Source organism: Eleutherodactylus coqui, chromosome 6 (assembly GCF_035609145.1).
Source record: "Eleutherodactylus coqui strain aEleCoq1 chromosome 6, aEleCoq1.hap1, whole genome shotgun sequence".
Taxonomy (NCBI): domain Eukaryota; kingdom Metazoa; phylum Chordata; class Amphibia; order Anura; family Eleutherodactylidae; genus Eleutherodactylus; species Eleutherodactylus coqui.
The window spans coordinates 219,276,149-219,337,096 of record NC_089842.1 but is presented as its reverse complement, the minus strand read 5'-3'; the positions used below and the strand labels follow the sequence as shown (position 1 = coordinate 219,337,096).

The window sequence follows — 60,948 nt, the reverse complement described above, 5'->3', positions numbered from 1 at the left end:
CATCCGCGTGTATTTATCTACCCGCGGGTGGTCAATGCATCCCTATGGGGCACGGATCCGCGGGCAGGAGAAGAGTTAAAATCCGCTGCGGATTGCCCGTGGATATGAGGCCTTTGAGTCTAAACTGTGATCTGGCATCAGTGACGATATCCGGGATGTGTCGGACAGAGCGAAGCATTGCCATTCCGGCTTCAGGAGAAGCTGTGTGACTCCCTCCTCTGCTGGCACTAGGACGGCTGGGACCTCGCTTTCCCAGAACGACAGCTGAATGAAATATGTAAGGCCCTGAGAGGAAATAATGGGTGATGGTTACTGGCGGTGGGTAGTTAGCGCCCCCCAGTTGAAGCCGCCACCAGTGTCCCTGGCAGCACGTTGTGCAATCACCCAGCTGATGGTTCCTCAAATATTTTCCTGTTCACTTGATATTTATTCAGAAGTGGGCGGACGCGAGAGCGCAGAGGGCAGGATGAGACAGACACCAGAGTAAAGAGACAACCTAAAGAGACAGAGGGCCAGCCGATGGGGAAAGATGCCAGAATTGAGGGCTCTTTAAAGAGACCGTTCACTTTAATGGACCACTGAAAGAAACAGCTGGTGAGACATCAGACCACCATGGTGGGCACCGCCAGGTGCTGCTCCGCCCTGATCATTGTGCTCTGCTGCGGACCATTCAGGACTTCCAGAGCAGCGGGAACCATCTGCCTGAAGCCAGGTAATCAGTACCGGGGCATGCTGGGAGTTGTAGTTTCACCTCAGCTGTAGAGGACTATTCTGAACATAAATAATGTAGTAGATGTGACCTGCAGTCCTATGTAACCTCACAGATAACACAGTGATAACTCTTTGAGGACAGATAATGTAGTAGATGTGACCTGAAGTCCCATGTAACCGCACAGATAACACAGTGATAACGCTAAGGACAGATAATGTAGTAGATGTGACCTGCAGTCCTATGTATCCTCACAGATAACACAGTGATAACGCTAAGGAAAGATAATGTAGTAGATGTGACCTGCAGTCCTATGTAACCTCACAGATAACACAGTGATAACTCTCTGAGGACAGATAATGTAGTAGATGTGACCTGCAGTCCTATGTAACCCCACAGATAACACAGTGATAACTCTCTGAGGACAGATAATGTAGTAGATGTGACCCACAGTCCTATGTAACCCCACGGATAACACAGTAATAACTCTGAGGGCAGATAATGTAGTAGATGTGACCTGCAGTCCTATGTAACCCCACAGATAACACAGTGATAACTCTCTGAGGACAGATAATGTAGTAGATGGGACCTGAAGTCCCATGTAACCGCACAGATAAGACAGTGATAACGCTAAGGACAGATAATGTAGTAGATGTGACCTGCAGTCCTATGTAACCTCACAGATAACACAGTGATAACTCTCTGAGGACAGATAATGTAGTAGATGTGACCCACAGTCCTATGTAACCCCACAGATAACACAGTGATAACTCTCTGAGGACAGATAATGTAGTAGATGTGACCCACAGTCCTATGTAACCCCACGGATAACACAGTAATAACTCTGAGGGCAGATAATGTAGTAAATGTGACCGGCAGTCCCATGTAACCCCACAGATAACACATCTGATGACATGTGAGCGGTTGTTGTGTAACGGTATAAAGTCCACCCTGCAGCTGGCGGATGAACTAATGATGCGTGCGCCATCCCCTCAGTCAGCGGAATTAATAATACCCAGTGAGGTCCCCCCAGGCCCGCGCTGCCCCCTCACTCTGTTACACTTGTTAGAGCAGCAGTTTGTGCTCCAGAGCTGTGGTTTGGTCTCTGGCTCGGTGCTCAGTAGTGCTGTAGTGTTTAGTCACTAGTACAGAGTGTCAGCCACCAACATGGGGCAGGTTGATGACACTAAAGACCCCTCTTAGTTGCCCCTAGCAACCAGTTACAGCGCAGTTATGTCCTATTCTACTGAGGTAAGATGAAAGCTGCGCTCTAATTGGTTGCTAGGGCCAACTAAGACGTCCTAGTTCGACAGCTTTCATAAGAGTGTGGCGCCCATAGCAACCAATCACAGCGCAGCTTACACTTCTTATACTGCTAAGCTAAAATGAAAGCTGCGCTGTGATTGGTCGCTATGGGCAACAAAGACAGTTTCATAAATCTGCCCTACAAAGAGAGCCGAAAACATGGCGACAACTTGGTGGAGGGGCGAATGCGGGGGCCGTACTGTGCACCCCTGGTACATCGCCTACAGTCCAATGCAATAGTTTAGGCACCCCTCTGCAGGGAGGTGAGATGATGTGGGCCCGCTGATGTCAGGTTTTGGGGTGCGTCGGGCCGTTACCGGATGCTGCAGATGTTTCTACACCCAGAATGTAAATAGCTGTGATTTGCATAGACAGCGCGGCGGTCCGGATGACGACTGCGGGCGAACGCACAACTTCCTCTGCACCAGCAGAAGCCTGTGGTTTACTATGGGGGAGGGGATATTCTGGAGGCTTCCATCTTCTGATGGTCGCCGGCGTACATAACTGTAGTAATACATAACATTCCCCCCAGGTTGTGTTGGTGTGGCAGTCTTTACTGCAGTCTGGCATTCTGTTCACAAGGAGCTCACTCACACGGCGTACTTTGCACATTAGGGCTAGTTTACACGGGCGTAAGTGTATTTACACACGCAAAACAGTACGCAGAAGGGGCCGTGGATTTCCTGCGCATATTCACTGCGTATTTGCTCCCGCCCATTTATATCAATGGTCTATTGTGGTGCGTAATATCTAAATAGAGCATGCCAAGAAAACTGCCTATTCTAAGCACCAAATACGCCCATGGGAGACGCCATCCGTGGCGGTCAGTAATGCCGGCTCAGCAGATGACAGCGGCCATCGCGTTCATAACTACACTCTTCCCTCCAGCGGTCCCTGAAGACGCCATCTTGGTTACTCTCCACTCCGCTGTCAACCGGACGTGTGCGGGGTGTGAAGGTCGGGGGTCCTGGAGTCGGCACAATCCCCACGGAAATCTGAGATCACTCGCAGACGGCAGCCATCTTGTCCTGAGCTCTGTCACGTATGAAGATGAGGATAATTACACGTGTTATAAGGACGGCGCCCCCGTGTGTTCTGTGGAGCTCATGGTGAAAGGTGAGGAGACCCCAGAGGGAATCGGGGGATAGGAAACAGGCCTGACCTCCTGATTGGCCCTTCTAGGGGTATTTTAAGGGCCGCAAGTGGTCATAGGAGGGGCGGAGAATACAAGGCGGCACTTACCTATTATGATTACTGATATTCCGCAGATGAGCGGCAGGACGGCAGCAAGCTCTTCTGTTATCACCGCCATCCCACCCACAACATCACCTGCCATTGGAAACCGAGCAGACAACTGCACCCGTCAGCCAGGGCCACCCTCGTAGGAGTCAGGTCAGTGCCCACCAGTGACTGAGGTGTATCACACATGGTAGGCTTAGATACAGCAGACAATATCACACAGGATAGGGTCAGGTACAGCAGACAGTATCACACAGAATAGACTTGGATACAGCAGACAGTATCACACATGTTAGGGTTATATACTCTGCAGACAGTATGACACACGGTAGGCTTAGATACAGCAGACAGTATCACACAGGATAGGATGAGATGCAGCAGACAGTATCACACAGGATAGGGTTAGATACAGCAGATAGTATCACACAGGATAGGATGAGATACAGCAGATAGTATCACACAGGATAGGGTAAGATACAGCAGATAGTATCACACAGTATAGGATGAGATACAGCAGATAGTATCACACAGGATAGGATGAGATACAGCAGACAGTATCACACAGGATAGGGTAAGATACAGCAGACAGTATCACACAGGATAGGGTAAGATACAGCAGACAGTATCACACAGGATAGGGTTAGATACAGCAGACAGTATCACACGTTAGGGTTATATACTCAGTAAGAGTTATATACTCCGCAGACAGTATCACACAGGATAGGATTAGATACAGTAGATACTATCATAAATGATAGGATTATATAAAGCAGTGAGTATCACACAGGATAGGGTTAGATACAGCAGAGAGTATCACACAGGATAGAGTTAGATACAGCAGAGAGTATCACACAGGATGGGGTTAGATACAGTAGAGAGTATCACACAGGATGGGGTTAGATACAGTAGAGAGTATCACACAGGATAGAGTTAGATACAGCAGAGAGTATCACACAGGATAAGGTTAGATACAGCAGAGCGTATCATACAGGATAGGGTTAGATACAGCAGACAATATCACACATGAGAAGATTATATAGAGCAGGTAGTATCACACATGACAGGATTAGATACAGTGGCTCTGTGTGATATTCAGGAGTGATGTGCCATTGTTCTGACGCCCCCTGCAGGCTGCCGGTGCCCACCTTCTACCCCTGCACCTACGACTCCAGCAGTGAGAAGTTCACCTGCTCCGTGCTGTACAGTGAAGGCAGCTCCGGCCGACAGCTCTTCTACCTGTGTGTGAGCAGCCGAACCACCAGCCAGCTGACCGCCAGCCTAGAAGCAGATGCCAAAGATCTCTGTACGCTCACTCCTTATATATGTCACATAATGGGGGTACTGGTACTATCCATTATAACTAGGGAAAATGCATTAATGTATGTGACCCTTGAACAACCCATATAGGACCTACATTATACCAACATCACCTTCAAAATAGCACTATACAATATCAATATAATACCACCATCATCTACATAATACCGCCACACATCATCTAGGTACTAATGTATACAGTGTCTATATAATACCGCCATCATCTACATAATACTGCCATACATCATTTAGGTACTACTGCATAGTGTCTATATGATAGTGCCAGACTATTCCTTCATAATACTGCATACAGTGTCTGTATCATACACCTATCTACCTACATAATACCACCACACATCATCTAGGTACTGCTGCATAACACTGCCATCATCTACGTAATACCGCCCATTCATCATCTAGGTACTACTGCATAACACTGCCATCATCTACGTAATACCGCCCATTCATCATCTAGGTACTACTGCATAACACTGCCATCATCTACGTAATACCGCCCATTCATCATCTAGGTATTACTGCATGCAGTTTCTATATAACACTGACTACATAACACATACCTACATAATACTTCATACAGTTTCTTTACGGCCATCATCGACGTAATACTGCCATAAATCATCTAGGTAATACGAAATACAGTATCTATATATTATCACCAGACTGTACCTACATAATGTATTATGTAGGCACTGTCTGGCGGTATTATATAGACACTATTTGTGATGGGAGTATTATAAAGGCCCTGTACGTTAGTACTATCAGATGATACATGGCTGTATTGTCTAGGCATTAGTGTCTATATAATACTGCCAGACAGTAGCCACATAATGCTGCCATATAGTGCCTTCATACTACGGGAAGGGGAACATGTGTCGCAGCTTTATTCCTCCTGACCCTGTTTTCCCCCAGTGCACGTCGGCCCTCCTCTCAATGTCTGTGTGGCTCCGGTGGAGAACAATCGGCGGAGGCTGCGGGTGAGCTGGAGCCGGCCCGAGTTTTGGGACGGCCTGTTCTACCACCTGAAGTACCAGGTGCTGTACCAGGTGGAGGGCTCACCGCACGCGTCCAACGTGAGTATGAGACACAGAACCCAATGCTTGTGCTGAAAGTGAAACTTCACTGGCGGAAATCTGGAGGCGAACCAGAGCCTGAGAACAATGACAGCTCAGCACATCTATACTAGCAGAGACTCCAGTCACATCCAAAGCTGCACTCACACTTAGATGTGACTTCCTATGTTATACTCTAATTATATTCAAAGCTGCATTCAGTTGGAAGTTATGTCCCGTCTAATGCTCCAATCCCCTGCAAAGCTGCATTCACAGTTGAAAGTTGCATTCTGTCTTAAGCTTCATTTAGCTGCATTCAAAGTCGGATGTTACATCCCATGATGCTCCCTGGTTATCCAATGCTGCATTCACACATGGATGTTAGATCCTGCTTTATTCTCCAATTACATCCAAAGCTGCATTCACAATTCTTAAAGCTGTTTACTCTTAATTTACAACTAAGATCCCATAAGACACTGCACAGTATACATAGCATTGTGGGACATGTAGTCAGTGCAGCAACACAGCGCACAACATACACCTGACCAACAAGGAGGGAGCCGGTCTGAGAGCTGACAGCAATCTGGCAGATGTCTGAGCGAAGCTTTGGATGTAACTATAGTCTAATATGTGAAGCAAAGACAGTTATAAAGATTCTGAATGCTATATGTAGATTTTTCTCGCTCAAAACCAGAGCTGAGGAGTCTGAAAAAATAGTGACTGCAGCTCTGGATGTGACTGGAGTCTAGGCCATTCTGTGACTTGAGATCAGTACATAAGAACCATACTTACAAAGCTGGCTTAAATGATCTGTGATGTTCAAAAGTGGAGCTTTATAGTGAGCCGGAGGGAGTTGTGAAAACAGCTTTGGATGTGATTGGAGCATAATACAGGATGTAGCTCCAAATCCTTGTTAGGAAGACACATTTTAGTCATTGGATATGACTAGAGTATAAGACAAGATGTAACTCAATATCCGTACTTGGAAAACACATTTTCAAAAAGATTTTAAAGTGGAGCCTTAAAGGCAACCAGCAGCACACCGAGTGCTGCTTTGGATGTGACTAGAGTAGAAGACTTAATATCATAAGTCAAACAAGTTATGTGCAGCGTTACTCAACTTTATGTGCAACTTTAAGCTGTGAGTGAAACTTTGTGGGAAAGTATCTAAATTCTGGATGCAGCTTTGGAGGTGACTGGGGCAAACATTCCGGTATAACAGTCTTTCTGCCGACAGAGAACAACTAAAGAGATGGCCTTCATTATTCCTGACGCTGTTATGGGGAGAAAACATCTCATCCGAGTGCGAGCAAGTGAGGAATATCAGGAAAATTGGGGTTCGTGGAGCGAGGTGGCCATGGGGGTCCCGTGGTCAGGTACGACTGCCTTCTACTGCTTCCCCGGCTGTATTAAGTGCAGTTCCCCTTTAAATTAAACAAACTATCAAAGGTCACTTCTCACCCCAGAGCCCACTGTAATACCGCAGCAGCTGAGCTGCCATCTAGTGGGGGAGGCAGGAAATGCACCTCCTCAGAGATCACAGTGACACGAGGTGGCTGGATGTAGTAGTTGTACTACAAAGACATGACTGCGAGGAGTCCAGCAGTGAATTGCTAGAAGGAGCGCCAAACTAGCTTTTCACCAATGTACAGTGGGCTCCCCCTAGTGGAGGCTGCAGGCAGACAGAAATCTCCCATGTATAAAGGCAGACAAACAGGCAGGATGAAACTAATCCACTCTATCTTCCTTCCACAGATGAAGCCAAAGCAACTCTGGTAAGTTTGAGATGTGGAGGAGAAGGGGAGCATCCCACCGAGGATATCTCACCGATGTAAGACTTTATTGAGCAGGTACCCAGTGAATACGACCCCCCGATATCTCAAGAGGAAACAGACCCCCCTAAAAACAGTAAGTAGGAAAAACAATAAGGTGAACGGTCAGAGGTACACAACATACTGGCACTTGTGGGACAGGATAATAACAGGCTGACACTTGGGGGACAGGATAATGACACACTGATACTTGGGGGACAGGATAATGACACGCTGATACTTGGGGGGCAGGATAATGACACGCTGATACTTGGGGGACAGGATAATGACACACTGACACTTGGGGGGCAGGATAATGACACACTGATACTTGGGGGACAGGATAATGACACGCTGATACTTGGTGGGACAGGATAATGACACACTGATACTTGGGGGACAGGATAATGGCACGCTGATACTTGTGGGAAAGGATAATGACACACTGATACTTGGGGGACAGGATAATGACAGGCAAATACTTGGGGGAAAGGATAATGGCACGCTGATACTTGGGGGAAAGGATAATGACACACTGATACTTGGGGGACAGGATAATGACACGCTGATACTTGGGGGAAAGGATAATGACACGCTGATACTTGGGGAACAGGATAATGTCATGCTGATACTTGGGGGAAAGGATAATGACACGCTGATACTTGGGGGAAAGGATAATGACACGCTGATACTTGGGCAGGATAATGACACACTGATACTTGGGGGACAGGATAATGACACACTGACATTTGGGACAGGATAATGACACGCTGACACTTGGGGAACAGGATAATGTCATGTTGATACTTGGGGGAAAGGATAATGACACGCTGATACTTGGGGAACAGGATAATGACACGCTGATACTTGGGGGACAGGATAATGACAGGCTGATACTTGGAGGATAGGATAATGACATGCTGATACTTGGGGAACAGGATAATGACACGCTGATACTTGGGGGACAGGATAATGACACACTGATACATGGGGGACAGGATAATGACACGCTGATACTTGGGGGACAGGATAATGACACGCTGATACTTGGGGGACAGGATAATGACACGCTGATACTTGGGGTATAGGATAATGACAAACTGATACTTGGGGGACAGGATAATGACACGCTGATACTTGGGGGATGGGATAATGACATACTGATACTTGGCGGACAGGATAATGACACGCTGATACTTGGGGGACAGTATAATGACAGGCAAATACTTGGGGGACAGGATAATGACACGCTGACACTTGGGGGACAGGATAATGTCATGTTGATACTTGGGGGAAAGGATAATGACACGCTGATACTTGGGGAACAGGATAATGTCATGCTGATACTTGGGGGACAGGATAATGACACACTGATACTTGGGGGACAGGATAATCACACGCTGATACTTTGGGGACAGGATAATCACACGCTGATACTTGGGGGACAGGATAATGACACGCTGATACTTGGGGGGCAGGATAATCACACGCTGATACTTGGGAACCTTCTTTGCATTCTCGGTTTCCTTGCAGATGAGGTGCTGAAGATCCCAAGAATCATTTGGATTGGCCCTTGTGTTGCTATCGGTCTTGTCATTTTTTTCCTCCTTGGACTCTGGATCAGGTGAGACTCCGATATTCGTCAGCTTCATGATCTCTGGTGGGCTGACCATTCAGGATTCAGGGACAGCTGAGTGACCACCTGTTGGTGGCCATATTGGTTGTCACCTTGCCTTTCCCAGTTTTCCATTCAAAGGGCCAGCACTTGGCATTTTTACTTCTGTATATCTTTTTTAGGCATCAGGAGATAAAAGTCCAAAAACTTAAGTGGGGTTTCCTGCACACTTTATTCCATCCGTCATCCAAAGTCGACACAATGCAGGCCCCGGCGAGTGAATCACCCCTCATGTCCTCACCGTTATCCATGGCGCTCACCATTCCTCCACGGCTGGATGGAGAGTGAAGACAAATGCCAAAAACTGGAGACGTCCGGCGTTAATATCGGGGATCAGATGCCTGAAACTATGGTGAACTGAACAATGGTGGACTGGACGGAGGAATCCGAACGCACAGAAACGTCAACGCGCTGTCGCTCCTCTTGTGGAAATTGTGACTGCGTGCGCTTGTATATAGGGTTACACAGGACGGTTGGAAAAACACAATATTTCTGATCCTGTAACATGAGAATCATTTGTCGTATAGTCAACATGCTGCACAGGAAGTGAGTGCAACCTGTAAGTGATTCCCCCCAAATAGCTGGAACTCTACACAGTTGTCGTATTTGGAGAATCGCAGTGAAGCCGAGCACTGGGACTTCTGTATTTTGGGTGGTGTGGCCCTTTAAGCCAGTGTTTGCAACCAATGGGAGACAATTAGTGTCGTGATTGTCTTGGGAATTTTCAGGGAGTTTTTGTATGAGGTTAGAGCCTCGTTATCTCCGGTCAGTTACGGCGCTATTTTTGGACTTTTCGCTTGTGTCATGTTAATTTGTTTCCAGGAATAAAGAGAAATTGCAAGAAGTAGCACATTTTATACAACATCACAGATCAAGAAAGGCGACTCCGGGGGAAAAGGGGGAGCATGACATTAATGGGGGTGTGGATCAGCTTGTCTCATGAGAAACTCCAATATTGGAATGAACCATAAAGAAGTAATGGAGTAGTGGGGGTGTTACACATATATCACCCCCAACCACCACCACCCCCAATCGCCAAGGACAAGCTTCCTCCATCTGTAAAGCCCCTCCTGCTGCTTCCTCTTCATAACTTCTGCTTGTGGAGCAAGAGAATGAGATCCCCATGTGCGGATAACTACTGCACTACTTCTCATCTATGACTACCCCGCTACCGCTATTCATTTACTACCATACTACATCTCCTCTACTACTCCTCCAGTACTTATCTGCAACTTTACTACTAGAACATCACTACTAGTAGGGCAAAAGTAGTGTAGTAGTAGTAAAGGAGAAGTAGTGACATTCTAGAAGGGAAGTAGCAGATAAGTACTGGAGGAGTAGCAGATGAGATGTAGTATGGTAGTAGACGGGTGGAACAGTAGTGGAGTAGTCATACATGAGAAGCAGTATGAAAGTGGAAAGTAGAGCAGAAGTAGTGTAGTAGTAGTAAAGGAGAAGTAGTGACATTCTAGAAGGGAAGTAGCAGATAAGTACTGGAGGAGTAGCAGATGAGATGTAGTATGGTAGTAGACGAGTGGAACAGTAGTGGAGTAGTCATACATGAGAAGCAGTATGAAAGTGGAGAGTAGAGCAGAAGTAGTGTAGTAGTAGAAAAGGAGAAATAGTGACGTTCTAGTAGTGAAGATGCAAATAAGTACTGGAGGAGGAGTAGAGAACAGATAGTATGGAAGTGGAGAGTACTAGTAGAGCAGAAGTAGCGTAGTAGTAGAGGTAAAGGAAAAGTAGTGACATTCTAGAAAGGAAGTTCCAGAAAAGTACTGGAGGAGTAGATATCAAGCAGTATGGAAGTAGTGTACTAGTAGAGCAGTGGTAGTGGAGTAGTAGTAGTAAAAGAGAAGTTGAGACATTCTAGAAGGGAAGTAGCAAATAAGTACTGGAGGGGTAGTAGCAGAGACGTAGTATGGTAGTAGATGAGTGGAGAGATAATTGGATTGTACTACATGAGACGTAATATGGAAGTGGAGGTACTAGTAGTACTAGTAAAGGAGAGGTAGTGATATTATAGTAGTGAACTTGCAGATAAGTACTGGAAAAGGAGTAGATGAGTAGTAGTATGGAAGTGGAGAGTACTAGTGGAGTAGAAGTAGTGTAGTAGTAGTAGTAGTAGTAAAAGAGAAGTAGTGACATTCTAGTAGTGAAATTTCAGATGAGCACTGGAGGAGTAGAGGAGATGTAGTATGATAGTAGATGAGTGGAGAGGTAGTGGAGTCTTACTAGATGAGAAGTAGTATGGAAGTGGAGATTACTAGTAGAGCAGAGGTAGAGTAGTAGTAGCAGTAAATGAGAGGTACTTATGTTCTAGCAGTGATGTTCCAAATAAGTATTGGAGCTGGAGTAAATGAGAAGTAGTATGGAAGTGGGGATTACTGGTAGAGCAGATGTAGTGTAGAGCAGAGTAGTACCATGTTCCCCCAAAAATAAGACACTGTCTTATATTAATTGTTGCCCCAAAAGAGTCACAGTGTCTTATTTTTAGCAAGGAAGTCTTATACTCACCTGGCTGCGGCGTCTAGGTCCCTCGCACTGGTCTGCGGCGCTGCTGCAGGCTGCAGTGTAATCCTCAGAGTTGACACAGCACTCTCTTTCTGCTGACGGGGCTTTGATCACCCCGCCTGCAGCAAGCGAGTGCTGTGATTGGATCACGAGCGCCACTGGCTCAGCCAATCAGAGCTGGTGCTCAGTGAACCAATCACAGCCATTACTCCTCTATTACTACTTTGGGACTTCTCTGCTACTTCTCGTACTCTTCGTTTACTAGTACTACTACTCCACAACTACTACTCTAATACTCCTCTACTCCTCCACTCTTACTATACTACAGCACTAGTGCTTACATTTTTCTCTACTATTAGTCCTCTTACATTGTTTGGAACATCATAGTTATAGATGTACACCTGAGCCTGTATACCTCCCAGTATTACATGCATACACCCTTGTATTATACACATATATCTGTATATACCCCTGTATTATACACATACCCCTGTATTTACCCCTGTATTATACACATATAGTGGCCCAGAATACCATCCCGGTCCCCTCCATAGGTGTCATACATGTTTTGTTCTATGTAGATGCACTGTGCAAAGCTTGTATATAATTCAGGGGTATATGTAATATAAGGTATGTGTATAATACAGAGGTGTATACAGATACATGTATATAACAGGGGTGAATACAGGGGTATGTGTATAATACAGGGGTATATACAGATACATGTCTATAATACAGGGGTGTATACAGATACATGTATATAATACAGGGGTGAATACAGGGGTATGTGTATCATACAGGAGTATCTGTATACACCCCTGTATTACATACATGTATCTGTATACACCTCTGTATTATACACATACCTCTATATTACATATACCCCTGTATTATATACATGTATCTGTATACACCCCTGTATTATACACATGTATCTGTATACACCCCTGTATTATACACATACCCCTATATTACATATTCTCCTGTATTCACCCCTGTATTATATACATGTATCTGTATACACCTCTGTATTATACACATACGCCTATATTACATATACCCGTGTATTATCTATATGTATCTGTATACACCTCTGAATTTCCACCCCTGGAAGCTGCCATAGGATTGCGTTAACAAACGCAATCCTATGCAGACAACCGTGATTTGGCCGCGGAGGGCTCGCAGAGCCCCGCACAGAAACGTCACTCACCGGCCGCCGGCTCCGCTCTGCGCATGCGCCGGCTGCCCGGCAGCCGGCTCACGAAAAGCCGGGGCCGCGGGAGCAGGTGAGTGTCAGGCTGCTCTCTGCAGGCGCTCGGGTCAAGTCCCACTGCGAGAATTCTCGCAGTCCGATCCGACCCGGCTGTTTGCAGGCGGCCTATTATATGCATATTTCTGTATACACCCCTGTATTATACACATACCCCTGCATTCACCCCTGTATTATACACATACCGCTATATTACATATACCCCTGTATTATACACACACCCCTGTATTATACACATGTATCTGTATGCACGGCTGTATTATATACATGTTTCTGTATACACCCCTGTATTATACACATACTCCTGTATTCACCCCTGTATTATACACACGTATCTGTATACACCCCTGTAGTATACACATACGCCTGTATTACATATATCCCTGTATTATACACATGTACAGTGGGGGGAAAAAGTATTTAGTCAGATACCAGTTGTACAAGTTTTCCCACTTAAAAAGATGAGAGGCCTGTAATTGACATCATAGGTAGACCTCAACTATGAGAGACAACATGAGAAAACACATCCAGAAAATCACATTGTCTGATTTTTAACGAATTTATTTGCAAATTATGGTGGAAAATAAGTATTTGGTCAATAAGAAAAGTTGATCTCAATACTTTGTTATATATCCTTTATTGGCAATGGCAGAGGTCAAACGTTTTCTGTAAGTCCTCACAAGGTTGGCACACACTGTTACTGGTATGTTTGCCCATTCCTTCATGCAGATCTCCTCAAGAGCAGTGATGTTTTGGGGCTGTCGCTGGGAAACACGGACTTTCAACTCCCTCCAAAGGTTTTCTATAGGGTTGAGATCTGGAGACTGGCTAGGCCACTCCAGGACCTTGAAATGCTTCTTACGAAGCCACTCCTTCGTTGCCCTGGTGGTGTGCTTGGGATCATTGTCAGGCTGAAAGACCAGTCACGTTTCATCTTCAGTGCCCTTGCTGATGGAAGGAGGTTTGCACTCCAAATCTCACAATACATGGCCCCATTCATTCTTTCATGTATACGGATCAGTCTCCCTGGTCCCTTTGCAGAGAAACAGCCCCAAAGCATGATGTTGCCACCCCCATGCTTCATAGTAGGTATAGTGTGCTTTGGATGCAACTCAGCATTCTTTCTCCTCCAAACACGACGAGTTGTGTTTCTGCCAAACAGTTCTACTTTGGTTTCATCTGACCATATGACATTCTCCCAATACTCTTCTGGATCATCCAAATGCTCTCTAGCAAACCTCAGTCGGCCCCGGACATGTACTGGCTTAAGCAGGACGACACGTCTGGCACTGCAGGATCTGAGTCCCTGGCGGCGTAGTGTGTTACTCATGGTAGCCTTTGTTACGTTGGTCCCAGCTCTCTGCAGGTCATTCACTAGGTTCCCCCCGTGTGGTTCTGGGATTTTTGCTCACCATCCTTGTGATCATTTTGACCCCACGGGGTGAGATCTTGTGTGGAGCCCCAGATCGAGGGAGATTATCAGTGGTCTTGTATCTCTTCCATTTTCTAATTATTGCTCCCGCAGTTGATTTCTTCACACCAAGCTGCTTGCCTATTGCAGATTCAGTCTTCCCAGTCTGGTGCAGGGCTACAATTTTGTTTCTGGTGTCCTTCGACAGCTCTTTGGTCTTCACCATAGTGGAGTTTGGAGTGTGACAGCTTGAGGTTGTGGACAGGTGTCTTTTATACTGATAACCAGTTCAAATAGGTGCCATTACTACAGGTAATGAGTGGAGGACAGAGGAGCCTCTTAAAGAAGAAGTTACAGGTCTGTGAGACCCAGAAATCCTGCTTGTTTGTAGGTGACCAAATACTTATTTTCCACCATAATTTTCAAATAAATTTGTTAAAAATCAGACAATGTGATTTTCTGGATGTGTTTTCTCATGTTGTCTCTCATAGTTGAGGTCTACCTATGATGTCAATTACAGGCCTCTCTCATCTTTTTAAGTGGGAGAACTTGTACAATTGGTATCTGACAAAATACTTTTTTCCCCCACTGTAACTGCATACACCCCTGTATTATACACAAACCCCTGTATTCACCACTGTATTATACAGATGTATCTGCATACACCCCTGTATTATACACATACCCCTGTATTACATATACCCCTATATTGAATAACACCTCTGTATTATACACATACCCCTGTATTACATATACCCCTATATTATACACATACCCCTGTATTCACCCCTGTATTATATACATGTATCTGTATACACCCCTGTATTATACACATACCCCTGTATTGAATACACCTCTGTATTATACACAAACCCCTGTATTCACCTCTGTATTATACACATGTATCTGTATACACCCCTGTATTATAAACATACCCCTGTATTACATATACCCCTGTATTATATACATGTTTCTGTATACACCCATGTATTATACACATACCCCTGTATTCACCCCTGTATTATACACATGTATCTGTATACACCCCTGTATTATAAACATACTCCTGTATTACATATACCCCTGTATTATACACATACCCCTGTATTCACTCCTGTATTATACACATACGGCTGCATTACATATACCCCTGTATTGAATACACCTCTGTATTATACACAAACCTCTGTATTCACCTCTGTATTATATACATGTTTCTGTATACACCCATGTATTATACACATACCCCTGTATTCACCCCTGTATTATACACATGTATCTGTATACACCCCTGTATTATACACATACCTCTGTATTACATATACCCCTGTATTATACACATACCCCTGTATTATAAACATACGCCTGTATTACATATACCCCTGTATTGTATATACCCCTGTATTATACACATACCCCTGTATCCATCCCTGTATTATACACATGTATCTGTATACACCCCTGTATTATACACATACCCCTGTATTACATATACCCCTGTATTCACCCTTGTTTTATACACATGTATCTGTATACACCCATGTATTATACACATACCCCTATATTACCGTGTCTCCCCAAAAATAAGACAGTGTCTTATATTAATTTTTGTTCAAAAAGGTTTACCTTTTTTACATGTATAGCTGCCTGGACACTATTTATATTGACTTTTTTAATTAACTGTTAGCAGGGCTTAATTGTGGAGTAGGGCTTATATTTCAAGCATCCTCAAAAAGCCTGAAAAATCATTTTGCATCCTCAAAAATCATGCTATGTCTTATTTTCAGGGAAACAGGTTCCATATACTCCTGTAGTCACCCCTGTATTATACACATGTATCTGTATACACCCCTGTATTCTACACATATTTGCAGACCTACTCTGACACTTGTATTTATTGGTTTCCGACTATTAACCAAGCAGAGATGACCGCGGTGCCACATCCTTCCTCACCGCTGTCGACACCTTACGACCTCAATTCCATCACCTCTTATACTATAACCGCCGAGCATGATAGTAGTAGAATTAAAGTGACTGTAGCTCATAAATAGTACTAATAACAATACACTCAGGAACAGCACCAAACATTCTGCCGCAGTGGCGGGAAATGTACAATCACTTTATTAGCTAGTATACATGTATAATACAAGCGGTACTTGAGTCAGGGTTGCGGCGCCATCTGCAGGTGACATGTGACCTACAGTCTTTGTTCTTTTACCTCCTGTCGTTCCTCAGAATCTGTCGTCCTTTCCATGTGGCAGTCAGTGGCAGTGTTTTCCATCGCTCACCGGCACTCTCCTCTAGCCGTCACCTCCTCGATTCCTTCTCTAACTTACTTTTTATCTTTTTTGAGCCTTGTTTAATTCTAGTTTTTAAAGGGAAGATATACAAAAAAGCATATTGTGCCGAAACGAGAGGGCAGCCATGTTGTCCCTGCAAAATGCACCACGTATGTGACGGCTTTGTGTGTTGTGAGATGTAGAGGGGGTAGAAGTCCCAATATAACACAGAAGAACTGCCATCCATACGGGCAAGCTGCTGATCTCACGTGAATGAAAAAGGCTGGTGGTGGGGGGTGCAGATGGCATGGGGTAGCTGGCGAGGGCTCACTGACCTCTCGGCACTGGGTACAATAGGCTCATGTGCTCGGCTCCCTTGAAGGGTAACTTCTGGCTGGAGTAGTAGTGGATCACCTCCGGGATGCTGCAGAAGACACCGCTCGTTTGGTTCAGAGTGAACTTGTTGTCTTTGGTTTGGGCCACGATGATGTGGACGCATCCCTGGCTGGTCCTAGGAGCAAGCGAGATAGAAGGTGTGGCAGACTGGAGGACGGAAGAATCAGCTAGGGTCTATCTAGGACGGGAGACTTAACCGGCCAACTGGGGGTTTGAATCTGGACCAGGGACATCGGTGTTCTGGACCTCACAGACACACCGCCATACATGTATTAGTGGGGGACCAGGCCTCCTCCACAGAAGGTCCTCACATTGTCACAACCTCGTACGTGGCATATTCAGTTATTTTTTTCCTTGTCTGGTCCGTGGTCTGAATGAGTTTAGGGGTGCAGTCTGTGATCTAATTAAGTTTAGGGGTCCTGTCAGAGGTCAGTCATTTTAAGAGTCTGGTCTGGGGTCTGATTAATTTAGTGGTCTGATCTGGGAGGGTCTGATTTATTCTGAGATCCAGTCTGAGTAGGGTTAGGGGTCCCTTCTGGGGGTCTTAATTTTAGGGGTCCAGTCTGGGGTCTGATTAAGTTTAAGGGTCCAGTCTGGGGTCTAAATGAGTTTATGAGTCTGGTCTGGGATCTGCATTAAGTTGAGGGGTCCATTCTGGGCTCTGAGAAATTGTATTTGAGTGGTCTGAGGTCTAATTAATTTTAGGGTACTATCTAGGGTATGCATTTATTTTGGGGTCAAGTCTGGGAACTGCATTCCTTTTGAAGCCCAGTCTGGGGTCTGTATTAATTTTGGGGCCCTGCTTTGGTTTTCCTACCAACCAATAACAGCAAATCTTGATGCAATTGTTCTGTAGTTTGCACAACAGTATAAAGACGACAACTTTACAGCAGACCCAGGTAAGCGGACCCCTGATACAGGACATCTGTTTAACCCCAAGGAAAGGTGGGTGTCCATCCACAGACACCCCCAAAATACACCATATAACACCAGCAGAATTTCTGCTCTGCAGTCCCATTAACTGCAGTGTTATGGAATTGCACTATAAGCCATTTCCTAGTAAAAAAAAAGTAAAGGTAAAGTCCCCTGGTGCAGGCACCGAGTCGTGACTGACTCCTAGGCTGACGTTACATCGTGACGGTTTCTTGGCAGACTGGGTGGTTTGCCATTGCCTTCCCTAGTCATCTTTACCCCCCACCGTATCAGGGCTTATGACTATTAATCTCCCTAGTGATGTTATGATTGTCAGAAACACGTAAGTGTCCCTTTAAGGTTGAACGGTCTTAAAAGGTCATCAGGAGATCATATGATGCTTCGTTCTCTATTTGTACTCACTTTAGGGCAATGGAATATTTGCTGTTTCCAGATTCGCTGTTGCGCAGGAGGTAGCTCGCCTCACGGCACGACTGAAGTCGACTCTCTGCCTCCGCCCGAGTCACTGCACCGTGATACCAACTATGGCCACAAGAGGGGGGTAAAATGTATTATAAACCATCCAAAGAGATGACAAGGACGGCCCCCGCGGACCCTCCAGAACTCACCTCTGCTTCTCCAGGGGCAGCATACGATCCACCTTTTCACTCTGATCAGGCTGGGATTGCTTCAGAGCTTTAGCGGTCCAACTCTTCTGGCGTTGGTGCAGCCGCACCGCCTCTTCCTTCACAGAGCTCCGCTCACTGTTTTCGAACTGGACTGCATGAGAGATAGAAGGTTTGAAGGACATGAACTACAGGAGTAATGAGATCAGCCCCGCCTGTAGCTGCAGACCAATGCACTTAATCTAAAGGCTTGTTCACATCTGCATCGCAGGTTCTATTCTGACCTTACATGTTCACACAGCAGGTTTTGTTGTGGAACTTCACTTGGAATCTGCGCAGATTCTGTGTCAAATTCTGCGCCAAATCTGCATCCCATTCTGCGCCGTTTCGGTGTGGAACCCACGTTGGGAAACAGCGCCGAATCCATGTCAAGAAGTGACATGTAGCTTCTTTTTTTTGACACGTCGTTAGTAATTCCGCATGTGGATTTGCCCACTGAAAAGAGCTGAAATTCGTGTATGTATTCGCGGCCCTACATCTGCTTCTGGATTTCTAATGCAACTTTTAGAGGCAGAATCCACACGGATAAACCCCATTGGGTGCCGCCATGTGCGCGTACTTTTAGGGCGCGTTCACATGTAGCAGATTTGGTGCGGGTTTTGACAAGAATCCAAAGCAGTTTTCACCTCTACAATTGAAAAGACAAAATCTGCTGTAATCCACACCAAAATCCGCCATGTGTCTAAAATAGACTATTCCACAGAACTTACCCTCTACACGTGCCGGGGCCTTACCAGACTTACCAGAGAGCGCTCTAACGATGTGCTCCTTCTTCCACTCCCACGGCTGCTCGTACTCCTCTGCTGGGCGTTCGTCATTCTCTGGCCGCTGCTTCTGCTCCTCTGCGGTCACCTCAGATTCGGGGGGCTCATACGGGGTATCGTACAGCTGTGGAGGTTTCCCCAGGAGCTCCTGCGAGCCGTGCCTCTTCGTTTCCATCTTAACCTCATTCTGGCAGCCAAGTTCCATCAGGAGGAGCTCGGTGATCAGTTGGTCCCTGGAGCCCTGCTGCCGGATCTCTGAGATGCAAGGTGGACAGTGTTATAGGAAGTCACAAGCGAAATGCTACAAGGGCAGGTACTGCAGTTGAATGGTAATTCAGACACTGGGGGCGCTGTTACACCAGTGCAGAGCAGCTGAGGAGACCACATGGGAGCAGACAGACATACCTCCATATCATTTATAGGAGGCAGACAGGTGGCACCTGCGGGGGGTTATGTGCGTGAACTAGGGGGTCAGGGAGATGCTATGGCATCCTCCCAGGGTGGCAGCGAGGTTACGGCGTTAGTAGGGGCCATGCTGCAGTTCTTGCAGAGGCAGGGGCAACAGGAGTCGCGGGGTTCGAAACACCGTTGAGTGCGTCATCTGGTACCGGCTTCCAGACGGGAAGCGAGGCCGGGGGGACTGGGGTAGAACCGGCGGCGGGTACGGCAAATAGGGGTAGTGGGCAATCGCCGACTTCGGCATGGACCACGCCGCTGGGGTCGTTTTCCGGTAGGGATAGCATCGCAGGGGGTAGCGGTGTAGGAAGGGGTAGTGGAGAGCCACTGTCAGGAGTGACGGTGGCAGTGCAAACGGAGAAGGAGGGGGATGCGATTAGGCTAGACGATAGGGCAAAAGGGGAGGTATATGTATGTTTCGAGGGGCCGTTTGGGGCTCATTTAAAGAAAGAAACCAGGGAAAAAATATGGAAGGATGAATATGTGGAAATATTCTCCCTCCTTCTCCTGGAAAAATTTAACTTGAATAAGGGGAAGAGGACTGAGTTTAAAAAAGAGGAGGAGGAAAAGCGCAGGTGGCGTCTGATCCCACAGACGTTCACAAACTGGTTGGAAGCAATTGCCATTTTGGCGAGTGTTATAGGGGAGAAAGCGCCGGAGAATCGCTCCGGGCTGTTCTGTTACTTAGATTCTATAGGAGAGGCCTATAGGGTTTACGGAGGGCAGAGCTGGTTGCGCTATGATGAGCAATTTAGGCAGCGAAAGGCAGTCAGGCCCTCCATCCGGTGGGACCAAAAGGACATAGGGTTGTGGCTAAGGGTCATGGCCCCAGTGCGGTTTGGTCAGCCCTTTCAAGGGGGAGCTGGGCCATCAGGCTCGGCCTCCAGCCCTCAGGCAGGAAGTCAAGGGGGAGGCAACAGACCAGGCTTGTGTTGGCGATTTAACGAAGGCCAATGCAAGTTTGGTGCAGGTTGCAGATTTAAACATATCTGCTCCCATTGCAACGCAGTGTCCCATGGAGCATCTCGATGCTTCAAGAAAGGAAAGGGAAAATCTCCCAGGAGTTTTGGGAAAAGGGATGACGCCAGTGAGGCTGGCAGAGATGGTACCGTTTCTAAACAGGTACTATGATAGAGAAAAGGCCGAGCTGTTGTTCAAGGGTTTCCGAGATGGGTTTCATATTCCACCCCCGTTACATAAAATTCTGTTTTCTACTAAAAATTTGCAATCGGCTCTGAAGAGTCCGATGATAGTAACCGAGAAGCTGGCTAAGGAGGTAGCATTGGGGCGCATGGCGGGTCTGTTTAAGTAGCCTCCTTTGCCCGAGTTTGTGGTATCGCCACTAGGGGTAGTCCCTAAGAAGGAGCTGAATAAATTTCGGTTAATTCACCATTTATCTTACCCAAAGGGGGCGTCGGTCAACGACGGTATAGAATCGGAACTTTGTTCGGTGGTATATACCTCGTTTGATGCCGCACTGCGTTGGGTGCGAGAGTATGGGGAGGGGGCACTTTTAGCAAAAGCTGATATTGAATCGGCTATTCACTTATTGCCGGTGGCGCCTAGCAGCATCAGGTTATTAGGTTGTTTCTGGAATGGGAGTTACTTTGCTGATAGGTGTTTGCCCATGGAATGCTCAATCTCATGTGCATATTTTGAGGCGTTTAGCTCGTTTCTGGAGTGGGTGGGGAAGGACACTGCAAATGTGCAGTCGATTATTCACTACCTGGATGATTTCTTATGTGTTGGCCCCAGGGAGTCGCCGATCTGCGCGACTTTAATGGGAGCATTGCAATGGGTCGCTCAGCATTTCGGGGTGCCGTTGGTCCCTGAGAAAACTGAAGGACCCACGACATGTTTGAATTTTTTGGGTATCTCCATTGACACAGCGGCAATGGTGTGTCGGTTACCCGAGGATACGTTGCGGGACTTGAAGGAAGAACTGGATAGGGCGCGGAATTCGAACAAGATCACCCTGCGAGGGTTACAGTCATTATTGGGCAAGCTTAAGTTTGCTTGCCGGATAATGCCGATGGGCCGAGTTTTTTGCAGGAGGCTGGCGGCGGCAACTGCAGGGGTGCGGGCCCTGCACCACTTTTTTCGGTTAGGAAAAAGCCAGAAAGATGACCTGATGGTTTGGTCATCCTTTTTGGACAGATACAATGGAAAAACGGTAATTATGCAGGAGGTGAGCGAAAATGTAGATTGGGAGTTGTTTACCGACGCAGCAGGGAGCGGTGGTTTTGGCGCATATTGCCAAGGGCAATGGTGCGCGGGCGAATGGCGTGCAGATTGGGGAAAGCTGGGGTTGTTAAAAAAATTTGGTACTGTTGGAACTGTTTCCAATAGTGGTCGTGATTGCGCTATGGGGCACTCGCTTTCAGAACAAGAAGGTGAGGTTCCATTGTGATAATATGGGAGTAGTACAGATAATTAACACGCTGTCGGCATCGTCTCCCCCAGTGGTGAATTTGTTACGCCACCTGGTGTTGGAGGCATTGTCGCCGAATATGTGGGTGACTGCAGTGCACGTTCTGGGGGTTGACAACTCAATTGCGGATGCTTTCTCTCTATTTCAGTGGGAGCGGTTCAGGACTTTGGCCCCCGAGGCAGAAGAGCAGGGGATGACGTGCCCGTCTCGGCTATGGAATCCGGTAAGAGAGCAGTGGGGCACCTGATTGGCAGGTCACTGGCTCAGGGTACTAGGGCTGCATACGAAGCAGCATGGAGGGAGTGGGAGGAGTGGTTGGATCACCAACACATTAAAAACACGGAGGAAGAATGGGTAGGGGCGCTATTAATTTGGTTGGGCACGGTGGGAGTGGAGGAGAGGACGGTAGCTCAGGTAAATCGTTTCATGGCAGGGGTGGCATTCGGGTGCAGGCTACGGGGAGTGGGTGACATAACAAAGCATTTTTTAGTTAAACAAGCGTTAAAGGGGTTGTCCCGCGAAACAAAGTTGGGGTATACACTTCTGTATGGCCATATTAATGCACTTTGTAATGTACATTGTGCATTAATTATGAGCCATACAGAAGTTATTCACTTACCTGTTCCGTTGCTGGCGTCCTCGTCTCCATGGTGCCGTCTAATTTTCAGCGTCTAATCGCCCGATTAGATGCGCTTGCGCAGTCCGGTCTTCTCTGTGTTGAATGGGGCCGCTCGTGCTGGAGAGCTGCTCCTCGTAGCTCCGCCCCGTCACGTGTGCCGATTCCAGCCAATCAGGAGGCTGGAATCGGCAATGGACTGCACAGAAGACCTGCGGTCCACCGAGGGTGAAGATCCCGGCGGCCATCTTCGCAAGGTAAGTAAGAAGTCACCGGAGCGCGGGGATTCGGGTAAGTACTATCCGTTTTTTTTTCAACACATGCATCGGGTTTGTCTCGCGCCGAACGGGGGGGCTATTGAAAAAAAAAAAACCTGTTTCGGCGCGGGACAACCCCTTTAAGGGGTTTTAGAAGGGGCAAAGGAGAGCTGATTCTCACAAGCCTATATCATTTGATTTATTGGAAAAAATGGGGGGCGCGTTACAGCAGATTTGTGTTGATATGTTTAAAAGGGCGTTATTTAGATTAGCTTTTTCACTGGCCTTTTTTGGGCCACTACAGGTAGGTGAGCTAGTTTCGCCGAGCAAAACGGTTGGGGGGTGACTTGCAGGTTGACGACGTGCGCCCCGTGGAGGGGGGTTTGGAACTGTGGTTACGGCGGTCTAAGACAAATCAGGCTGGGCTGGGACAAGTGGTGCGGTTAGGAGAAGTAGAGGGGGCGGTAATGTGCCCTCGGCGTGCGTGGGAGAATTACAGTAGCATGGGGAAGGGTAATTCGGGACCCTTATTAAAACATAAGAACGGAAAATTTTTGTCCAGATTTCAGTTTTCGGCGATCCTTAAGAAGGCGCTGGAGAATATAGGTTTAGATAGTTCACAATTCGGGACACATTCCTTTAGGATCGGGGCAGCCACGGAGGCTTCTGTTCAAGGTTTGGGGGGTGAGATAGTTAAGAGGATTGGGAGATGGAGGTCGGGACGGTACAAGTTATATGTGCAACCTCAGTTGCTTTAAGAAAGGGGGCTAACGGGGGATACGGAGGGTTTTTTGGTTCAATGTTGTTTTTCCTTTTGTTGCAGGTCATCAACCGGCCCTTGTGTGGGTTATGGGGCATTCTTATGTCTTTTGGGGAGGCGAAAGGGTAGGGGTTAGGCCAGACGGAAGGCAGTTGCGGTTCCCGAGGGAGGAAGTGGTGTTGTGATGGATGGGTATAAGGGGAATGTCCTGGTGTAAGGTTCTGCAGGAGTTTGAGAGGATGGCGGGCTGGATAGGGTGCCCGATATATTGGTAGTACATGCGGGGGGGAATGACTTGGGTAGGAGGCCCTTCTGGGATTTGTCTTGGGATATTAGATACGACATTTTGAGACTGGTAGCCTCCCACAGAAAGCTAATTGTAGTATGGTCTGAAATAGTTCCCCGTTAGACATGGAGGTTTGTGCATTCGGCCAAGGGGCTTGACAAGGCAAGAATTAAATTGAACAGGGAATTAAATTGCAGCAGACGAATCCGTTATACCCCAGTCAAGTAATGCCGGAGCTGAAGCCCATAGGGCTGTAGGTGAAGGCAGGCATGACGGGGTTAACGGGGAGGGAAAGGGTTAAAGGGGTTGTCCCGCGCCGAAACGGGTTTTTATTTTTTTCAACCCCCCCCCCCCCCCGGTCGGCGCGAGACAACCCCGATGCAGGGAGGTAAAGGAAGTTTACCGGAGCGCTTACCTTAATCCCCGCGCTCCGGTGACTTCAATACTTACCGCTGAAGATGGCCGCCGGGATCCTCTGTCTTCGTGGACCGCAGCTCTTCTGTGCGGTCCATTGCCGATTCCAGCCTCCTGATTGGCTGGAATCGGCACGTGACGGGGCGGAGCTACACGGAGCCGCTCTCTGGCACGAGCGGCTCCATAGAAGATTGCAGAAGACCCGGACTGCGCAAGCGCGGCTAATTTGGCCATCGGAGGGCGAAAATTAGTCGGCACCATGGAGACGAGGACGCCAGCAACGGAGCAGGTAAGTATAAAACTTTTTATAACTTCTGTATGGCTCATAATTAATGCACAATGTACATTACAAAGTGCATTAATATGGCCATACAGAAGTGTATAGACCCACTTGCTGCCGCGGGACAACCCCTTTAAGGAAAGAAGGGGGGCTTGCTGGGTAAGGGGGGAGGGGGATTCAGTGGGGGGGGGGAGAGCGCGAAGAGGCTGAGGAGGAGCCAGTCCAGGAAGAAGAGCGGAGAAGACGGACCAGGAGCAGAAGAGTCCCGCCCACCCGCCCAGATAAAATAGTAGTGGGGGGGGGGGGGGGTAAAATGTCATAGCAGCGGGTTGGGGAGGGATCCTTGGGGGTGAATAGTTACTAGGTGGGTCTGTCGCCTATTGGCTTTGACAGGGGTGGCCCTGCAAACATGGTGTGTGTGGCTGGTCTGAGTATGACTAGCAGGCCTCGGGGTCGGGAGGAAAGGCGACTCGAGGATAGTTGGCGAGCCCCCAAGTCAGGTGATTGGAGACGGGAGGCGTGGTTCGTGGGGAAATAGGGTCTCCCGAGTCCGAGGGCAGGCGACGGGAGGCAGTTTTCACCTATTTTCCCATGGTTGGTGAGGCGACAGACCTAGGGGGCTCCAAGGATCTCTCCCAAAATAGTTTTATCATTAGGGTTGAAGAGTTGTATGTTTATTGTTGTGTTTGTTTTAATAAATTGGCTGTTGTGGCCAAAAAATTATCCAAAAAGAAAAGTTGTCAGTGATTAATTTAAATAAGAGGTTAAGGGGGGGGGGGGGGGGGGGAGGTTGCAGCAGACGAATCCGTTATACCCCAGTCATGGCAGCATTTACATGGGTGTGTGCGATATTAGTTCGAGAAACTACATTGAACCACACACTCCCTCACTATTACCAAACTGAGGACATACGGGGGGAGGGAATCATATTACTAAGGAGCCACACATTGGGGTCACTATTACCAAGGGGGGGGCCACACAGGAGGTTCCTGTTACTAAAAGGAGCCACAGAGGGGGTCTGTATTGCAAGTGAAGGCCACAGCAGGGCCAATATTATTTAGTGGGGCCATAATAACAGGGCTTATATTACATAGTGGGACCACAGCGGCAGCTTTATTACTTGGTGGGACCACAGTGGGTGCTCTATTACATCATGGGACATCAGTGGCACATTATTGCTATAGAGTTACACTGAAAAGTGCAATAGGGTATGCCGCAGGAAGATAGGAAGAGTGTGCAGAAGTGAATCATGGCTGGAGGAATTCTCAGTGGCGGTCTGGACCCTGAGAGAAGACAACTGAATACAGTTTTTGACTATTCAAACTCCACACTATTGCGCAGAAATTTAAAAAACATGCAGGCAGATAAGTCCTGCCATCGCTATACTTATATGCAGAAAAACTATGTGCCAGAAACATAGGGCAAGTGTAGTAATATCGCGGAGAATCCCACTGGTCAAAATGAAACTATTGAAATCGAGGGTTTCATTTCGGCCCGTTTTGCGGCCGTGATTTTCACACTTGCAGAACGGGACAAAATTACAGCGGTCTTTTTTCGCCCTAAGGACGGGCCGCTACACCTGGGACAGTGTTGTGCGCTTCCCACCCGGGCTAAATCTGCCAGCCTCTGCTAATCCGTGTGTAGATCCGCAGCAACGGCATGTACAGATAGTCCACTACTTGCGAACAGGTTCCATTCCAGGAGCCGGTTCGCAAGTACATTTGTTCGTACCTGGCGGCAGCAGTTCCGACAAGCCGCACCACTCATCGGGACTGTTAACACTTTAAATGCTGTCAGAATAGACAGCAGTATTTAACCCTCTCCAATCCAATTTGTATACTAGTTTTCCTAGGGGGCTTACTCGTTTTCTGTCGTTATACAACGGCGCTATCTGCTGGCTAAATCCAGTACTGCATGAGGTGACACGTTGGATAGGCTCCGACCGCAGAGAGGCTGGCAATATACAGTAAGAGCACTGCGACGGACGTCTTCCGACATCAGAGCTGTACAGCCTTAAATCATAATGTCTTTAGACGTCAGACAGTGAATTGGAAAGGGTTAAAGCCTTAACAGTTTCCATGAGTAGCGCGGCTTGTCGGAACTGCTGCCACCGGGTGTCCGCTGTAAGAAACATTCAGGGGTCCCATACAATGTCCCACGTGGGACGCTGTGCGGTTGCTAGGCAGCCGAGAGCCTTCTGAAAGACCCCGGGGCTGCCTATGCAGAGAGCCTATCAAGATCACGGCCTGATAGGCGCTCTGCATATGCAGCCCTGGGGCCTTTCAGAAGGCTCTCGGCTGCCTACCAACGGCACAGCGTCCCGCGATCTGACCGGACAGGCTTGATAGAAGTCTGTCCAGTCCCTGCACAGAATGATGTAATGCCATCTCTCTCTCCCCCCCGCTACCCCTGCTCACTGCCGCAACTCACCTGTCACCCGGGCCGGCAGCCGAACCTTTTCTCTCGAACGGGCAGGTACTCGCTAAGGACAATGCTCGCTCGAGCAATTGCCCTTAGCGAGTATGCTCGCTCATCTCTACTATTTAGCCTAATGAGGTCCAGATGTGTTCTTTCCCCTGCAGTTTTGTGCTGTTTTTTGAGCACCTCCTTGCGTATTGCGTGTGTATTTGCGCACCCCCCATAGACTTCTATGGAGCCCTTTGCTGCGCAAATGCACACAATATAGAGCGCTTACTGTCACACACCTGTACAGAGATGGGTCTGGAAAAAATGCTGCAAGGGAAGAATGCTTTCATAATAGAAGTGTTAACTCCTTTAGGACCAGAGATTTTTCATTTTTTTGGCCCCGGCTTCTTGACATAGCCGTCTGATGGTGTTTTTTTTAGGCAGGGCAAGTTTAAATTTTAACGGTAACATTTAATCTACTGTATAATGTACGGAAAAACTTTTTAAAAGATTTGTGAGGAGAAATTTTTAAAAATGCAATTGGACCATTTTTTTTTTTTTTTTGGTTTTTACAGCATTCACAGTGCAGTAAAAATGACATAAGCACTTTGTTCTGTGGTTCGGAACGATTGCGGCGATGCCCAATTTGTGTATATATATATATATATATATATATATATATATATTTTTTTTTTTATATTTTATTTTTTTTCTACTGTTTTTCTATTTTTATAGAATAAGATGAAAAAATTTTATTAAACAAAAGATGCTTTCTGTTGTATTCTGAGACCTGGAACTTTTTTAATTTTTTACCAATTGGACTGTGTCGGGGCTTGTGTTTTGCGGGGTCAGCTGTAGTTTTTACTAGTACCATGTTTATATTAACAATTTTTTGGGGGAAAAAGTTGCAATTCTGGCATTCTATTCTTTTTTTTTTTCCGTCCCTCATTGTGCAGGATAAGTACTGTGATATTTTTATAGTTCAATCTTTCACATACATGGCGATACCAAATATGTTGGTTTTTTAATGGTTTAGATTATTTATAGAAAAAAGTATTTTTTTTATAACAATATTTTTTAATTTTTTTACTGTAAAAAAAAAACAACTTTATTATAAACCTTTACACTTTTAATTACTCCCCACAGGGTATTTAATCATTTGATCGCTTGTACTATATACTACAGTACCTTAGTATTGCAGTATATATCAATTCTTGATGTTGCCTATGAAGCCCTGCCTGTGGCAGTGCTTAATAGGCATCCATGCATGGCAGCCCTGGAACCCTTCAGTAGGCTCTGGGCTGCCAAGCTAGCCCTTCGGCACCCCCGGCATCATGTTGTGAGGGGTGCTGATGAGGCGCAAGAAGGAGTTCCCTCTTTCCCGCTGACAGTTCAGACATACAGTCAGCTTTGCTTAAAGCATCTAATGGGTTAGCTGCAACAATTAGACCTAACGTTGATAATGGCAGTTACCCATGGCTGTCAGACTCTTCTTCCAAGCCGCTCCATGCACACTTTGAGACTGCCCAATATAAATTTGATATACATTTATATTAGACAGTCGTGTAGTGGATAATAGTTTATTTTTGTCATTTTACAAAATGTAATCCCGTTAGTATTTGGTGTGAAGTCCTTTACCATCAGCAACAGCATCAGTTCTTCTGGAGAAATTTGCAGACAGTCATGGATTTTATAGGATTATAGTCAGGTATACGATTAGCCAATTATACCAAACAGGTGATAATGATTAGCATATTTATATGTAGGTTGTTAACAAAAACAGCTGTGCAGGAGGTTTGAAAAATTGGGCGAGGAACAGCCAAACCCTGCTACAAAGGTAAGGTTGTGGAAGACAGTTTCATGACACCATGACAAGACTAACCACAACCACAAGACGCAAGGTAGTTATGCTGTAAGAGCAAGGTATCTCCCAGCAGACTGGGGGTTCAGGATGTGCCATTCAAGCTCTTTCGAAGAAGCACAAAGAAACAGACAACGTAGATGAAACAGTCGGCAAAGGAGAATTAGTACAACGGATGAGACTCATCATGTGTACTTCCCTTCGAAACCAGAAGATGTCCAGCAGTGTCATGAGCTCAGAACTGGCAGAAAGCAGTGGGACGCAGGAACACCCATCTACTGTTAGGAGAAGTCTGGCCAGAAGTGGTTCTCATGGAAGAATTGCAGCCAAGAAGCTGATATAGAAAAAAGAACAAGCAACTCAACTATGTACGAAAACACAGGAGCTGGGGAGCAGCAAAATGGCAGCATGGTGGAGAGCGGTACAAATTAGTGTCTGCAGGGAGCAGTGAAGCATGGTGGAGAGCGGTACAATAATGAGTGTCGGAGGCAGCAATGAAGCATAGAGAGAGTGGTACAACAATGAGTGTCTGCAGGCAGTAGTGAAGCATGGTGGAGAGTGGTACAATAATGAGTGCCTGCAGACAGTAGTGAAGCATGGTGAAGAGGGGTGCAATAATGATTGTCTGCAGACAGTAGTGAAGTATAGTAGAGAGCAGTACAATAATGAGTGTCTGCAGGCAGCAGTAAAACATGGTGGAGAGTGGTACAATAATGAGTGTCTGCAGGCAGCAGTGAAGCATGGTGGAGAGTGGTACAATAATGAGTGTCTGCAGGCAGAGGTGAAGAATGGCAGAGAGCGGTACAATAATGAGTGGCTGCATGCAGCAGTGAAGCATGGTGGACAGTGGTACAATAATGAGTGTCTGCAGGCAGCAGTGAAGCATTGTGGAGAGCAGTACAATAATTTTTGTATGCCGCAAAGTGTTTAGCGAGGCGGCGTGGGACTGGGGGCGGGGCGGGAAGGTGAGGGAGATTTGAGAATAGTGAGGTTTTAGAGGGAAGGGGAGGAGCTACAGACAGGAAGAGACGAGAGCGGGGAGCGGGAAAGCAGTAGGGTGTTAGACAGCGAGAGAGAAGGAGCGCTAGAGGACAACGGGATTAAAGGTGAAAGATTGCGAGAAGAACGGTGAGAGCGGAGAGAAGAGACGGCCGGAAAGAATAGGAGAAAGCCAGGAGTATCGGGTGGAAGAGTACGCCAGAGGATAAGAAAAGGAGGACCGGGACGAGCGGGTGGAAAAAGTCGGCCGGCGAAAGGAAAAGAGCGGGATTATCGGGTGGAAGTACAGGCCGAGGAGGCGAAGAGAGTGCGGGACTATCGGGAGAGGAAGCGTGCAGCGGAGGAAGAGGATCGTGCCAGCGCCAGCCCAGAGGAAAAGATTCCCTTGGATTTACAAATATGGAGGACTTACAAGGCCTGATCAAGGAGGCGGTGAAAAAAGACGGGACCCGGTGGCTCGAGGAGCTGCTGGCGACATGCCGGACACCCACGGTCCAGGCAACGAACACCGGGCAAGAGGAACTTCGCCAGGAATCGGGAGAAGATGGCGGCATCCAGGGAGAGGCTCCACGAGGTCGGCCGAGGAGAAGGAAGCAGCCGCCGGTAAGGCTCAGCCCGAGCCCAGCAAGGAAGAGGGGGGGGCGGAGGGACAGCCGTGTCGGCGATTGCCCGAGAGGGTCCGGTAGCCCCGGCGGAGGAGGGGCGCCGGTACCTCGGCGCGCGACAGAGAGACCGGCAGCACAGGCCCTACGGTCGGCAGTCATCGGGGACACCGAAGGCGGAGGACTGGCTTCGGCAACTGGGACTGGCTCCAGGCATCGCCACGAGCGCGCATCCGGGCGCAGGACCACAACGGCGGCAGCAGGTGAGCTCAGGCCGAGCGAAGAGCGGCAGGGAAGCGCGCGGTTAGGCCGCTCGTCCTCCCAAGATGGCGGCCCAGCACGTGGGGGGGGGAGGGTAGCGCGCGAGGTGTGCAGCAGCTTTGGCCCAGGCAGGCACATAGGAGGCAGGGGTAAGGGGAAGGGAAAAGAAAAGGCAGCCAGCAGGCCTGCATATAATCCCCCTACACATAGTCCGGAGAGTTTTAGCAGCGAGTATAGCAGCAGCAGGGAGGGGGGGAGCAGCTTAGGGGAGCCCATAGGGGAACCAGCTAGTTCTGAAGATGAAGGCCACACAGGTAGGGGGAAAGGGGCAAGGAGGCGACAGTACTTTCCCGCCAGCAGGCCTAGTAATCGCTTACAGCTGCAGTCACCCCGACACGTATTAACCCCTTCACAGGATATAGCCGTAGTGAGGCAGCAGCCTCCGGGCCAGATGCCATTCTATGACCCTCACGAGCCAACGGTTTCCTACCGTCGGTGTTATGTTAACCCCCGATACACTGCCCCGCAAGCTGAATACACTGATTACACCTATCCACAACCCCAGCCCCCGCGCAGGAGCTCCAAGAGGCAGGGCCAGGGGGCAAGGCAGAGGCAGAAGGCGCGAGCCAGGCAGGAGAGGCAGGAGCGGTTAGAGCGGCAGCGAGCGCAGCAGTCAGGCTTGGCAGGCGGCGGCAGGGAGAGGGGCCGCGAGTCAAGTACCAGCAGCGGGCTAGAGGAACCGCAGCGATTGATGGAACAGCCTCGGCAGTCGGACCCGCAGTTATCCCTCTATCGCGAGGACCGGGAACGTCAACGGTGGCGAGACCACGATCACAGTCGCTCAAGGCGGGAACAGCCTGGCTCGTCGCAACCACACAGCGGAGGAAGGGCACTGTATACGGCAGTGCATCACCCCGGATATGAATCGGTCAGGAGCCGCGGGAGCGGTACAGCGGGGACAGCACCCTTGGCAACGCCGGAGGTCGGTCCAGCTGGTGAGTCCGAAATTTATGATTTGATAAAATGTGTTATGGATCCCGCAGCGGGTGCGGAGAGGAGTGATGTGGTCGAGTTGTTGCGGTCGCTGCTGAGCCGGATGGAACAAAAAAGAGGGCTTTTAGTGTCCTGCGCTCCAGGGGGTTCAGGCCCGCCTGTGGGTAGCACCGGTGGTAGCTCAGCAGCGGGTTCGGAAATAGACCCGTCAGCGGGTTTACAGTTTGGAGATTCAATGTATTGTGGTGTCGCCCCACTGGGGGTGGGTTTGACGGATGAGTTGTTGGAAAAGATTAGGAATGGTTTGTATATAGATATATGGTCCTTGCTTTCGGCGGACCACGTAATGGTCGATAAGGAGCGTGGTTCAGAGCGCGGTTCTGACAAAAAGCCTAAAATTGCGAAGACCTTCGGTAACTGGTTGCAGGCGTATATGGTGATGGTACACGTTACGTGCCAGCACCAGCCCGCAAAAGGTCCGGAGATGATGGTGTACTTAAACACCATCTATAGCGCTTATCGGCTGCACGGGGGTGCGGCCTGGTGGCGCTATGACGAGGACTTTAGGCGTCGTATTTCGGGAAAGAGTCACATCAGTTGGGCCTCTAAGGCCACTGATGTGTGGATACAACTAATTTTAGCACAGCGTCCGGTTAAGGCGTCCTTTCCAGGGGCAGCCGCGGGGGGCACATCCCAGCAGCCCGCGGCCTCCTCTAGACCAAATGGCTCTTGTTGGCTATACAACGAGGGCCACTGCAGGTTTTACGCCACCTGCAAGTTTAGACACGAATGCTCGGTTTGCGGGGGCCAGCACGCAGCAGTGCGCTGCTTCCGCAAGCAAAGAGCAACGCCCGCGGTGGGTGGCGCCGGCGGCCATGCGAACGCCGGTGAGAAGCCGCTTCCTGGATCCGTGGTTAGACAGATACCACAGGAAACAGGAAGCAAAAATCCTTAGAGCGGGATTTTTGGAGGGCTTTAGAATACCTTTTTATGAGCAGCAGATGACGACGCTATGCCCTAACTTAAAGTCGGCAAGAGACGACATTGAGTTAGTGACAGAGAAGGTGATGAAGGAAGTGCAGCTGGGCCGTATGGCTGGGCCCTTTGATGTTCCTCCATTCGAAAATTTACGGGTATCCCCGTTGGGCCTCGTGCCTAAGAAGGAATCCGGAAAGTTTCGGCTCATCCATCATTTATCGTTCCCAAGCGGGGGATCGGTAAATGACGGTATTTCGAAGGCAGAGGCAGCCGTGGCTTACACGTCGTTCGACTGCGCGGTACGTTTAGTGAGGTCAGCGGGCAGGTTTGCCCAGCTGGCAAAAACCGACATAGAATCGGCTTTCCGGCTGCTGCCGGTTCACCCGGACTGTTTTCATTTGCTAGGTTGTAGGATCGAGGACAGGTTTTTTGTGGACATGTGTTTGCCGATGGGATGCTCCATTTCATGTTATTTTTTTGAATTGTTTAGTTCATTTTTGGAATGGATGGTACGTTATGAAACGGGCATCTCATCGGTGATACATTACCTGGACGATTTTTTGTTCGTCGGTTCAGAGACATCGGGCGATTGCGGTTTCCTATTGGCTAATTTTCAAAGGCTGATGCGTTTAGCGGGGGTCCCGCTGTCGGCAGAAAAAACGGCGGGTCCGGTCACGTGCCTGACCTTCTTAGGCATCGAGATCGATTCGGAAAACATGGTTTTTCGGCTACCGGCGGAAAAAGTCGCAAAGCTGCGCCAAGCGGTGGGGGACGTGGCCCACTGCAAGAAAGCGACACTGCGCCAGATGCAGAGTCTCTTGGGCTTATTGAACTTCGCGTGCAAGGTTATTCGGATGGGGCGGGTTTTTTCCAGGAGATTGTCCTTGGCGACGGTGGGAGTTCGCGAGCCGCATCATTTCATACGGGTGACAGCAGGAATGAGGACAGACCTGCACATATGGAGGGTTTTCCTCCAGTCCTTCAACGGGCAGGTGGTATGCCCCAAGGAGGATGTGGAAGGCCCGGCGATCAGTTTGTTCGCCGATGCGGCGGGATCAGGCGGTTTCGGCGTAATTTTTACCACCCATTGGTGCAGGGAACCCTGGCCGATGCTATGGAAAGAGAGAGGTTGGACAAAAAATATCACGTTGCTGGAATTCTTTCCGGTGGTGGTGGCCATCGAGGTATGGGAACCAGAATTACGGGACCGGAAGATTTGCTTTTGGTCCGACAATGCGGCTGTGGTGCAAACCATAAACAAGCAAACTTCGGCGTCCCCGCCGGTGTTGTCATTGTTGAGACACGTGGTATTGCGGTGTTTGCAAAGTAACATTTATTTGCGTGCAAAACACGTCCCGGGTTGTGACAACGGAGCGGCTGATGCACTCTCTCGTTCACAGATGGACCGGTTCAGGGAGCGGCACCCAGAGGCGGATGCCGAAGGGGTACGGTGCCCGCCTTCCTTGTGGAACCTGGCCGAGGAGAGCTGCTGAGGCTGGTGGAATCATCGGTGTCTGGGTCAACGTGGAAAAGCTATAATGCGGTTTGGGCAGCGTGGTTGAGTGTGGTAGGAGGAACGGTAGTAGGAGGTGCTAGAGCAAGGGCGGCAACGTTGGACTTGTTGGCGAGAGTGCGGGATAATGGGTCGTCCGTGTATGTGGCCAAAAAACAGCTGGCAGGGGTGGCCTTCCTATTGAAGTTACACGGGGTGGCAGACGTGACAAAGGAATTTGTGTTCCAGCAGATTATCCGAGGTTGGAAAAAGGAGAAGGCGGGCGCGGATACACGGCGACCCATTACGAAAAAATTGCTACTTAAGTTGCTGCAGGCGTTGGAGAAAGTGTGCTCGGATGCATTTGAAGTTTTGTTATTTAGATCAGCCTTTTCGCTCGCTTTTTTCGCGGCGCTGCGCATCGGCGAGCTGGTCCCATCGAGCAAAGCAAAACCAGGTGGCTTGGGGCAAAGGGACGTGATTGCCACGGAGTCAACGGTCAAAGTTTGCGTCAGAAAGTCTAAAACGGATTTGTACGGTAGAGGCGACTGGCTGACCATTAGCAGTTTGCAGGATAGATGGTGTCCGGTGGGCATATTGAGGCGTTTTATCACGAAGCGCCCGGCGGTCGGCACCTTTTTAGCCCATGCATCGGGGGCACCGCTTACCCGTTTTCAGTTTGCGGCGGTGTTGCGTTCGGCGCTGAGGGAGTTGGGACTAAATCCGATGGAATTTGGAACCCACTCGTTCAGGATCGGGGCCGCTACGACTGCGGAAGCGCACGGCATGTCAGAAGATGGTTTAAAAAAGTTAGGAAGATGGAAATCGCAGGCCTATAAGTCATATGTTAGACCAGATCGGGTGATTGAAGGAGGTGATGATTGAGAGGCAGTTCAGCGGCGTGGATTTTTCGTCGGTCATATGGCATTGTAGTTATATGTTTTAAGATATTTTGGGTTTTTTGTTTTGCTATATCACCTCTTTATTGCAGCGCACGAGCCATGGCATGTGTGGATCATTGGACACTCGTTCATATATTGGGCGGAGAAGAGAGCGGCAACACGACCCATGGGCAGGAACTTGGGTCTGAGCGGAGCGCTGGTAAATTGGGTGGGAGTGCGGGGGCTGCTTTGGCCCCGTTTGCTACAATTGGTGCTAAGGATTAGCAAGTGGACCCCCCGGAAGGTTATACTGGTCGTTCATGCCGGGGGGAACGACTTAGGATGCACTAAGATGAATGACTTGTTGGTACTCATGAAGCAGGATTTGCTTCGTTTCCGGGACTGTTTTAATGATTGCACCCTGGTCTGGTCGGACATAGTGGCTCGGAGAGTTTGGAGAGGGGCCAGGAACACGGACGCCATCGAACGTGTAAGGAAGGTAATAAACCTGCGCATGTCTCGTTTTGTGCAATCGCTGGGTGGAGTGGCAGTCCGCCACTGGGAGCTGGAGGACAAGGAAAAAGGGGCCCTGAGGATGGACGGCGTGCACCTCAATGAGGTGGGTTTGGACACCTTTTTGTCCGGACTGCAGGACGGAGTGGAGATGGCACTGGAGAGGGTTGGCGGGGGGGGGCGGTATGCGCCATAGGCGTACGGCGCATGCCGCGTGGCCGGGAGCTTCCCATGCGGGCTACGGCGCAATAGGAAGGTTTACAGGCCCATGTATAGGGGCTTACGAACGTCCTCTGGGCCGTTACAGTTTTGACAAGAGTTTAGTTAGGCATGGGAGGTTTAGAGTTAAAAAAGTTAGTAAAGTTAAAATTAAATAGTAAAGTTAATATATATGTTGGTATTATTTAATAAAGCTGTGGCCAACCCACGTTTTTCAGCAAGAAGTTGTGTTTGTATGTTTTTTGGTACAGGTCAAGCGAACTATAGGTAAGTTAAAAGTGCCCCCAGTCTTGTATGCCGCAAAGTGTTTAGCGAGGCGGCGTGGGACTGGGGGCGGGGCGGGAAGGTGAGGGAGATTTGAGAATAGTGAGGTTTTAGAGGGAAGGGGAGGAGCTACAGACAGGAAGAGACGAGAGCGGGGAGCGGGAAAGCAGTAGGGTGTTAGACAGCGAGAGAGAAGGAGCGCTAGAGGACAACGCCCACCCGCCCGCCCAGGGGAGGGTAGAAAGGGGGGTTGTTTTTGTAGGGAAGTAGGAGTAGGTAGGAAGTTGTCACAGCAGGAGGTAAGGCCGGGAGCTTCCCATGCGGGCTACGGCGCAATAGGAAGGTTTACAGGCCCATGTATAGGGGCTTACGAACGTCCTCTGGGCCGTTACAGTTTTGACAAGAGTTTAGTTAGGCATGGGAGGTTTAGAGTTAAAAAAGTTAGTAAAGTTAAAATTAAATAGTAAAGTTAATATATATGTTGGTATTATTTAATAAAGCTGTGGCCAACCCACGTTTTTCAGCAAGAAGTTGTGTTTGTATGTTTTTTGGTACAGGTCAAGCGAACTATAGGTAAGTTAAAAGTGCCCCCAGTCTTGTCTGCAGGCAACAGTGAAGCATGGTGGAGAGCGGTACAATAATGAGTGTTTACAGGCAGCAATGAAGCATGGTATAGAGCGGTACAATAATGAGTGTCTGCAGGCAGCAGTGAAGCATTGTGGAGAGCAGTACAATAATTTTTGTCTGCAGGCAACAGTGAAGCATGGTGGAGAGCGGCACAATAATGAGTGTTTACAGGCAGCAATGAAGCATGGTATAGAGCGGTACAATAATGAGTGTCTGCCGGCAGCAGTGAAGCATGATGGAGGCTTGTTACAAGTTTGGGGCTGCATTTCCGCCCATGGAGTTGGGGATTCCGTCATGATTAATGATTTCCACAATGCTGAGAAATACAGGCAGATACTTACCCATCATATAATCCCACCAGGGAGATGTCTCAACGGCTCCTAATGTATTCTGCAGCAGGACTACAACACCAAACAACCATCGAATGTTATTAAGAACTATCTGCAGAGTAAGGCTCTATTTCCACGGGCGTATATATGCAGCTATTTACCTGCGTAAATACGCCGGCCATCAGAAAGAATGCATTGGATTTATGCGGGTAAATAGCTGCGTATATACGTTCGGGTGAATAAAGCTTAAAGAACCACAAGTAGCCCTGGAAGTGATGATTTGGCCCCCACTGACTTCACATCATCCAATCTGTTTGGGATTACATGAAGAGATAGAAGGATTGGAGCGAGCCGACATCCACAGAAGATCTGGGCTTAGTTCTCCAAGATGTCTGGAAAAACAACCTCCCTGCTGAGTGCCTTCAAAAACTGTGTGCAAGTGTACCTAGAAGAACTGATGAAGAGGGGTGCTGCTCACATCAGATATTGATGGGGTTACATTTCTCTTTTGTTTGGTCACTTTGCAGTTTGTTAATTGACTGAAATAAACTATTAACCCTTCTATCTCTGGAAGCATTCTTACCCTGCAGCAGCGCTGTACATACCGCCCGCTCATTAGCACTCTATACCTGCTTACAGAGGATCTATAGGGGAAGTGGCTGACATGCTATCAGAAACAGCATAAGGACAGACAATCTTCCCCCCAGCCACCTCCGCCCTTTCTAATGCCCCCCCTCCCCCGCCTCCATGGATGGAGCCTGGATTGTCTTGGCGCCATGGCAACGGAGCCCATCCTGTTTGCCGCCACTGCATCCTTCCTCTTGGAGCAAAGCCGTGCACTATCGGAAGCCGTCCTGAGAGGCAGGAAACGGCCGGGGGAAGTCACACCCAGCCACGCGAAGTTTGGAAAATACCTTTAATGATGATTCTAGTATTGGCAACCCTCCGCAGGCAGAATGAGATGCCCGCTTATAACAGTGTAATCAGCTATAATGAGGCGGTGGTGACATCACCGAGAAGCGCTATAACTCCATTAAAAGTCCCGTATAAACATGGCGCAATAATCCAGAAATGATTCAAGTTGTGCAACTTTCCTGTCCAACGTTGAGGTTTCCCATCGTTGGCTCATCCTGCTTTGTCTTTAGGAAGTAATTAGGAATCAGGCGTGAGCTACGGGAATACCTCAAAAATGGCTCCTACCTGTGTTGAAGGTGGAAGACACTCCAGAATCTACTGACTTTTTATATGAAACCTAAGTACGTGTTTTCTCCACTCAAGTGCTATTGAAAAAGTCTGCAAGGAGATGGTCAATCGCAAGCCCTCACCGAAAAGGGATGGGCCCCCAGAAGCCGCGGGTCCAGGATCCATGGCCTTATGTCACCGCCATCCCAGTATACACAAGGAGTCAAAGTCAAGGTTTGGCTCCTCCACAATTGGGCAGCTGGTGTTGCAGGGTGTGAGGAACTAATGGCCACACGCCCCACCCCAAGACCGCCAAGCGGGACATCTCATAAGGACACTGCACACTGAATGATCCTTGCATCACCTCTTAATGGCCTGGACATCCAACCACAATTATACAAATTCCTAAATGTTGTCGTAGTCAGAAGGGTTGGGCAAATAGAAGTGTATGGAACGGTGACATCACTCAGTGCCATCACACCCCCAGACACAACTCCTCAGGCATCAACTGAGAGGGTCTGGGCTAGCTACAGGTAGCCACCCATGTGCACTCCGTGTCTACACCTCCGTGCATATTGTACCCATCTGTTAGCAGTGACCCAGGCCTAGTCACCGATAAACCATTATAATAGGCCATCACTATTCTAGATTTAGCATCTTCGTCAGTGCACACCAGAATGGCTTATAGGGTTCCCGTCAATCCTGGTAACCCTGTCTGGTTGCCCCCTTAAACCACACTCTACACGGCCATGGTGTCCTATCTGGTATTGAAGGGGACACAAGGATGGCACAGGCTTAGATGCCAGAAGCAGCAGCAATGGCGGACATCATGAGTACGGACCTGAGGATGTGGAATATTATTATATTGCGCTATAATATAATAGTCATATTGATATAACGTTAATAAGCAATAATACTCTTCAGGATTGCAGATACGGACATAGAAGCGGCGTAGGATGCTATCATTGGTACATCTGCGTTTGGCAGGGACGCAGCACAAGACGGGTTATGTATAGAACATCCTTATAGTATCTCCAAGTAAAGTTTAAAGTCTCAGTGGAAATCCCGCATGGTACAGGGGAGGAGTGATAACCTCTGGGAGGGGGTAGGAAATTGGAGTTTCCTCCTGTAGATCGGAGGATACATGATCCCAGCTTCAATATCGGGGTGTGAACTGCAACTCCAACATCCACTGTTCCTCAATTTCATGTGAATGGAGAGTAAAAAACGTGTAGGGTCATGAAGGGGTTAAAGCTTACATCCCTCCTGACAACTTGTTTGTTTCACCATTTTAGTATCCCAGTGGGAGCAACAAAGTGATGAAAAGGGGCAGAAAGTTAGTCAGGGGGTCAGAGCGACTGTGTATGTGACAAAAAGAGTGGTGGGAGCTGGGAAACACCTCACACCTGGGAGACCCTACTGTATTATGTCACTTATATGTGGAGAGCGGTGATGTCACTACTGTCATATATAATTTATGTGGAGGGCTGTGATGTTACTATTGTCATATATAACTTTTAGGGCTCCAATCCACTAGCGTTTTTTTTAAACACCGCGATATCGCTGCATTTTTTTCAATGGGACTGTCTGATATTAAAATGGCATCGCACAAAAATCGATTTTTGTTCAATGTGATTTTAATATTAGAAAGTCCCATTGAAAAAAATGCAGCGAAATTGCAGCGTTAAAAAAAACGTTAGTGGGTAGAAGCCCTTATGTGGAGAGCGGAGCAGTGATGTTACTACTGTCATGTATCACTTATATGTGGAGAGCGGTGATGTTACGGCTGTCATATATCACCTATATGTGGAGAGCAGAGCAGTGATGTTACGGCTGTCATATATCACTTATATGTGGAGAGCGGTGATGTCACTGCTGTCATATATCACATATGTGGAGAGTGGTGATGTCACTGCTGTCATATATCACTTATATGTGGAGAGCAGTGATGTTACGGCTGTCATATAGCACTTATATGTGGATAGCGATGATGTCACTGCAGTCATATATCACTTATATGTGGAGAGCGATGATGTCACTGCTGTCATATATCTCTTATATGTGGAGAGCGATGATGTCACTGCTGTCATATATCGCTTATATGTGGAAAGCAATTATGTCACTGCTGTCATATATTACTTATATGTGGAGAGCGATGATGTCACTGCTGTCATATATCACTTATATGTGGAGAGCGATGATGTCACTGCTGTCGTATATCACTTATATGTGGAGAGCGATGATGTCACTGCTGTCATATATCACTTATATGTAGAGAGCGATGATGTCACTGCTGTCATATATTACTTATATGTAGAGAGCGATGATGTCACTGCTGTCATATATCACTTATATGTAGATAGCGATGATGTCACTGCTGTCACATATCACTTATATGTGGAAAGCGATTATCTCACTGCAGTCATATGTCACTTATATGTGGAAAGCGGTGTGGTCACTGCTGTCATATATCATTTATATGTGGAAAGCAGTGATGTTACTGCTGTCATATATCACTTACATGTGGAGAGCGATGATGTCACTGCAGTCATATACTACTTATATGTGGAGAGCAATGATGTCAATGCTGCCATATATCACTTATATATCTTTTGCCCCCTACATCCAATCTCTGGCCCGAACATGTCAGCTGCACCTCAAGAACATCGCAAGAATCCGCTCTTTTCTCACTGTGGAGACGTTAAAAACGCTTATTGTCGCCCTCATCCACTCCCGGCTCGATTATTGCAACTCGTTGCTGATCGGCCTCCCCTGCACCAGACTCTACCCTCTCCAGTCCATCCTGAATGCGGCAGCCAGGCTCATCTTCCTGTCCAGCCGCTACTCGGACGCCTCTGTTCTGTGCCGGTCACTGCACTGGCTGCCCGTTAAATACAGAATTCAATTCAAACTCGCTACCTTCATCCACAAAGCCCTCCACAGTACAGCGCCCCCCTATATCGCCTCCCTCATCTCAATCCATCACCCAGCCCGGGCTCTCCGCTCTGCTAATGAAACCAGACTGAGTGCCCCTTTCATTCGAACTTCTCATTCCCGCCTCCAAGACTTCTCCAGAGCAGCACCGGTCCTCTGGAACGCACTACCAAAAGCTACCCGAGCAATCCAGGACTCGCAGAATTTCAGGCGTGCTCTAAAAACGCACCTCTTCAGGGAGGCATACCGCATTCCCTAAACAAACCTCTCTGTACTCCGCCTGATAACATGCTCCCTGACCTACTGACTGCAATCCCTGCTAGCCATCATAAACCGCTCCTGCAGTCACACCGTTTCTGCCGTCACACGGCTAAATGTCTGACCATTGTCTATGTGTATAGCATCGCTCACTCTCCACCTCGCCATACTGTGCACATCTCCAGCCCCTTTACCCTCTGTATCACCCCATTACTTGTAGTATGTAAGCTCGTTGGAGCAGGACCCTCACCCCTATTGTTTCCATCAACTGATTACTATATGTAACCGTGGTTCTGTAATGTTTGTATTTTGTCTTTCTGTATTCCCCCCTCTCTATGTAAGCGCTGCGGAATATGTTGGCGCTATACAAATAAAGATTATTATTATTATTATTATTATATGTGGAGAGCGATGATGTCAGTACTGTCATATATCACATATGTGGAGAGTGGTGATGTCATTACTGTCATATATCACTTATATGTAGATAGCGATGATGTCACTGCTGTCATATATCACTTATATGTGGAGCTGTGATGTCACTGCTGTCATACATCACTTATATGTGGAGTGATGATGTCACTGCTGTCATATATCACTTATATGTGGAAAGTGATATCGCTTGTACAATATGACAATTGTTTAACTCATTGATATGACATAAAGGATCTCGAATACCTACTGTAGAAAGGCAACTTCACTTACCGGTTATCATCTGCTGGGCATCATATGGTTCCATGTATCCATCATTTTCATCAACCCTCTCGGCATCCCGCTGACCTTTAGTACGTGTGGCGTCGTAGGGGTCGGCATAATCCTCTAAAATGATGATCTGCATTGAGGATGAAGTAAATGTTATAATCAATAGATCTGATGACCAATTAATTATTTGGCATTGAAGCAGAATGGTGCGGTAACCGATGGCCAGAAATAGTTTGCCTGGGTACTGGTCAATGAATTAGGAACTGAGGTATGGAGCATGGTGGGTCTCGTGCCGCAATGATAAACAGTTCCTAGTGTACACTAGGGAAATAACCGTTCCCTTATCTCTACTCACCGTCTCCTCCTTGATGCCTTTCTCTTCATCTTGCCCGGATTCCTCCTCATCTGGGAAGTTCCTTCCATTCTTCTCCTGAAGGCTAGGGTCCACCTTGATGAGGCGGTTGATGTATGTACTGTGTCCCTTAGGGGCCCGGAGGATTCCCACCTCATCTCTTGAGTTTTTCCGACTCTTGCCTTGTAAGAAGTTCTGAATTCCCTCTCTAGACAACCGGCTGCCATCTTTGACCCCTTTGCCCTGCCCGTCACATGAAGAGTTTTTACGGTTTTTCACTGAGGAGCTTTGGGATCCGGCTGACTCTGGGCAGGAATTTTTACGGGAGGCCCCGACTTTCGGGAGGGTCCTGGCTCCTGGAAGGACAGGTTTGGCTCTGTCCGAAACATTCTTCAATGACAAAGGGAGCTCCTTAAACCACTTGGCCATGATCGAGGACACGAATAGAAGAAATATTCCTACAACTCAAGGGCCACAGGGGCCCCAAGTCAAAGGTTGGCACTATCCAGGTGTTCCCAGTATCCAGTGGCTAATACCAGCTTCTCTGGCCCCCACCGCTGCCAGGGTCTCCAAATCTATTTTTGAGTTGAGTTCAGGGTCTCTCGGAGGTCGTTTCTGTCCCAGCCTTCTCCTCGTAGTGGAAGACTGACCCCGATGTTTCCTCACAGAGGGTATTTTGATAGATTTTTGTGTCTTTCTGGAGAAGCGGCGGGCAGCAGACACCCAGAGACGGGGTCCAGGGATGTGAGGGGTCTCTGGAAGGTGGTATATAGAAGCTCTACTAGATGTCGTCCTGGTGGCAGAGGTCTCTCATGGTCTTCCAAGTAGTTCAGCAGTCTCGCAGCACAAATGAGAGGGCAGACGAGTGGTCTGGGATTATAGGCTGGTGGTACATGGAACAATGGCCGGGGGTAGAGGTCTGTGAGACTCTGGAAACTGATATGTGATTAGAAGTCACATTCACGTCAGACAGTCCGGCAGAAAACAGTCTCTCCCAAGGGAAGGAAGTGCATTTCCTTGATGGTTCAATGGAAGGCGGTCTCTGGACTCTGCTCAAAAGTGGTCTCTGCCGAGAGGTGGACTACAACGATTCCTGTATATTACTCGGCTCCTCCCCAACATATCATATGAGGGGACCTAGTCTGCAGACTCAACACCGCCATCCCAACCCATATAAATAGCTCTATCTGTGCACTAAGAGACTACAGACCCTCCACCGCACCCATACAGGACCCTAAAATCTCTATACAGTACCCCCACATGTAATATAACATCCCCACATTTTATATTACATCCCGCACTATAGTATATGGCACCCCTACATTCTATATACTGTACCCCCACATTGTAATTAGAACCCCTATATTCTATATACAGTACCCCGCAAATCTCTACATTACCCCATTATCTGCACAATATCTTCAAAATCTTTATACAGTACCCCACGTATATAGCACCCCAACATTGTATATACAGTACCCCCACACTATATAGAACCCCCCCACAACCTATATACAGTACCACCACATATATAGCACGCCTACATTGTATATACAGTACCCCCACACTATATAGAACCCCTCCACATTATATATACAGTACCACAACATATATAACACCCCTACATTGTATATACAGTACCCCCACATATATAGCACGCCTACATTGTATATACAGTACCCCCACACTATATAGAACCCCTCCACATTATATATACAGTACCACCACATTTTAACACCCCTACATTGTATATACAGTACCCCCACATTATATAAAACACTCAGCACATTATATATACAGTACCCCCACATATATAGCACTCCTACATTGTAAAGACAGTACCCCCACACTATATAGAACACCCCCCACATTCTATATACAGTACCACCACTTATATAGCACGCCTACATTGTATATACAGTACCCCCACACTATATAGAACCCCTCCACATTATATAAACAGTACTACCACATATATAACACCCCTACATTGTATATACAGTACCCCCACATTATATAAAACACTCAGCACATTATATATACAGTACCCCCACATATATAGCACTCCTACATTGTAAAGACAGTACCCTCACACTGTATAGAACACCCCCACATTCTATATACAGTACCCCACATATATAGCACTTAGATTGTACATAACACCACCAGGTTGTATATATAACCCCACATTCTCCATACGATATCCCATATTTTCCATATAAAGCCCCCAGATGCTATATACTGTATCTAATAGAGAATTTCACGAGGAATCCAAATCTGTTCTTAAATGTTTTCCGTGACATAGAAGAAAAGGGCAGGATATGCTCCATGTGCCCCCTGATGTTTCGAATCATCCAGGCAATCCTCTTCCCCCATTCAGATGCTCTGAGAGCGACATCTCAACAGAAAGGTTTGCGCAGGCGTCCAGGATCCGCTGTTACACGTGCGCCAAACTCTGGATTTTCACTGCATAAACCCTGGACTTGACATCACCCCACAGGTAGAAGTCCAAGGGAGTGGGATCCAGTGATCATGGGCGCCTCTCCACCAGGACACTACATCCAACCCACTACTCTGGAAATTGCTGATCGGCAAACTCGCAGACATCATGTCCACAATGTGCGGGGCACCATCCTGCTGGAGGAACACTGAGGATGTGCCATCTCTGTTGCACAGTGACGGTAACACCTCATCATGTAACAATTGCAGATACTTGGCAGCAGCAAGCTTACTTTCGGTGTGCCAATCATCTTGGAGGGAACTGTCCAGTGGCGGTGGGGTCGGACCAGTAGTAATGGTCTTGTTTGTTCACATTCATCACTGATCCATCCAGTCTGTGTGCCATGTGGGTCCCGCTGTAGTTGTTGTAACAACCATTCTACAAATTCAACACGGCGAACGGGATCGTCCTCATTGAGACAAAGCAGCGAGAGGATCTTATAGGACGCCATTTGTGTGTAGCCAGCAAATCTCTGTATATCAGTAGACTGTTAGCTCCGGGGACGACATCTTTATATATCAGTAGACTGTTAGCTCCGGGGACGACATCTTTATATATCAGTAGACTGTTAGCTCCGGGAACGACATCTTTATATATCAGTAGACTGTTAGCTCCGGGGACGACATCTTTATATATCAGTAGACTGTTAGCTCCGGGGACGACATCTTTATATATCAGTAGACTGTTAGCTCCGGGGACGACATCTTTATATATCAGTAGACTGTTAGCTCCGGGGACGACATCTTTATATATCAGTAGACTGTTAGCTCCGGGGACGACATCTTTATATATCAGTAGACTGTTAGCTCCGGGGACGACATCTTTATATATCAGTAGACTGTTAGCTCCGGGGACGACATCTTTATATATCAGTAGACTGTTAGCTCCGGGGACGACATCTTTATATATCAGTAGACTGTTAGCTCCGGGAACGACATCTTTATATATCAGTAGACTGTTAGCTCCGGGGACGACATCTTTATATATCAGTAGACTGTTAGCTCCGGGGACGACATCTTTATATATCAGTAGACTGTTAGCTCCGGGGACGACATCTTTATATATCAGTAGACTGTTAGCTCCGGGGACGACATCTTTATATATCAGTAGACTGTTAGCTCCGGGGACGACATCTTTATATATCAGTAGATTGTTAGCTCCGGGGACGACATCTTTATATATCAGTAGATTGTTAGCTCCGGGGACGACATCTTTATATATCAGTAGACTGTTAGCTCCGGGGACGACATCTTTATATATCAGTAGACTGTTAGCTCCGGGGACGACATCTTTATATATCAGTAGACTGTTAGCTCCGGGGACGACATCTTTATATATCAGTAGACTGTTAGCTCCGGGGACGACATCTTTATATATCAGTAGACTGTTAGCTCCGGGGACGACATCTTTATATATCAGTAGACTGTTAGCTCCGGGGACGACATCTTTATATATCAGTAGATTGTTAGCTCCGGGGACGACATCTTTATATATCAGTAGACTGTTAGCTCCGGGGACGACATCTTTATATATCAGTAGACTGTTAGCTCCGGGGACGACATCTTTATATATCAGTAGATTGTTAGCTCCGGGGACGACATCTTTATATATCAGTAGACTGTTAGCTCCGGGGACGACATCTTTATATATCAGTAGACTGTTAGCTCCGGGGACGACATCTTTATATATCAGTAGACTGTTAGCTCCGGGGACGACATCTTTATATATCAGTAGACTGTTAGCTCCGGGGACGACATCTTTATATATCAGTAGACTGTTAGCTCCGGGGACGACATCTTTATATATCAGTAGATTGTTAGTTCCGGGGACGACATCTTTATATATCAGTAGATTGTTAGCTCCGGGGACGACATCTTTATATATCAGTAGACTGTTAGCTCCGGGGACGACATCTTTATATATCAGTAGATTGTTAGCTCCGGGGACGACATCTTTATATATCAGTAGACTGTTAGCTCCGGGGACGACATCTTTATATATCAGTAGACTGTTAGCTCCGGGGACGACATCTTTATATATCAGTAGATTGTTAGCTCCGGGGACGACATCTTTATATATCAGTAGATTGTTAGCTCCGGGGACGACATCTTTATATATCAGTAGATTGTTAGCTCCGGGGACGACATCTTTATATGGCCGCCTGCAGACTGTCGGGTTGGATCCCGGTGTGAGAATTCTCGCAGTGGGATGTGGAGCCGTGCCCCTTCAGAGGCCTGCGGCTCACCCCCTCCTGGTGTCTTCTCTCTGCGCTGTGTGACAGCTGCCAGTCAGCCGGCGCATGCGCAGAGAGGAGCCGGCCCGTCACCACTGACATTTCTATGCGGGCCTCTGTGAGACCCGCGCAGAAATAGAACATGCCCCGATTTATTTTCTGCGTGTGATTTCACGCAGACAAATCGCGGCCGTCTGCCTACGATTGCGTTTTCTAATGCAATCCTATGGCAGCGGACACGGGCGAAAATTCTGTGGGAAATCCTGACATGGAATTTCCGCCCCTTGTGTAGAGGGCCTATATCAGTAAAAAAAGAAGTATGGGCTCACCTCACCAGCAGTATCTTCCAATATAGCAGGGAAATCTGAATTTCAACGGGAGCTCCGCCCTCAAGCAGCCGACGGCAGACGGCTAAATTCTATATAAAAAAAAGTAGACGTGGAGAGGAGCTGCTACTGTTTAAAAAAAATTACGTTCTTTATTAAATAAAAAGTATACAGCTCACAGGTCCGTGCAGAATGTGTTTCGGCTACAATAGCCTTTGTCCAGCGCGGACCTGTGAGCTGTATGCTTTTTATTCAATAAAGAACGTAATTTTTTAAACGGTAGCAGCTCCCCTCCACTTCTACTTTTTTCATTTGGCCTATATCAGTAGATTGCTAGCTCTCGGGACGACATCTCTGTATATCAGTAGATTGTTAGCTTTTGGGACAACATCTCTCTATAAGGCCCCCTGTCCATGGATGTGCATTTCCATAGCATTGCTATGGAAAGCGCTGGCCTCTGTCCACGAGCGAAAATCATTGCGATTCTCCGCTCGCGGCGGGCCATTCACAGCATGCTGCGAATTGCCCTGATTCTCTGCGGTCAGCCTATCTATCAGCCGGCCTATCAGTAAAATGTTAGCTCCTGGGACGGCATCTCTCTATATCAGTAGATTGTTTCATCAGGAATTGTGCGGATGCCTTGGGGTAGAGCGTTCCAGAGGATGGGTGCTGCTCTGGTGAAGTCCTGTAGGCGAGCATGTGAGGTTCGTATGACAGCAATGTTTAGTCTGAGTGTGTTAGCGGATCGGAGTGAGCGGGCTGGGTGGTATACTGACAGTAGGGAGGCGATGTATGCTGGCACAGCACCATGCAGAGCTTTGTGGGTGAGGTTGAGGAGTTTAAATTCAGTTCTGCAGTGGATGGGCAGCCAATGCAGCGACTGGCATAATGCAGAGGCGTCTGAATAACGACTGGATAAAAAAATTAGCCTAGTTGCCGCATTTAGTATGGATTGGAGTGGAGCGAGTCTAGTGCGGGGGAGGCCGATGAGTAGTAAGTTGCAGTAGTCGAGTCGGGAGTGAATGAGGGCGTCCACGAGTGTCTTTAGCGTGTCCGTGGTCAGGAACAGCCGTATTTTAGCAATATTTCTGAGGTGCATGTGGTATGTTTGGGCCAGAGATTCGATATGGGGGGTAAAGGAGAGATCAGAATCCAGTGTGACCCCAAGGCAGCTGGCATGCCGTCTGGGGATTATGATGGTGCCAGACACTGGAATGGAGATGTTGAGGGGAGGTCAGTTGGAAGGTAGAAAGACAAGGAGGTCAGTTTTAGAGAGGTTTAGTTTGAGAAAAAGGGAGGACATAGTGTTAGAGACAGCGGACAGACAGTCGGTGATATTTTGGAGGAATGGTCCAGGAATCTCACAAGAGGAGGTGTATAGTTGGGTGTCGTCAGCGTAGAGATGGTATTGGAGGCTGAATTTGTGGATGGTTTGTCCAATTGGGGCAGTATAGATAGAGAAGAGAAGGGGACCAAGGACCGAGCCCTGGGGTACCCCGACAGCGAGAGGAAGTGGAGCAGAGATAGAACCAGCAAAGGAAACACTGAAAGAGCGGTCAGAGAGGTAGGAAGAGAACCAGGAGAAAGCTGTGTCCTTTAGACCTATAGAGTGGAGCATAGTGAGAAGGAGATGGTCGACAGTGTCAAAAGCAGCAGACAGGTCAAAGGGGATTAGTAGGGAGTAATCACCTCTTGACTTTGCCGCCATCAGGTCATTTGATACTTTTGTGAGAGTTGTTTCGGTCGAGTGTAAGAGCGGAAACCAGACTGGAGGGGGTCGAGGAGTAAGTTGTTAGAGAGAAAGCGTGTAAGGCGGGAGTAGACCAGGCGTTCTAATAATTTGGAGATGAAGGGGAGGTTTGAGATGGGTCGGTAGTTGGTGGCATCGGTCGGGTTAAGGTTTAGTTTTTTAAGCAGAGGGGATATGATGGAGTGTTTAAATTAGATGGGGAAGGTGCCAGAGGTTAGGGAGAGGTTGTAGATTATGATGAGGTGAGTAATAAGAGCTGGGGAAAGGGATCAGAGGAGGTGAGAGTGGAGAGGGTCGCTAGCGCAAGTAATGGGGCGGGCAGCAAAAAGGAGCCTGGAGACTTCTTCCTCTGTCATTGGTTCTAACATAGAAAGTGAGTAAGTGCTGGATGCGGTGATGAGGAGACTGGGATCGGGGCTAACCATACAGTTTTCAGAGATTTCTTTTCGATTTTTTTCTTTGAAATAGGCAGCTAGTTCTCCAGCACTCAGGTCTGTCACAGGGGCCTGTTTGGGGCTGAGGAGGGAGTGGAAGATCTCGAAGAGTCGTTTGGGATTGTGGGATAGTGAGGAGACAAGGGAGGGGAAATAAACTTGTTTGTATATTTGTAGATTGTATATCAGTAAATTGTTAGCTCCTGGAGCGACAGACATCTCTCTATATCAGTAGATTGTTAGCTCCTGGGACAACATCTCTCTATATCAGTAGATTGTTGACATCTCTCTATATCAGTAGATTGTTAGCTCCTGGGACAACATCTCTCTATATCAGTAGATTGTTAGCTCCTGGGACAACAACTCTCTATATCAGTAGATTATTGACATCTCTCTATATCAGTAGATTGTTAGCTCCCACGACAACATCTCTCTATATCAGTAGATTGTTGACATCTCTCTATATCAGTAGATTGTTAGTTCCGGGGACGACATCTCTCTATATCAGTAGATTGTTAGCCCCTGGGACGACGTCTCTCTATATCCGTTGTGAGGTACTAAGGGGACTGGAGGAAGGTCATGTCTCGCTCTCGGAGACGTAAAAACCCAGGAGCGTAATGTGGTCTCAAGCAAGCAGTTGCTGGAGATCTGTTGTTTAAAAATATCCGGGCCTGTTTTTTTTTGGAATGGATGGCAGGTTGAGCCAGACTAAGTGTGCACATAAAAAGCAGGTGCACGGACACAGAAGAGGAGTGTCTGGCTGAGGGCCAGGTTGTGGCTGAACAAGCCAGAGGTGGACAGGGAGACGCCCCTCACCTCAACACCTAGCCGAGGTGTGTCTGGGAGGACCAGACGGAGGTAAGATGGCTGCTGGACCCTGGCAGCCTGTGTAACCGGCTTGAAGGTAGAAGCTCTGCTGTGCGCTGCACCAGCTAAGTGCGACCTGGGCTCTGGACTATTGCCTGTTTACCTGATATCTGGACTATTGCCTGTTTACCTGATATCTGGACTATTGCCTGTTTACCTGATATCTGGATTATGGACTATCATTTGTTTGCCTGAAGTTAAAGGGGTTGTCCCGCGGCAGCAAGTGGGTCTATACACTTCTGTATGGCCATATTAATGCACTTTGTAATGTACATTGTGCATTAATTATGAGTAGAGATGAGCGAACACCAAAATGTTCGGGTGTTCGTTATTGGGAACGAACTTCCCGCGATGTTCGAGGGTTCGTTTCGAACAACGAACCCCATTGAAGTCAATGGGCGACCAGAGCATTTTTGTATTTCGCCGATGCTCGCTAAGGTTTTCATGTGTGAAAATCTGGGCAATTCAAGAAAGTGATGGGAACGACACAGCAACGGATAGGGCAGGCGAGGGGCTACATGTTGGGCTGCATCTCAAGTTCACAGGTCCCACTATTAAGCCACAATACCGGCAAGAGTGGGCCCCCCCCCCCCTCCCAACAACTTTTACTTCTGAAAAGCCCTCATTAGCATGGCATACCTTTGCTAAGCACCACACTACCTCCAACAAAGCACAATCACTGCCTGCATGACACTCCACTGACACTTCTCCTGGGTTACATGCTGCCCAACCGCCCCCCCTCCCCCCCACAGCGCACACCAAAGTGTCCCTGGGCAGCCTTCAGCTGCCCTCATGCCACACCACGCTCATGTCTATTTAGAATTGCGTCTGCCATGACGAGGGACCGCAGGCACACACTGCAGAGGTTGGCACGGCTAGGCAGCGACCCTCTTTAAAAGTGGCGGAGCGATAGCCCACAATGCTGTACAGAAGCAATGAGAAATAGAATCCTGTGCCACCGCCATCAGGAGCTGCACACGTGGGCATAGCAATGGGGAACCTATGTGCCACACACTATTCATTCTGTCAAGGTGTCTGCATGCCCCAGTCAGACCGGGCTTTTTAATTCATAGACACAGGCAGGTACAACTCCCTATTGTGAAGTCCCTGTCGACCCACAGCATGGGTGGCTCCCTGGAACCCACCGGCGGTATATAAAAATATCCCATTGCATTGCCCAACACAGCTGAGGTAGTAATGTCGTGCTTAATGCAGGTGGGCTTCGGCCCACACTGCATGCCCCAGTCTGACTGGCGTTCTTTATAAGTGTACAGATGTAGTAAAAACTCCGTGTGCACCTACAGCATGGGTGGGTGCCAGGAAGCCACCGGCGGTACATAGAAATATCCCATTGCATTGCCCAACACAGCTGAGGTAGTAATGTTGTGCTTAACCCTTTCCAATCCAATTTGTATATGGTTTTCCTAGGGGGCTTACTCTTTTTCTGCCGTTATACAACGGCGCTATATGCTGGCTAAAGCCAGTACTGCATGAGCTGACACGTAGGATAGGCTCCGACAGCAGAGAGGCTGGCAATATACAGTAAGAGAACCCCGACGGACGTCCACCAACAACGGAGCTGTACAGCCTTAAACCCTAATGTCTTCACAGGTCACACAGTGGACTGGAAAGGGTTAATGCAGGTGGGTTTCGGCCCACACTGCATGCCCCAGTCAGACTGGGTTTCTTTATAAGTGGAAACAGATGCATTTATAATTCCCTGTGGACCCACAGCATGGGTGGGTGCCAGGAAGCCACCGGCGGTACATAGAAATATCCCATTGCATTGCCCAACACAGCTGAGGTAGTAATGTCGTGCGTAATACAGGTGGGCTTCGGCCCACACTGCATGCCCCAGTCTGACCGGGGTTCTTTACAAGTGGACACATGTAGGTTAAACTCCCTGTGGACCCACTGCCTGGGTGGGTGCCAGGAAGCCACCGGCGGTACATAGAAATATCCCATTGCATTGCCCAACACAGCTGAGGTAGTAATGTCGTGCGTAATACAGGTGGGCTTCGGCCCACACTGCATGCCCCAGTCAGACTGGGGTTCTTTAGAAGTGTACAGATGTATTAAAAACTCCGTGTGCACCTACAGCATGGGTGGCTCCCTGGAACCCACCGGCGGTACATAAAAATATCCCATTGCATTGCCCAACACAGCTGAGGTAACGTCAGCTGTAATGCAGGTGGGCTAAAAATTAATTTGATTACACTGTAGGCGAGGGCCCACAAAAATTGCTGTATCAACAGTACTAATGCACATCCCAAAAATTGGCCATGGCCAGCCAAGAGGGCAGGTGAAACCCATTAATCGCTTTGGTTAATGTGGCTTAAGTGGTAACTAGGCCTGGAGGCAGCCCAGTGTAACGAAAAATTGGTTCAAGTTAAAGTTCCAACGCTTTTAAGCGCATTGAAACTTATAAAAATTGTTCAGAAAAATTATTTGAGTGAGCCTTGTGGCCCTAAGAAAAATTGCCCGTTCAGCGTGATTACGTGAGGTTTCAGGAGGAGGAGCAGGAGGAGGAGGAGGAGGAATATTATACACAGATTGATGAAGCAGAAATGTCCCCGTTTTGGATGGTGAGAGAGAACGTAGCTTCCATCCGCGGGTGCAGCCTACGTATTGCTTAGGTATCGTTGCTGTCCGCTGGTGGAGAACAGAAGTCTGGGGAAATCCAGGCTTTGTTCATCTTGATGAGTGTTAGCCTGTCGGCACTGTCGGTTGACAAGCGGCTACGCTTATCTGTCATGATTCCCCCAGCCGCACTAAACACACTCTCTGACAAGACGCTAGCCGCAGGACAAGCAAGCACCTCCAGGGCATACAGCGCTAGTTCAGACCACGTGTCCAGCTTCGACACCCAGTAGTTGTAGGGGGCAGAGGCGTCACCAAGGATGGTCGTGCGATCCGCTACGTACTCCCTCACCATCCTTTTGCAGTGCTCCCGCCGACTCAGCCGTGACTGGGGAGCGGTGACACAGTCTTGGTGGGGAGCCATAAAGCTGGCCAGGCCCTTAAAGACTGTTGCACTGTCTGGGATGTACATGCTGCTCGATCTCCGCACCTCCCCTGCTACCTGGCCCTCGGTACTGCGCCTTCTGCCACTAGCGCTGTCGGCTGGGAATTTTACCATCAGCTTGTCCGCAAGGGTCCTGTGGTATAGCAACACTCTCGAACCCCTTTCCTCTTCGGGAATCAGAGTGGGCAGGTTATCCTTATACCGTGGATCGAGCAGTGTGTACACCCAGTAATCCGTCGTGGCCAGAATGCGTGCAACGCGAGGGTCACGAGAAAGGCATCCTAACATGAAGTCAGCCATGTGTGCCAGGGTACCTGTACGCAACACATGGCTGTCTTCACTAGGAAGATCACTTTCAGGATCCTCCTCCTCCTCCTCCTCAGGCCATACACGCTGAAAGGATGACAGGCAATCAGCCGGTGTACCGTCAGCAGCGGCCCAAGCTGTCTCTTCCCCCTCCTCCTCATCCTCCTCATGCTCCTCCTCCTCCTCCTGTATGCGCTGAGAAATAGACAGGAGGGTGCCCTGACTATCCAGCGGCATACTGTCTTCCCCCGCCCCCGTTTCCGAGCGCAAAGCAGCTGCCTTTATGGTTTGCAGGGAATTTCTCAAGATGCATAGCAGAGGAATGGTGACGCTAATGATTGTAGCATCGCCGCTCACCACCTGGGTAGACTCCTCAAAATTACCAAGGACATGGCAGATGTCTGCCAACCAGGCCCACTCTTCTGAAAGGAATTGAGGAGGCTGACTCCCACTGCGCCGCCCATGTTGGAGTTGGTATTCGACTATAGCTCTACGTTGTTCATAGAGCCTGGCCAACATGTGGAGCGTAGAGTTCCACCGTGTGGGCACGTCGCACAGCAGTCGGTGCACTGGCAGCTTAAAGTGATGTTGCAGGGTGCGCAGGGTGGCAGCGTCCGTGTGGGACTTGCGGAAATGTGCGCAGAGCCGGCGCGCCTTTACGAGCAGGTCTGACAAGCGTGGGTAGCTTTTCAGAAAGCGCTGAACCACCAAATTAAAGACGTGGGCCAGGCATGGCACGTGCATGAGGCTGCCGAGCTGCAGAGCCGCCACCAGGTTACGGCCGTTGTCACACACGACCATGCCCGGTTGGAGGCTCAGCGGCGCAAGCCAGCGGTCGGTCTGCTGTGTCAGACCCTGCAGCAGTTCGTGGGCCGTGTGCCTCTTATCGCCTAAGCTGAGTAGTTTCAGCACGGCCTGCGGACGCTTGCCCACCGCTGTGCTGCCACACCGCGCGACACCGACTGCTGGCGACATGCTGCTGCTAACACATCTTGATTGCGAGACAGAGGAGGAGGAGGAGGAGGAGGGTGGTTTAGTGGAGGAAGCATACACCTCCACAGATACCACCACCGAGCTGGGGCCCGCAATTCTGGGGGTGGGTAGGACATGAGCGGTCCCAGGCTCTGACTCTGTCCCAGCCTCCACTAAATTCACCCAATGTGCCGTCAGGGAGATGTAGTGGCCCTGCCCGCCTGTGCTTGTCCACGTGTCCGTAGTTAAGTGGACCGTGGCAGTAACCGCGTTGGTGAGGGCGCGTACAATGTTGCGGGAGACGTGGTCGTGCAGGGCTGGGACGGCACATCGGGAAAAGTAGTGGCGACTGGGAACTGAGTAGCGCGGGGCCGCCGCCTCCATGATACTTTTGAAGGACTCCGTTTCCACAACCCAATACGGCAGCATCTGAAGGCTGATGAATTTTGCTATGCGGACGGTTAACGTTTGAGCGTGCGGGTGCGTGGCGGCGTACTTGCGCTTGCGCTCCAACAGTTGCGCAAGCGACGGCTGGACGGTGCGCTGAACTACACTGCTGGATGGGGCCGAGGACAGCGGAGGTGAGGGTGTGGGTGCAGGCCAGGAGACGGTAGTGCCTGTGTCCTGAGAGGGGGGTTGCATCTCAGTGGCAGGTTGGGGCACAGGGGGAGAGGCAGGGGTGCAAACCGGAGGCGCTGAACGGCCTTCGTCCCACCTTGCGGGGTGCTTGGCCATCATATGTCTGCGCATGGTGGTGGTGGTGAGGCTGTTGGTGTTGGCTCCCCGGCTGAGCTATGCGCGACAAAGGTTGCACACCACTGTTCGTCGGTCGTCAGGCGTCTCTGTGAAAAACTGCCAGACCTTAGAGCACCTCGGCCTCTGCAGGGTGGCATGGCGCGAGGGGGCGCTTTGGGAAACACTTGGTGGATTATTCGGTCTGGCCCTGCCTCTACCCCTGGCCACCGCACTGCCTCTTGCAACCTGCCCTGCTGATGCCCTTGACTCCCCCTCTGAAGACCTGTCCTCCTGAGTAAGCGTTGCACACCAGGTGGGGTCAGTCACCTCATCGTCCTGCTGCTCTTCCTCCGAATCCTCTGTGCGCTGCTCCCTCGGACTTACTGCCCTTACTACTACCTCACTGCAAGACAACTGTGTCTGATCGTCATCGTCCTCCTCACCCACAGAAAGTTGTTGAGACAGTTGGCGGAAGTCCCCAGCCTCTTCCCCCGGACCCCGGGAACTTTCGAATGGTTGGGCATCAGTGACGATAAACTCCTCTGGTGGGAGAGGAACCGCTGCTGCCCAATCTAAGCAGGGGCCCGAGAACAGTTCCTGGGAGTGTTCCCGCTCCTGAGCAGGTGTTATTGTAGTGGAGTGAGGAGGCTGGGAGGAAGGAGGAGCAGCAGACAGAGGATTCGGATTGGCAGCAGTGGACGGCGCAGAACTGCGGGTAGACGATAGGTTGCTCGAAGCACTTTCTGCCATCCAGGACAGGACCTGCTCACACTGCTCATTTTCTAATAACCGTCTCCCGCGTGGACCCATTAATTGGGCGATGAATGTGGGGACACCAGAAACGTGCCTCTCTCCTAATCGCGCAGCAGTCGGCTGCGACACACCTGGATCAGGAGCTTGGCCTGTGCCCACACCCTGACTTGGCCCTCCGCGTCCTCGGCCGCGTCCATGTCCTCTAGGCCTACCCCTACCCCTCAGCATGCTGTATTACCAGTGATTTGATTTCACAGGCAGCTAATAAATTGGCGCAAGACTGCAGGCCAAATATAATTTTTTCCCTTTTTTGAAAACGAAAGGCCCCACTGCCTCTAGTGAATGAATAATCTAAGTTTAATAACTGTGCTGTTTTCCTGCTAATGTGTCACAGAACGTGAGGGTAGCAGAGTTATTAACTGTGGCAGAGCAGGTATTTTTTTTCCCAATTAAGGAAAGCAAATGGCAAAGCCAGGAGTAAAACATAGCTGGGTGCGTCTGATTTTTACAGGTTGCACACGCAGCCGACACGTGTCCACCGGCGTTAGGACGGACAGAGGCAGGACAAATAGAATTATTTTCCGGTTTTTTGCACCAAAAGGCAGCACTGCGTATATTCAATGAATAATAACTGTGTTGTGGCCCTGCCTATACAATTCTTTCCCTGCAGTATCAATGGAGGGTGCAATGGTCTGCAGAGGCGATTTTGAGAAGCAAAAAAAAATGCAGCACAGCTAACAGCAGCCTGGACAGTACTGCGCACGGTTAAATATGGCCCTAGAAAGGACCGTTGAGGTTCTTGAAGGCTACACTCACTCCTAACACTCTCCCTGCCTATGCAGCACTTCTGTCCCTAATGCCAGGTGCAACGCTCTGCAGAGCCGATTTTGAGAAGAAAAAAAATTGACACTGCTAACAGCAGCCAACACACAGCTATCAGTGGCCCTAATAAGGACCTTTGGGGGGTCTTGAAGCCTACACTAACTACCAATTCTTTCCCTACAGCAGCTCCGGTACAAACAGCACTGTCCCTCATCTAACTCACACGGCATCTGAGGCGAACCGCGGGAGGGGCCGACTTTTATGTTCGGGTGACACCTGATCTTCCCAGCCACTCACAGCAGGGGGGTGGTATAGGGCTTGAATGTCACAGGGGGAAGTTGTAATGCCTTCCCTGTCTTTCAATTGGCCAGAAAAGCGCGCTAACGTCTCAGGGAAGGAAGTGAAAGTAACCAGAACACCGCATGGTGTTCGTTACGAATAACGAACATCCCGAACACCCTAATATTCGCACGAATATCAAGCTCGGAAGAACACGTTCGCTCATCTCTAATTATGAGCCATACAGAAGTTATAAGAAGTTTTTCACTTACCTGCTCCGTTGCTAGCGTCCTCGTTTCCATGGAGCCGACTAATTTTCGCCGTCTAATGGCCAAATTAGCCACGCTTGCGCAGTCCCGGTCTTCTTCTTTTTTCAATGGGGCTGCTCGTGCTGGATGCCGGCTCCGTGTAGCTCCGCCCCGTCACGTGCCGATTCCAGCCAATCAGGAGGCTGGAATCGGCAATGGACCGCACAGAAGCCCTGCGGTCCACCGAGTGAGAAGATCCCCGCGGCCATCTTCATCAGGTAAGTAAGAAGTCACCGGAGCGCGGGGATTCAGGTAAGCGCTGTGCAGTTTTTTTTTTAAGTCCCTGCATCGGGGTTGTCTCGCGCCGAACGGGGGGGGGGGTTGAAAAAAAACAAAAACGTTTCGGCGCGGGACAACCCCTTTAAGGTTGGACTTTTTATGTTGCTGGTATAAAATAAACGCAGGCCACGCCTGTATTTGGACTGCATCTGCTGGTGTTCTGTCTCTGTGTATCAAGAAACCCGCACGCCTACCGAGCTATATCCCCACACAGTAGATTGTTAGCTCCTGGGACGACATCTCTCTATATTCGTAGATTGTTAGCTCCTGGGATGTCATCTCTCTATATCAGTGGATTGTTAGCTCATGGAACGATCTCTCTGTATATCAGTAGATTCTTAGCTCCCAGTACAACATCTCTGTATATCAGTAGATTGTTAGCTCCCGGAATTACACTTCTCTATATCAGTAGATTGTTAGCTCCCGCGACAACATCACTCTGTATTAGTTGATTGTTAGCTCCAGGGATGACTCCTCTCTATATCAGTAGATTGTTAGCACCTGGGACGACATCTCTGTATATCAGTAGATTGGGTATTATTGTACCTTGACGCCACCAGGAAGCAAGGGGTTTGACAGGAGAAACTCCCCTCTCACACCCCTAGCTCCCCATTGCGTGACTTGTAAAAAGTCCTAGCAGCACAGTGTCTATTGATTGTTGCTTGCCATGAATGCGTAGGGTTAGGCATGTTTTACCTGTTAGGCTTACATTATAAACAGTAAATGCTTCCATGTTCCATGTTAGTCTTCCGAGAAAGTGATGATCATTCCACTTATCCTGTGTTTAATACTACCAGCCAACCCTTTCTCAGATTTTGACTAGTAGCAGTGTGATGCCTTTTCTCTTTTCTACTAGTCCTTGGGGAGAAGAGTTATGTAAGTGCCCCATGGCAATGTTAGTGCATCCTAGATTCTGTCCAACCAAAGTGGTGATAGCCGTACCACTTTTCTGCACAAGCCGTCATAAAAGGTAACGCTAGACACAAAACGTGACATCCTAAGTAGTCTGAGTAGCACCGGAGGTTGAGTTGTGTTTATAGGTTTCGGCTTGCACACTCAGCGACTGTGTAGGTGGTGCTTTAGATGTTATTGTGTAGGACACTGAAAACTAGTTCACTCAGGACAAATGCACTCCATTTAAGAGGACTGGGGTTGGCTTGTTTTTAAGTAGGGGGGAACTATAGTGGCCCAGTACAACGGGGCCCCTTCTTTAATGGTGTTTATGCTCAGTCTTGTGTTGTCAGTGTCTTTCCGGTTGTAAGATTGGTGTGTATTGCATATCTGCAGCACTGAATGAGTTAAGTGTCTGGTATGTAGATGACTGTCTGGTTTTGTCTGTCACATGATGATGCCTGAGTTATGTGTTCTGAGTCTAAGCGGGAAAGAGAGGAGTTCCGTCCTGTTCCTGTTTGAGAGAGGAGTGCAAGGCAGCTGTCTGTGGGTACCTTCAACCCACAGATACAGAATGGAGGAGGTCGAGAGGATGGCCTAGCGAGTGTGGGGACTACTACTCCCCAGTGGTTTGGCAGCGTGTTGTAAGCTGTCTTTCTTTAAGGAAATGCCAGCCCCTCATGGGATCGGACCCCGATTCTTAGCACAGTCCAAATAGTGAAAGATAGGCAGCATCCATGGCAGCACCTAATATACATAATGTAAAAATCTCATTCCCCAAGGTCAAGCTTGACAAAAAGCCCTGGTGCGGTTGAAACGTCGCTGCTATGGACCTTGGGGAATAAAGTTTTTTACATTTTGTATATTCTGCACCGTGGATGCTGCCTATCTTTCACTATTTGGCATTCCTAGTTGCCGTTAGAACTTCTACCACTGCGCAAAACCAAGCCGGGCCGAGTCGTGACCCTCCGGGTAAGGACAGCGGAGCCACCATTGACAACCTACCTGTTCCCCGCTGTCTCCACACAGAGGGTCTGCGCTCAGCTACCGCACACCCTGACTGTCAGACTGAAAGTGAAAACGTAGAGCGCCGCAGGGTTCCTGAAATGCGCAGCGTCTTCAGCGGGTGACATCTACCCGGACTCGGAGGAGCGTGTTTTGCTGTCATACACAGAAAGTGCAGCATGCAGGATATTTTGGCATCAGAGAATCTGAGGAAAAAAGTAAAAGTCCAGCCATCTTTATGCACCCGTCGCACACAACGGACATCCTGTACACCTAAACCATCTGATAACAGAAAACAAGAGCTTTCCCCACTGCAGCCCAATAACTTTTATCTTCTAATCCCAGTATCCGTGCCGCGAGAAAATACGGTACTGCGGTCAAAAGCTAATACAGTACATCTCTGGTTATCCGATATGCTAGATTGTTGGAAACAGACATACGCCCCCCACGGGTCATCATAAGAATGAAAGATTGGCGTAAAACTAACACAGGGTCTGACACTAACTGCAGCATGGGCGACATGACACAGGCTTTCCTACGCCCCTTAGGGTACCGGTGGTCATTTATGTCAGCCCTTGCATGATGAGATCAGTGAGGAGGAAACTACGTGGCGCAGTGCTCGCACTGGCACGCCAATCATTACCCATGGGCTGGCGGAGAAGCGGCAAGCGCTTGGATATTTCCAGCAGCCCCATTGAAATGAATGGAGCGCTGACTGCATACTAGGCCGTCGCTCCCTTCATGCTGATGTC

At 48.5% G+C, this 60,948-nt stretch overlaps 2 protein-coding genes across 2 annotated transcripts; one reads left to right on the top strand and one right to left on the bottom strand.

The window, feature by feature from the left end:
* Positions 1-441: 441 nt before the first annotated feature.
* IL6R (interleukin 6 receptor) lies at positions 442-9,990 on the top strand. Its single transcript, XM_066608784.1, has 10 exons — positions 442-712; positions 2,903-3,130; positions 3,283-3,406; positions 4,384-4,556; positions 5,501-5,661; positions 6,878-7,016; positions 7,396-7,415; positions 7,491-7,548; positions 8,985-9,075; positions 9,249-9,990. The coding sequence occupies exons 1-10, from the start codon at positions 613-615 to the stop codon at positions 9,412-9,414; spliced, it is 1,260 nt and encodes a 419-aa protein (XP_066464881.1). The 5' UTR covers positions 442-612; the 3' UTR covers positions 9,415-9,990.
* Positions 9,991-16,419: 6,429 nt separating this feature from the next.
* SHE (Src homology 2 domain containing E) lies at positions 16,420-43,659 on the bottom strand. The gene is made up of 6 exons (XM_066608783.1): positions 42,715-43,659; positions 42,363-42,489; positions 19,338-19,613; positions 18,538-18,688; positions 18,332-18,451; positions 16,420-17,111 (listed from the first exon to the last, which is right to left on the bottom strand). The coding sequence occupies exons 1-6, from the start codon at positions 43,138-43,140 to the stop codon at positions 16,928-16,930; spliced, it is 1,284 nt and encodes a 427-aa protein (XP_066464880.1). The 5' UTR covers positions 43,141-43,659; the 3' UTR covers positions 16,420-16,927.
* Between the last annotated feature and the right edge of the window lie 17,289 nt (positions 43,660-60,948).

Excerpts from the sequence above, each read along its gene's own strand:
- IL6R (XM_066608784.1), top strand. The coding sequence starts at position 613 with ATGGTGGGCACCGCCAGGTGCTGCTCCGCCCTGATCATTGTGCTCTGC. Across the intron at positions 5,662-6,877 it reads GCTCACCGCACGCGTCCAAC|AGAACAACTAAAGAGATGGC; the intron begins GTGAGTATGAGA and ends TTCTGCCGACAG. Across the intron at positions 7,549-8,984 it reads AACAGACCCCCCTAAAAACA|ATGAGGTGCTGAAGATCCCA; the intron begins GTAAGTAGGAAA and ends GTTTCCTTGCAG.
- SHE (XM_066608783.1), bottom strand. The coding sequence starts at position 43,140 with ATGGCCAAGTGGTTTAAGGAGCTCCCTTTGTCATTGAAGAATGTTTCG. Across the intron at positions 42,490-42,714 it reads AAGGCATCAAGGAGGAGACG|ATCATCATTTTAGAGGATTA; the intron begins GTGAGTAGAGAT and ends TCCTCAATGCAG. Across the intron at positions 17,112-18,331 it reads AAATATTCCATTGCCCTAAA|GACCAGCCAGGGATGCGTCC; the intron begins GTGAGTACAAAT and ends GCTTGCTCCTAG.